The 72,089-nt window shown below is 49.2% G+C and overlaps 2 protein-coding genes across 2 annotated transcripts; both read left to right on the plus strand.

Moving 5' to 3' along the window:
- The first annotated feature begins 712 nt into the window (after positions 1-712).
- Positions 713-5,382, plus strand: SOD2 (superoxide dismutase 2). The gene is made up of 6 exons (XM_078878194.1): positions 713-854; positions 2,034-2,260; positions 2,571-2,687; positions 2,970-3,055; positions 3,205-3,298; positions 4,181-5,382. Exons 1-6 carry the CDS (start codon positions 826-828, stop codon positions 4,324-4,326), a joined length of 699 nt encoding a protein of 232 aa, XP_078734320.1. The 5' UTR covers positions 713-825; the 3' UTR covers positions 4,327-5,382.
- Positions 5,383-12,066: 6,684 nt separating this feature from the next.
- LOC144948605 (uncharacterized) lies at positions 12,067-56,174 on the plus strand. The gene is made up of 15 exons (XM_078878195.1): positions 12,067-12,556; positions 17,072-17,142; positions 22,441-22,692; positions 24,482-24,628; positions 32,522-32,563; positions 34,398-34,482; positions 39,258-39,335; positions 40,347-40,413; positions 43,202-43,423; positions 43,987-44,174; positions 45,632-45,793; positions 47,750-47,859; positions 49,970-50,159; positions 50,468-50,591; positions 51,669-56,174. Exons 1-15 carry the CDS (start codon positions 12,485-12,487, stop codon positions 53,240-53,242), a joined length of 3,384 nt encoding a protein of 1,127 aa, XP_078734321.1. The 5' UTR covers positions 12,067-12,484; the 3' UTR covers positions 53,243-56,174.
- Positions 56,175-72,089: the final 15,915 nt, after the last annotated feature.

A 72,089-nucleotide genomic window follows, 5' to 3' on the forward strand; every position in this document is an offset into this window, starting at 1 on the left:
TGAGGGGGGGGGTCCATGTGGAGGACGTCGCCTGTTCATGATTATTAATGAGGGGGGCTGGCCGACGTGGAGTGACGTCACGTGCGGGACACACAGACATTCTTTGCTCATTATCGTAGTAAATGGGGAGGTCTTTAAACCAGAACACGTGCTCTTAGGTTTTTTCGGTAAAGTCACGTAGGTTAAAATAATAATAATAAAATAAAACTAAATGAAAATAACTAAATTAAATCACGACGTTTCGGAGGCAACACAAGTCTCCGTCTTCAGGTGGGACCGTCACAGCCAAATTTACTGTATTTGTGATATTATTTAGTTATTTTCATTTATTATTATTTTATTTTATTATTATTATTTTACCTACGTGACTTTACCGAAAAAACCTAAGAGTATGAATCCTTGCAGTCACGAAAGCTTCAAATCTAGAACCAGAACAGAACCAAATGTGAAGGATCCAAATCTCCACTCCACCCCCCAGACGAGCGTCCACTTGGAACATTCCAAAACGTGCGTAACGCCACCAGAGCCAATTATTAAAACTTATTTAATCGTCAAACGTTAGTCGAAGTACAACTTGCTGGCAAATTTCACGAATAGCGATTAGTTCTTGAGAACAAATCGCACGCTTTCAATTGTAATGTAACACGTTATAATATCGCTTCAAGAGTATAAATAAATTACCTTCCCCCCCATCCAGCGTGCAGCGTTGGACTCGTCTAACTCAAGGGCGTTTGACGCTCCGTGTTTGTTTTTTGCGTAGCAGCGCTAATTTTCGCTTAAAACTTAAACATTTGTGCAGGTTTTTCGTCGTAAATCCCGAGGAACATGTTCGTGAGGGTTCTGTCCGTGTGCAGGTTGGTCCTTTCCTTGCAAAGTCGCTCGGTTTTGGCGTCGTCACAGGAGAAAGTTGTTATTTTGCTGCGCGTTGTGGTGGTGATAGTCACAGGCCGCTATTGAGACTAATGGCACAAACACAAACTTTTAGAGTACATTGAGCGCGATTAGGTTTTTAGTTTCTCGTCGTTAGGAAAGACAGTGCCTTGTTTGCGTGCGTTTTTAAATTGCTTTTCATGGCGTTTAGACCTTTAAATCAAAATGACATTGTAATGTAGGCGATGGTTAATAGATCGAACCGCGTGGGATATACCAGCGCTCGGATCCTGAGCAGATGTTGCGCCAGTATACAGTAGTTGTCATTGGGTGGTACATAGTTGAACAGCGGAAAGGCAAGTGCATCAACATCGGTTGTTGTATTGTGCGTGCTGTGCTCCCACGTCCATGATTGCCTTCATTGGACCAGCGAGGTGAAGTACGGTTGACTGCCACGACTCGCCCCAACGTAGTCAAGATGTGGATTGACGACGGCATTGTACATGAGCAGTGGCGCTAGTTGCCCAAGTGCTGTGTGTGTGGTGTCATGTGTGTGTGCCATGTGTCTGTGAAGGGTATGTGTTGTTGGTGCACTGGTTATTATTGATATAATTATCTTGCCCTAGCCGCTTGCGCGGGCTCTCCGCACTGCGCTGCCAGAAATCGGAATGATGATTTGTCTCATGACAGGCCACATGGGTCTTCGGCACTTCACATGGCCTCAAAGCTGCACCTGGCCTCGTGCAAATGCCATGGGGATGTCGCCTGAACTCTTCATGAAATGGCGGCTCTTGTTTGTGTGCGGTCGGCGAGGAGTGGATAGTCGGCGCAGTGCTTGGATTGGTATTGCAAGTTGAAGTGGGATTGGTATTGCAAGTTGAAGTGGAATTGGTATTGCAAGTTGAAGTGGAATTGCACACGGGTGGTGGTGGCCTTTAGCTACCGTTGTTGTTGCCAGCAACCTGCCCATGCCAAGCAGCAGGGTTACCTATTGGAGAGACATTTTAATTAGAATAAAGCTATTCATTTAATTTTAATAAATCGGTTATTTTCTCGTATTATGAAAACCATAGTGAGTGATAACAGTGGTGTAAAATACTTTGAGCTGTGATGTTGCACCACCACCGGCGCATTCCCTGAAATGCCACTCATTGCGAATGCAGGTCAGAGGGCCTTAGGGTTGCCCTCAGGCCTGCGCTTCTGGCCCCGGTGGCCACCCACAAGAGCCGAGCTGCCCTGCACACGCTGCCGGACCTCCCCTATGACTACGGGGCGCTGGAGCCCCACATCAACGCCAACATAATGCAGCTGCATCACAGCAAGCATCACGCCACGTACGTCAACAACCTCAACGTGGCCGAACAGAAGCTAGCAGAGGCCGCGGCAAAAGGTATCCGCAGCTTGTTGCACGTCCGATTGTAGCAAACCGTATTGCCTCTAAAATATTGACTACAGTGGTGAAGGTGTAGTCCTGCAATTGCTTGCTCACTCCACTGTTGGTGGAAGGTTCTCCACTCAAGAGGTAATTTTGACCCACTCTTCTACCCTGGCCATATGTCTAAGAAGTGGTAGGACTTCCCACACTTTACCTCGCCCCATGTTACCTGCCGATTGTCTAATTGTTGCATATTGGGAAGCTTGATTGGTTGGTTGTGTTGAGTTGCTCTAAAAACAGACATTTTGTGGGTCTCCGGCTCCAGGTGATGTCACTGCAGAGATTGCACTCCAGCCTGCCATCAAGTTCAATGGTGGTGGCCACATTAACCACTCCATCTTCTGGACCAACCTCTCGCCCAATGGTGGTGGAGCACCCACTGGTATGGTACTTGTTTCAGTTACTTCATTTTATCTTCGTTGAAAAGAATAATCTTTATCCACATCGCAACTAACTGGTGCTTTAGTCATACATTGAGCAGACACGTAGTCTTGTCTGCTATATTGCAGCATTGTTGATCTCCAGAAAGCATTTTGAAAGTAAAGTTATGTGCAGATGGTCCATGCTGTGTTTAAGGTAGGTAATTTAAAGGGTAATTTTGAAATTATGACGAGACGCTCACATCTGCGAGCCTACTCTTGTAATAACCTGCTTTTTTTCTCAGGTGATTTGCAGAAGGCAATTGAGGCGGATTTTGGGTCATTCACGAAACTTCAGGAGAAGATGAGCGCGGCGTCTGTCGCAGTGCAGGTGGGCCAGGGAGTCGCTGCACGAGCATCTACGCAAAACCATAAACTAAAACACACAATCATCTTTGCATCATAACATTAAGTGAGCATAGTAGGTGGCTCTCAACGTAGGTTTTTAGGGAGCAGCTTGATTTCCTTCGTCTCGCGCAGGGCTCTGGATGGGGCTGGCTGGGCTACGATAAGGAAACCGGGAGGCTTCGAATCGCTGCGTGTGCCAACCAAGACCCTCTGCAGGCCACAACAGGTATTGATGTGCTTGTTCACGCTGAAGATTGGCAGGAAGCACATTGTCAACTATGAATTGATACTGGTAGGAACCTCCTGGTTACACCAGCCCACAGGGGATTATTGTGTCCGTCTGTCCGTCGTGCATCCAAAAAATGGGACGGGCTGGGTGGAGAGGGGAGGGTGGGGAGGGGCTGGGTGGGGAGGGGCTGGGTGGGAGGTGGGAGGGGTGGAGCTGGGTGGGGAGGGGCTGGTCACCCCGTGGTGCCCTTATACAACTCAACGTTTAACCTACTCACGCCGGCTTGTGCCCGCCCTCACAGTCGGCCATATTTGCGGAATACACCACGCCGCCGTTGACCCTGGCCATTGACCGAGCAACCCAACGTTCCTACCAGCTCCCTCCGCAGGAATGTGTTTAGTGCCTCCCCATTTCGTCTCCATCTCTTGGACTTACAATCCAATAAATCATCTGGCTCCAGCCCACGAACTGAACTCATCACTCCGTCTTGGCATTGCACTGTTAATCATAAGTTGCAAATTGGTATTCAAGCAAAATGAATATCTTAATTAATTTTGGTTTTTCCACTAGATTTTGATTATTCTACCTTCAGGGATAACACATTCAGGTTGAACACATGGGACGAACACTCTATGCAGGTAATATAAAAGGCGCATTTTGCGTGTGGATTAATAGACCTACTCAAATGACCAATATATTAGCTCTCTGACGATATCTTCCAAGGGAGCCCTTTGATACGGTGGTGCACTGCTTGCTCGAAGGATTCGAAATGTCAATTTCTTTGTTTCATGACATTGCACTGGGCAGTCGAAGAATATAATCAGGGCAAAAACATATACCTTTTTGAAAACTATTCCTCGTTTCATCTTTCTTGTGCAGGTTTAATCCCACTGCTGGGCATTGATGTGTGGGAGCATGCCTACTACCTGCAGTATAAGAATGTGCGGCCCGACTACCTCAAGGCCATCTGGAACGTGGTCAACTGGACAAATGTGGCCGAGAGGCTGGCCGCAGCTAAAAAATGAGCACAGCACAACTGTGGCTGCACCCTTTCCTTACCCCTCGACTACAAAGTAGGATGGTAGCAAGGCCAGAATTCATCTCAAAAGCTGTGGTGCAATCGTGTTGCCCACACATTGAGATATGGACTTTCCAAATGGTGTCGTTTTGGCATTCGATAATTAATCAGTCCGTTCTTTGGCTTACAACCAAATATCATTAGCTCATGTTTAGGACATCTTAGCTTGTTTGACTGAAAGTTATCTTTAAGTACAGAAAATATGGGTTTTGACTGCCGATTTCATTGAACTTATGAATTACACATGTATCCTTATGTGTTGTGCTCATTGTGATTTGGAATTTTGATGTATAATGGGATTCTTGCTTTGCTACTCCTTCTGACTAGATCCCTTGAGCCACATGCAAACACATGTCGTAGCCAGATAGAGTGGCATGCATATGAATTATTTATCTGACAGATTTGTTGCTCGTATTCGATTTTTGGGTTGGGCCACATTTGTCATTAATACCCTCCACCACCCGTCACAGCCAAACAAAGGAGGATCCCCTAATGACACATGGTTTGGCCAGATCGTTGTGCCATCACCCAATATATCAATTGTGAGTCATAATAAAAGATATAATAGTGTGCATAGTTTGCGCACTCTAAAACTGCTTGGGCATTGAAATAAAGTATCTGAACATGCTCATGTAAACGAATGTAGCACTTGGCTGAACTGAAAAGGCACTTATATTTAGCGCGTTAAAGAGGTTGTTTGTTGCATAATGCACCGAAAGATATCGTTCTTGTTCTCATCTGTAGTTGATCGAATCGTTATTGGCAAACCACCAATGTTGGCATTTACAACTTAATTTGTGAAGGGTAGGGTGTCAATTCTTGAATTGTGATATGAAAGTGTGCCAGTGTTGGGTGTTGGTGGGGAACTAAAGCATTTCCTCTCTCGCCCTGCATTGTGCCATTCGGGCTTGGTCTGCTGTTTTGCTTTGTCGAAGAGTGTTTTATCTTCACAAAGAGGTTTTGTTGGGTTGATTTACAATACAATAAAATCCGTTGCAAATTATTTTGCTTTCACACGGTGTACTTTTGATACAAATGTATAAAAACAAACATTTCCTCGTTTTAAATTAAGTTCGTTCTGAGAACAAACACTGTTGTGAGATGGGAAACGGCAAGGAAATCCTTGGCAGAGATCTTCAACCGACGTAGTAAGGCAGCTGGAAATGTCGACGTTTTATGCAGTATCAGGGAAACCCCATTGTTAAATGCTTACGGTAAGTGCATTGAATGGAATAACTAATTTCAACATTAGGAGGAAGTCATAACTGGCTTCACATCACTCGTGTTTAGTGCGAGTGCTTTTTATACAGCATATGCTCTGCAAGTCAACCTGTATCGCCACATAAAAATATGATTTAGTCTTAATACTTTTGGCCTTTCGCACGTGTTAAGCAGCTTTTATTTAATTGTGTAAACGATGGATCAGTTTTTCCCTCTAGGGCTCATCAGCAGAGTCCCGCATGCAAAATACCCACTGATGGTTTATCCGATGTTAATTGTCCTATACACCATGGTCCATCTGCATGATATAACGTGTGTAAAACCACCAGCGCACTGCAGTTCATTGTTCTGGGTAATAACCTTCATTTCCATGTGCACATCAAAAATAATATACTGCAGGTAATCAGCCTGTCGGCCTTCCAGACTGGTCTAAACAAATGGTGCTGGTTGACAAATCGGCACGCCCACGAGGACACGAGACCAGAGGGGTGTTTTCTATTATTAAGTTACAGATGCAGAAGAAGACTTTCGATCTGCTTCGCTGCAGTGGTCGGGGGTAAGCTTTTATACAAGCTCCACTTTATTGAAACACGATTGCAGTGTTATCGAGAGTTATAATTTTAAATGTGCATGTGCAATTCCTTAAGTTGCCAAACTGTATCAACGCACGCACGCCCACCGACTTGTGGACTGCAAGATTGATAAAGGTTTGCACAACGGCCTGACTGCTCATCATCGCTGTGTCACTCGGTTCACCGCAGAAGGTTTGCACAACACGTCCCCTCCGGGCGGGCCTGAACACACTGCTGGTGTTGTTTGTGATCGACTTTCATGCCAAAGACAACGCTCAGTCCTCTTGACGATACACCATTGATGGTGCGTGTTGGCATTAAGATCGGAATGGTAAAAGTGGCAACGTGGGTGTCGTGTATGAAGTGAGCCACCGGTTAAGGAGAAATTCAATCTTTGCTCATTCGCATCGCGGCTAAACCTACGGACACTTTATGAAACGTTCGACTGGAGACGAATTTTCGGAGTGGTCAAACGTGGCACGCTCGTGGCTGGTGGCGAGGTATAACCTGCAGTCTTAAGAAAACTTTGCGATGCATGCGGAAGGGTTTGACATGAGCTTCCTTGTGTAATGGCAATAGAGCCTGCATGCGGTGTGAGTGGACTAGTGGCCACGGGAGGTAATGACGGGAGTCAGCCTGCAGTGCAAATGCACTAGTGGCCACGGGAGGTAATGTCAGGGGAGTCAGCTGTGAGTGCGAAGGGACTGGTGGCTACGGGAATGTTCGAGAAGGGAGCGTGGTCAGGCGACGGAAGGGGACGGTGGAGTCTGCCGGTGGAGCGAACGTCCAGAGTCAGTGAGAAGGTTCGAGAAGGGGGGCGTGGCCTGGTGTTGGTATAAAAGGGGGAGACGCGCGGGAGACTCGGGGCTGTCGCAGTGGGGGTCTTCGCCTGATGTCAAGTGGACGTGTCTTCAATAAAATGCCATCTCAAGAGAAGTGTGTCAAGTCGTCATTACATCTTGTATTCAGTGTTCATTTCAGTCAGCATTTTTATTTGAGTATTTTTGTTTAGCCAAGACATACGACTCTGGATTTCATTTTGGCATTCTTAGTCTACCTGACTAAAGCAGTCAAACACCTCGTCCACGCTGAGTTATTGTTGGCGTGGGGGGCACGCAATCCCGCAGCCCCCAACATATCAGTGAACAGTAATTATTTTATACGCAAATAGCTCATTCCTATCGTCTTCCTCGGTGCACTGCCGTATTACAGCAAATGCTGTAAATAAATGAACACATTCATCAATAACACGTCCGCCCAAAAAGAAAAAAAAACACGAGATTTCAGACAATGATAAATGTTCACGTCCTCGCCTATTATATATGATTCCTTTTAGGAGGGCAGTGTTAGTGTGGTGCTAAGTTGTTTTATTAGTTATCCTTGCGCATCACTGTATGTATTATGTATGTTGAACTTCGTTCGCACCGTACGTAGCCAACCTTGCCAACGCGGCGTCAACAAATTAATGTTGTGTTCCAAGTTAGGGCATTGACTGTTGCCACACTGAGCTGTAGATGGCAGCATTGTTAAACTCGGTTATTTGAAACGATGGAGAGTCGTTGGCTTTCGTTTTATGGCCACTGCGTTCAAGCGTGTGCCAAGTACTAGACTCGATGCATGATATTCTTGGTTCTTTCGGTGAAGTCATCACGTAGAAGGGAAATAATAAAATAATAAAAATGAAACATAATAAAATACAATTCTCACGACGTTTCGGCCACAACGCAAGCAGCCGTCCTCAGGTGAAGAACAGGCCTGTTGGAAAGACACCGTCTGAATGACGCTGTCTTTCCGACAGACCTGTCTGAATGACGCTGTCTTTCCGACAGCCCTGTTCTTCACCTGAGGACGGCTGCTTGCGTTGTGGCCGAAACGTCGTGAGAATTGTATTTTATTATGTTTTATTATTATTTTATTATTTCCCTTTTACGTGATGACTTTACCGAAAGAACCAAGAAGATAAATCCCTGCAGTCACTAAAGCTTTAAATCGAAAAATTCGATGCATGATATTCCCGTTTTTAAGGATTCATCTTTCATTGATCCTTCTATCAAAGCCTTCAGGCTGGACACATGCTATGAAGTCGATCAGTTTGCTTAGCCCAATGCTGGATAAATAAAGGGCTTAATTTTGAATGCATTTTGTGAAATAAGCGATCAGAGCCAGAGAAATGTGGCGTTCAGTTGGAAGCTAACTTCATGACTTGATTAATTAATTTCTGATGACCAAATAAGCAGAAATACACCCCGTCTTGTCAAATCTCGAGAGCTAAGCAGTGCTGAGTCTGGTTAGAGCTTGAATGGGGTCAGTAGCAGATGGCCGTGCGACAAAATCCATGTTTGTACTCTACTTTACTTACACATATGTGATCTCCGCCTTCACCGACTTACACTGACCAGGGTAGTGAAGTATTGTCAAACAACCCTTACCATCCAGCATTAGATTTCTACCTGGGAGTCCTACGCTACAGTAGCTACATTCTATGCCTTGGTTTCATTTGAGGTTGCGTCATCGGTTGAAACTCAGATTCTCAGTCGTGTTGCCCTGAGGCTCTGACATGGCCAGTGGGAGTCCTCTTAACCATCTTGGCCACAGCATTACACCGCTAGACATTGACTACATCGCCTGGTGTACAGGAGGTCGTGGTTTCGATCCCAGCCCTTAACGCCTGCTGTGTATTTGGAGTTTGCGTGACTCTCTCCTCGTGGTTAGCGTGGATTTTTCTCCGGGTCCTTCGGTTTTTTCCCTCCACATGTTTAATCAACATCACGCGGTTAGATTATTCGGTTGCTGTCAATTTCCGCACGATACGCCACTTCGTTCGGCTATCATTTGTAGCCAGGTCGCATCTGAAAAACAGCAATATGGCTCAGTGGGCATTACCTGGTCAAAAGTTGCCAGTGCTTTCGCAACCGGGGGGTGAGTCGCGCAACAGTTCCAGGTGCGTTGCGATATTTTCGGAATCGCGGAGAGGAAATAACCTGAAGACTCCATAATACAGGGTCTTTTTGGCGTTAGATCGCGATATAACCCCCCCCCAAAAAAATCTGTGTTATGAATGATATTGGTCGCGAAAGCCTACGTGTTAAACTAAGCTGAAGCCTCTCCACACCGCACTAACCGTCAGCCCCCGGCGCTCACAACTTATTCGGTCGGGAAAGCGGCGATTGGGCAAACAAACGGAGAGACGTGCATAGGCACAGACAGAGACAACAAAAAGATCCACCCTATAGTCTTAATAGACTGTTGGGGCAAGTGCTGTTGGTGAGCAACTATGAAGGCCGGCACGGCGCACGAGGGGGTGAGTGGCCAGCACCACGCCCGGCCGCCTTTGTCTCCCCAGTGGCGATGTTTACACACTGCACCAGGCACTCATTTGAGGCTGAGTCGACCTAGGGGATGTCCCGAACCGGTTCAGATAATCGTCACCGGTTTTGGCCCTGAGCGGGAAGCTAACTCGGGTGGCCAGGTTCGTATCACAATGCGCTAACAGCCACACAATCGCTCCCCACACACAGAGGCATACAAAGACACACACACACAGACACGGACAAACACAGAGACACACATACACAGTGGCATAGAGAGACAGACACGAATACACACAGACGCACTCACGGACACGGAGACACACACGGAGACGAATACACTTACACGCAGACACAGAGGTACAGAGACACAGAGACACATGGAGACACTCAGGCACGAACACGATTACACATTTGGACAAATTCTTGTCACGAATTTTGGCAGCGCGCCAATGTATTTCCCTGTTGTCCATAAGATGAGCATCAGCAAGGGGTCGTGGATTCTCTCTCGGCCACAACGCAATCCCACCCGCTCACTCACTCACCCACAGCGAGGTTAGGGTTCGGTGTGGCCGCGCAGATGGAGCAAGGTCGAAAGTGATCCGTGGATTGAAAGTGGTCGAGGAAGCACTTGCCCTCTGATCCACTTCTTCAAGTGGAAAGTCACCAAAAGAAGCATCAAAAGGGTGGCTGGATATTGAGTAGACGGACTTTTGGAAAGTCGTAAGCAAATCTTCTTGGTTCTTTCGGTAAAGTCACGTAGAAGGGAAGTAGTACAATAATATTTTTATTAGTATTGTATTACTTCCCTTCTACGTGACTTTACCGAAAGAACCAAGAAGATGAATCCCTGCAGTCACGAAAGCTTTAAATCGAAATCGTAAGCAAATGTCACAATGCAAGTCAGCGAGTAATTGCGCATATTAGTCAGAGACATGCGGGGAGTGGTCGTGTAGTGGTTTAGCGCGCCGCGCGACAAACCCGGACCACCCTCGTACGGTGCTGAAAATCTGAAGCGGTCCTGGCCCTCCCCTCGGTAGACTCAGCCTCAAATAAATAGTGCTGTGTTTAAAGCTGAGCGCTGGGGAGTCAAAGTCGGCTGGGTGTGTGCCGTCTCGGCCTTCACAGGTGCTCACAAACAGCACTTGACTCAGCAGTCGTGTTAAGGATATAGAGGGGATATGCCAGCACATGCTCCTCAATGCACATGCAAACGCTCTCCCAAATCTGCATCATTTTTACTGCAGTGCAGTTCGCCAGATTTCATCGAAAATATCGTGTTTTATACGTTGGGAACACTGATTTGTGAGGGTCACCGCGATATCGTTTTTGACGATACGATATCAGATGTCACGATATGACGATTATCGCAAAACTGCATCGCTTTCCCACGACTTTATAATTGTATTTCTCAATTTTAATGCGCCCTTTTGTGCTTTTGTTATTGTACTTCAAGGGCCGAATATGGATTGCTTTAAACGTTATTCAACCTCCTTTCACTCAACATAAACCTCCCATAAGCATTGTTAATCATTAACATCAATAACTCTTATCACGCCCATCATCCTGTCAGTTGCACGAATGTAATTATAATCAAATACATTGACGTATTAAACTGATGAAAGTCATACAATGCCCTTGCTTATTACTCCAGAGCAATATTTTACAACGCATTAATTTCACGGATATATCAGAGTATGTGCAACTTTATTTTCAGAGTTGTTACATTAACGTAAATATTTTTTTCAGGAAATTAAACATTAAAATAGAGCAACGAGCAACGCTGACATTAGTAACAATATTAAGCGAAACAGATGATTAGATTATTTATTGGTGGCCCTCATATCCTAGGATAATACATCATTTGTACGGGCTTACATTACGTATTTCTGCGACAACCCGAGTTCCAGTTCGGGGAGCAGTGCTCTTGAGTAGGAAGCGGTAAACCACACTGCCATCTCTGGCCAGATCGCCTTCATGAATGTAAAACATAAAGATACCAGCCACGGCAGTGCGATTGTGGACATGCAACCCAAACCGTGGACCATTTAGTAAACCCACTGTAGCCTTTGCTCCTTCAAGATTACACAAACTCTCTTCTTAAGCCATCTCGTGGCTAGCAGACCACGCCATTTGTGTCTAGCTCCTAAACATGTTGTCATACGCAAGAATAAGAATGCTCTCTGGACAATGTTAGTCTGTGTGCAACGTAGGTCTATGGGACACATAGAGGAACTAGCAAAACTACAGGAGCAATCAACTCCTGAAAGCCCTCTCGTCGTGGCGAACAGACCTCGAACTTGGCATCTGACCCCCCCCCCCCCGGACTTACTACGCCTGCCAATTCGCAAGCATAGACACCTCTGGGCGTGGATAACGTTTATAGCAGCCAGCTGGTAGCATGAGCAGCTGGTGGCTGGGTATGTAGGTAAGCAGGCAGGCGGGAGGACGTTGTTGTTGTTTCACTCGTCCAGTCGTTTCTCTCTCATTGGGGAGGGGTGGGGGTTGCGACTTTGCCTGTGGTTGGGGACTTTATGGGCGTGAGGGTCTGCGAGCGAGAGGAGGCAAGGCACAGAGAGAGAGAGTGGCGATATCTGCAGCGGGCAGCAGGGTGGACCGCACAATGTGCGGGGCGAGATAAAAGTCGCCGGGCTTCCACGCGGACTGGCGGGGTGCCGCTCGGCTCGAGGCGTTCCACAGTCGCCAGCGAAGGGGTCGTGCGTTGTGCGCGCGACGTTTCCCGGATTCGTTGTACTTGGTTCAAGTGTGTCACAGTGCCCCCGGGGATGTGATTGTGCGTCGTTAGTCATCGTTTTTGTGTGTCCCAAGCGATTTGGTGCGGTGTGGTCAACACTGTGCCGTGTGTGCGTTTCCACCACCACCACCACAGTTTTGTCATCCGTGTGGATGTTTAAGCATAGTACAGTACTGGAGTAATACTCGTACAGAAATGGCCCAGAGTGTACGTGTGGATACTTTGTAAACAAAAGACGTTGATGTCCATATGGAGGTGCTGGTGCCTCTGGATATGCATACGTTAAGCAGATCTACACATGGACACAAGATTACAAGCAAGGTGAGAGTGTTCATTATTATTGATATTATGCATCACTTATACAATGTTCTTGGGTCTTTCGGTAAAGTCGCGGAGATAGATTCAACGAAAATAACAAAATATAACAAAAAACTACGGCGCTTGCGATCGAAACGTAGTTTTTTTTGTTATTTTATTTGAACCTATCTACGTGACTTTACCGAAAGACCAAAGAATTTGAATTCTTGCAGTCACGAAAGCTTTAAGTCAACACTTTTCCAATGTCCACAACTTATCATATTTAACGCTTATTCTAATTTCCAGAAAGGCATGTTGTACAAATGCAGCATTTACCGACTACCACTTAATAGTGGATGGACCACGGCTGGTGATAATGATGATGGGTAATCATTGCTGCCAAATTGCATCTTGGTTACTGTATTATGACTTTAAATCGGGTCAGATTTTGTGAGTTTCTTGACAGCGTCCATTGCCAATCCACTACTGAATTGTTACTTGGAACCTGATGTTGTTTAAGCCAAACGCCGGCCTCGACTCTAGGGCCATGTGGCGTAACAATGCCACCACATTACCGTTGTCTATATTATCTACGTTGTTAAATCGCTAGGGAACAACATTGTTTGGAGTGGGACGGTAGCCAACGAGCCAAACAAATTTGTGCTTTATAGGCAAAAAAAGTTTGCACGGCGGTAACTTCACGTACACACACAAGTGTCACGCGAAGCGTGTTTATGTAATGGTCGCGTGAATATTCTGTCACTCCCAAATGCGGCTGAACAAATTTTGTTTTGTGTGTTCGTCTGCCAAGTTCTCGCGCGTACAAAGCCTAACTGCGATGTACGTTCTAGGAAGAGAAGCGTAGTAGCGACGCGACCTATACCCATCACGACAAGCGTGTTCTTGCTGCGTGAGCTCTTAGCCACGGCATGCCTTTCCCAGATAACGACAACGAACAGCTCGCTGGCAAGGGCCGTGACAGATATAAAAAATAATTTCCGTTTGTGGGAAAGTAGAAAACAAAGAACTCCGATGGTTAATGGGCTTAGGAGACGTAATTATAGAGCACATATCAACACAAACAGCTTAGTTGTCATCTGCATCATCGAATGCCAGATGAGATCGGGTTACCCAGATTGACAACTTGAGTGGTTTCCAATTAAGTGGGCGAGCTTGGAGCGCTGTCACAAGCTAACAACGCCACTTAACCGGGTACAACTGTAGACTACACGGGAGGACACGTTCTTTGTGAGGGTGTCTGCGAGTATGACACTCAAATGAGTACCTGGTGCGGTGCGTAGAAAAATGTCCACTGGGGAGACAAAGGTGGCCGGGCGTGGTGCTGGCCACTCACCCCCTCGTGTGTGCCATTCTGGCCTGCGTAGGTGCTCGCTAACAGCACTTGCCGCAACAGTGTGTTAAGGCTATACGGGGGATCTTTGTCTTTGTCATTGTCAGGTGGTTAGCGCACTGCGCTACAAACCCGGCGACCCGTTGTACATATCAACAAGTGTGCACCAAAACATTAAATTATAATGATCAAACAGCTCAGTCGGTAGAGTGGCTGTTACCCCCCCCCCCCCCCATTGGCAGAGTTGACCTGGCTCCATCATCATCACCACCACCCCTTCAGGGTTGCCACGTTGAGTAACCGCACGGTGAGACACTGAGAAGGTGCCTGCAGTGAAGGATGTTGCAGAGTGACGTCTCGCGACGTGGAGCCACAGCCACACGTGGAACACACAGTAAACACGTCGACTGTGTCTACCACCGTATACCATATACCTGTCAACACCTTATCAGTGGCCTACTTTATTACAGATCAAGTAGACCTTATTGCTCACCCTGTGCCCCTTATGAATCTCAAAGTTCATCCTGCAAAGCCCCATCACAATCAAATAGACCTGAAAACTCACTTTCCCTGTACAAAAACCACGGGCTACACCGCGTGTGTGTACGCGCCGTGGGCTTTCGCGTGTTCGGCCTCCATGCGTGTTCGGCAAGAGCACACGCGCGCCTGGAGAGAGGACGCCACCATCGCGGAGATGAAGCGATGGGGTCGGCTGCGGGAGCGAGACGGACGGTCGCGTCCCGAGACCGCGAAGCTCGTCCAAGAGGCAGGGGGGGGGGGTACGCCCGGGAGATGGAGCGGTGAAATCGGGATCATGTGCGCGAGTTTAGTTTTGTTGTCCTGTGCTGAGTGCGTTGCTCCTTCCCCCGCACCTCCGCTCAGCACGGTTGGCTACGTGCGGTGCGAAAGAAGTTCAACGTGCACCAGGTGTTGGGTGGGTGGATCGTTACACTGCGGAAATGTATTTAAAGATGCGTCGACCGCATGGGGGAGGCCTTCATCCAGCAGTGGATTGGTCATGGCTGCTGGTGGCGATGGTGGATGGGCACCCCTGTATTTGTGAACACGTTGTATACGATGAATTGTAATGTTAACTCGCCGATAATTATATAATCTGGCTGTCCGCTGATGGTGCTTGTTGTAAATACTGGCGAAACGTCGTACTCGGATTGTAAATGTGTATTTGCTCTCCAACACACCGGTGTGCTGTACTCATAACGAATTGGCATGTTCTGTGAACGTGACAAACCTTATTAATTGGCTGTGTCGGGTGGTGGCGGGTTTAACGACACATTTATATTTACGCGATCTAACCCCAACAAAAACTATATGATGGAATATAATTTCCCTGTATTTTAATTATGAATTATTGTGCAAGGCATGCATTTGCATTGACGTCATTAGGTGTTGCACTAAATAAGCTGTCGTATGGAAAACCATCTGCGTGGATACAATTTGTGGGACTGCAGTTTCTATGTTATTTTATTATTTGCCCATTCCACATATGATCACGTGACTGGGAATGCATCCGACAACGTCAGATCTCCGAATGCTGAAGCCTGGATCGCGCTTGGATGGGTGATGACCATGTACAACGGGGCATCATAGCTTTTGAGACTATATTGTGAGCAGTATAAATTAGTGCGGCAAAATGCCATTGTTGTCATGTGCGGTACATGTATGCTGTCATGTCTATGCTGCCCGGTTTTGCCAACCCGCAAGTAACCAGCGTGGTGAAGTATAGTCACACCGTCATGGCGTGGGGAAGGCCTTCATCCAGCAGTGGATTAACAACAGGACTGTACATGGAGAGTACTGTTTATTCAAGTGGTCTCTTAGTATTGTGTCACGAGACATTAATGTTGGCTGAAAGCAACAATCCGTCACCCCATGTCAGGGTTACGGGCCTGAGAAAGTGATGTTACAGAACGACTTCTGAGGGCACCTCAAAGGCACTTTTTAATCCACCACTTTTTATGCACTCGCCTTTTGCCCGTCCAAGGACGAGTGTGTTTCAGTAAATCTGAAACTTGCAAGCGAAAAGCAGACCGCGACGTGAGATATTCATTGCATCAATTCGCGTGCAATTTGTAAGGCCGCGGTGACACAGACCTATTTCATTTTAAGGTTATAATCCCTTGTTCATCATGACGTCCTTTTTACTTCGATGTCTCAACAGCGTCACGGAGATCGCGTGACGTAGTGAGGGTTCTGCCTTTGTAGTGAGGGTTGGAAGTTGACGCCGAGGAGGGGGGAGGAGGCGCCTCGCCCCCCCATGTGGAGTGACGTCAGCCGCTAATTAATATTGATGGCAGGGGTGTCCATTTGGAAGACGTCACCTGCTCATGATTATTAATGAGGGGTGCTACATGTGGAGTGACGTCACCTGGTCACCTGCTCATGATTATTAATGAAGGCGCAGTCTATGTGGAGAACAGGAGAACGTCACCTGTTCATGATTATTAATGAGGGGGGCTGGTCGACGTGGAGTGACGTCACGCGCGGGACACACAGACATTATTGGCTCATAGCAGTAAATTCCTTGCAAATATTGATTGCCCCGTGAAGATGAGTGCTAACAAACCAGTGAGTAGTTTTCTGTTAGTCACTATCTACACCAGAAGCTAACCCATAATTTATTCCCAGTGATATGCCATACAGAACCATTTGCTACACACTACGATGCACGTGTGCATAGTAAAGGTGCAGCCCTTCAACTGCTTTCCCGCGCCTCTGCTGACGGAAGGGCCTCCACTTAGAGGCAGATCTAGAGAGCCCCTGTAGACTCTCTAGTGTGCGTTGGTCTTCTCTTCCATGCTGGCCAGACAACTTGGAGGATATCGGAGTAACCGCACTTTACCCTACCAAAGGCAACTTGCCAATGGACTAACTGTGGTGGTACTCGAACCGGCGACCTGACGATCCCAAGTCCAGTGCACTGACCACTGCACCGCAGCAGCATCCCAAGAATACAGGACATGCTCCTTAGGCCTCCTCTCTGAATATTTGTACTTGTCATAATGCTACCGGCGGCTTGTACGTACGTACATTGAGCTTCTTTCGCAGCATACATAGCCAACCGTGCTAATCGCAGGTGCGGTGGGAGAAGGATGACAAACTGCGTTGGCTCCTGTGGTGTTGGTGGTGATGCGCTGCCGTGCCGGTGTTTTCTGCGTTTGTTGCACAAGACGAGGAAGATGCTGCTGCAGCGCCGGAAATCGGCACCCGCGCTCAACGACAAGCGCTACGCCGGCTTCAGGCAAGCCTCTCCACGCCGTCACGCACATCACACAGCGACCCGGCTGGCCACCCCCAATTTAGTTTCGATAATTTGCTAAGTCTCCATCTCGTCTGGGGACGATTAGTCTTATTGAGCCGATTGATTGGGCGGAAAGATGAATAATGTATTCGTTTTTTTTTATTCAAGAAAAAATGCGTGGCCACTAGCTTAGCAGTGGTGCAAAAGTGCAGGTCGCAAATACTCAACACTGTCGTCACTAACTCTGCCCTAAAATAGGAAAATATATTTAAGTAACAATATATATAATTGTGGCTGTTTTTCTTCTTGGTTTTTTCGGTCAAGTCACGTTGAAGGAAAATAATAAAATAATAAAAATAAAACATAATAAAATAATTCTCACGACGTTTCGGCCACAACGCAAGCAGCCGTCCTCAGGTGAAGAACAGGTCTGTCGGGAAGGTGAAGAACAGGTCTGTCGGGAAGACAGAGTCTGTCTTCCCGACAGACCTGTTTAATTTTTATTATTTTATTATTTCCATTGTACATGACTTTACCGAAAGAACCAAGAAGATGAATCCCTGCAGTCACGAAAAATGGTGCTGTTTTGTTTCTTTAAATGACACGTGTCATGGTTGATTACTCGGGGGCCCCTTTAAAAATGGCGGCTTCCTTTGGAAGCCACGCTCGGCGTGACGTGTGTCCGATGATGCCAGTGACGTGATCAAACCCCCACCCATAACCTCCCGTCCAGCGGCACACATGGCAACGGACGGACGTGAGAATTTTTGTTCCCAAATATTTTCGTGTTATCCGAATCAATAATCAGTAGAGTAATCGATTAGGTAAATAATCTGGAGTACCCAACTCTGCTTTCCGTTGACAGCCAACTCGGGTTCAGTTAAGTGCACTTGAGTTGACTTGACTCGAGTGTCCTTTTCGTGGTGGTTACTTGAGTTCGTACTCGGGTTCGTAGGCTCGCGGAAATATACGGTATGAGAACGCGCAAAACTACCGCAATAACATATTTAATTGTAACCGCCTTTCCGTTCGTTATCTCCACGTAACGGTGAAACAACTGAATGTCTTGTCGGCCATTGAGGCTTTTGGACTTAGGTTAAACAGCAGCATGTGTTTGACCAAGAACATTCCGGAGCGGCCTCTTCCTGCTGGGTCTCCCGATGATAAAGCGCCCTTAAACTGCGTCATTTGTATGGGTTAGCATTGTCGAAGAGTTCTGGTAGAAACGGGAGGTTATGAGTTGAAGTCTCGGTCAAAGTCAACCCAGCCCACTATTTCATCCCTGGGGTCAGTAAATGAGTCATATGAATAGACTGGCCACTGCCATAGGCACGTGGAGTTCACACAATCATGGCCACAAATCAAATCCGTCGGCATTCTTTCATACAAATAGCTCGTGAAGATCATTTGGAACAGAATAATGAACAAGGCTAACCGACCAGTTGAACAAGCCAGATCCATACTATTAATCAAATGCAGGAAAAGACCAAATCAATGGAAATCAAATAACATTATTCATAGCCACTGCAGACTATAACTTGGCATTTTACTCTGTAGAAAATGATGCGGTCGTCCAAGCTCTCAAAACCATGGCTTAAATAAGTAAATAAAGTGTTGGGAAGTTATGAAACAAAAAACATTTTGTCTCAAGCAAATTGCATATCAGGGGGGAAGTCAGGCAAGGAGATACGCTGCTGCCTCAGAGTTATTCACGGCAACATTATAAGTTGTTTTGTGAAGAATTAGTTTAGAGCTACGAGGGCAAACACAAACGTGTAGCATTATGAACCATCTCATTTGCTGATAACAAAACAATCGTCAATCTGGCAACCTTTTGGGAAAACAATTCTGGGGATTGATCGAAGAACTCGGTTATGAAGGCCGTTCAGTTGGGCTCAAGATGGAACCGCTTCGTGGAACAAATGAAGGTAATTGTTGGAGGGCGGCACCGAGCACACCACGTGGCTGGGCCTTGAAGGCATTTCCGGATCAAATTGGCGAAGTAAAGGGACGGATGAGAACAAAACATCTTCTTGGTTCTTTCGGTAAAGTCAAGTAGAAGGGAAATAATAAAATAATAAAAATAAAACATAATCAAATAATTCTCACGACGTTTCGGCCACAACGCAAGCAGCCGTCCTCAGGTGAAGAACAGGTCTGTCGGAAAGACAGCGTCTGAATGAAACACCACCAGGCTTGGAGCGTATAATTAAGCTGGGTTGGAGGGGGAAGAGCGCCTTGACAAAAGAATTTGCAAATCAAGAGAACAAAACACTCGTTTATTTTTTTTATTTTACCATGGAAGGGCCACTGAGCGATAGAGCTCTTTTTCAGAAGCGAACCGGTCACAGATTATAGCTCAACGAAGTGGCTTATCACGTTGAAATTTATAGCTGCCAAATTCTCTAAACGCGTGTTTCTAAATGTGGAAGGAAAACCCGGAGGACCCGGATACAAATCCATCGGATGGGGGGGCGAGAGCGACGCAAACTCCAAATACACAGCAGGCATCTGGGTTGAGATGGAACCCATGACCTCCCGTATACCAGGCGAGGTAGTTAACTTCTCGCCACCGTGGCGACATGTTAACAGGTTGGGCAGTTTCTTAAAATAAAAAAAACTTGAATGGTAACCATGAATGTGTATGGCTGAAGCAGAGTTACTTTTAAACTGGCTTCTTCATTGACCAACAATCGACGTTACCTTCTTCCTCAAAGAACAGCCTCGACCGGGTTTTGGGTAAGAGTGAGTTGATAGGGTTGCAATTAATCATATTATTGTCAGCGCAGCAGCAGCTCGGTTCAAATATGAGGCCATTTCAGCTTAATTAGGATTGTGGCAGCGGTTAAGTTGAAACACGTAGAGAAATAATTAGAATTGTTGCGCTTGATTGGCGGATTGGATGAACAAAAAACTCTTATTGCAGCCTAATTATCCGCTTGCCTAGAATTAATAAAGTACCGCAGGCAGAGCCATTAGTCAAGTTAATGGTATATTTAAACCACGACAAGCATTTTCATCACTAGTATCAAGACGACTACATCGCCTTGTGCATTTTTACACAGGGTTATTAAAGGGTGATTTAAAGGCAGGCGAGTGGCTTATAATTCTTCAAATGTGTCTTTTGTTGCACAGTTTGCGCCTTGATGTGTGGCGAGCTCGTTATTCTTTTTTTTAGTTTTTATAAATCCTGTGGCTCTTGGGGGCGGTTAGAAGGCGGTTTTACAGAGAGGCGTTGTACCCTGCCGATAACCGGCCTCGCACAAGGAAGTCACGTTCCTGCAGGCCCCGACAGAAACGCAATCGTGAACGTTTGCCCGACGCTCCCACATCTGCGCGTGCCTGCCGTCGTTTTGAGACGTTCCCGGAGCCGTTTGCCGCCATGTGTCGCTCCTCGCACTGAACGTTGCTGTTCCCTCACTGGATTTATTCTCGATCGATCGATCGGACGAGAGTTGCCTTCATTACGATGAGGTACGTCTGAAAGTTTGTGGGGGGGGGGGGGTATTCCTCGCTCATTATCGTGCTTTTTTTTTTAAGGAACAGAGCTGTTTGTTAAATGGATTTGATCAAAACATTATGTAAAAGGCAAAGGTGCAGCCCTGCAATTGCTCGTCATTGCTGGCGGAAGGGCCTCCACAACAGTGTGAGTTGAGGGCCCCTCTACAGGGTTTTCTGGCCTAATCCACACTATCCAGATGTGGGAATTACCCACACTATCCCATCTAACTTGTCCTGCCAAAGCACAATGGGCTGAAGTGGCCAAGACAAATGAGTGGTGTGTCGTTTTCATTAATCCCGAGGAAGCCCAGCTATTTAGCACTGCAGTCAGCCAATACAAATATTGCATATTGGAAACACAGGTGTCTGTGTCAGTGTGGCTTTCTTGCATTACCCACATACACAGAGTCTTTGCTAACCTGGCGCCTTTCGCAACCAAACCTTGTTACTCAACGCGATCATAAAAAATAAAATTATGCAATATTTAAAAGGAAATATTGACACTTGTTTAAACAAATGTCAACATTTTTTTGAATGCCAAATTAAATGAACACAAAGCAGATATATGTGTATATGTCATAGTTTTTAAAATAAAGTTAAACTCTGTGCAGTTGCGCAGTCGTTTAAAAATATTGTTGTGCAAGACTTTAATATACCTTGTCTGAGTGTACACATGTATATATAATGTGTTAGTTTGCCAGTGGATTTGCACAATAGATTGTGGGAAATTACAATGAAATCCCACACTTTTCCGTCTGCCGCTGAGTAAAATAAGATGTTGATGTTTTGACTGATTCCTTGCTGAGAAAAAAAAAGATCTTCCTTTCTGCTGCTTTGTGACAAAATCCTGTTTTCATTTTACTTCACCTCTTACTTATTCCATACGCGTTATATGTAGACATGAAATATGCATGCAATTCTCATTTCTTTAGCATAATACTTCTGGGCTTAAATTATCACCGAATATTTTGCGGGTTCCTGGTCGACTGGAGGAGGCTGCATAGTATGAGCAGCCTCAGCCGCCTCTGAGTAGTATACTGGATGTGGTGTGCAGGGTGCTGAACGTGTTTTTCTCTCTTAGGCAACCAACCCAGGCAGACCCAGCTGAAATTAAACCCCGATCACACTTGCAAAGCATTTTGCGTAAATCTGTACATTTGAAACGGCTGCACTAGAATAAAATAAACAACATTCGTTTGCGACGCACCCTTAACGTTACAAACATCTCAGGATTTAGAATTACACCCAAAGCGTGGCAGGGAATGGGAGCGGGAGAGCATGGTAGCAATGAGCGGAGTCCGAAGGCACCGTTGACGAGGTCGGTTCTGTGGAGAGGCTTGAAAGCAAGAGAGAGAGAGGGGGGGGGGGCACATGGAGTGAACTGAGGAGGGTGCTGCGGTGATGAGAAGTTCACTACCTCGCCTGGTATACAGGAGGTCATGGCTTCGATCCCAACCCAGACGCTTGTATATATGGAGTTTGCGTGTCTCTCTCCCTCCGGTCGCTTGGATCTTTCTCCGGGTCCTCCGGGTTTTCCCTCCACATTTAGAATCAACATCACCACGTGTTTAGAGTATATGGCTGCTACACAATTCCATGTGATAAGCCACTTAATTGAGCTATAATTTGTGGTCAGATCGCTTCTAAAAAGTAGTTGTACAGCTCCGTGGGCATTACATGGTAAACAAAAAGGTAATTCCAGAGGGTGGGAGGCCATAATGGCTAAGAGAGAGTGGCCACGAGCATCATGATTTGCTAATCTTAACTTCTTTGACCTTCTGATTAATTCGCTTGCAGCGACGGCGTCCTGTCGCCGAGCTCGCCGCTCCAGTTGGGCCCGTGGAGGCTTGGGGAGGCCGGGACCACGGCCTCGCCTAGCAGCCCTCTCCCCAACAGCGTGAAACCGCGCTGGACGGACGTCCTGGCGCCGATGCAGCCAGGGGTGCACGGAGTGCAGCTCGTCAGCCACGTGACGCTGCACGTGGGCCTGCAGTCCCAGGAGCGGTGCCTCATCCTCTTCCCCAGCACCTTGATCGTCGCAAAATACAAGTAAGCCAAGCTGGTCATTTCGGATTATGGTGAATTTATTTGTTGTTGTTGCCTCTAGAAGCATCCAGCAGCATCCCGCCTCGTGTGATGTTACACCGAGGCAGCCCAACAACCGCTTATTTCTACTGGCGCGACGTAGTTCTGTTCATTCAATCGCGTTATATCTAAATCGCATCCGCGTTATAAAAAATGTGTTCCCCAATAAATCCATCGCGTTGTGTTAAATTCGCATAATGAAAACGTGGCGTCATAGGGGAAGTGACTGTATGTATGTGTGTATATATGTTGAACTTCTTTCGCACTGTACGTAGCCAACCATGCTAATCCGAGGTGCGTGGGAAGGACAACAAACTAAATGCAAAAAATCACTTGTAAGGAAACGAGTTGTCAATCCGAGTTGATTTAAAAGTGCATAGCTCCCTGTGGCTTCCTTTATATCAGAAGGAAGAGCGTTCCAGACGGCCGCAGAAGCGCACCTCAAAGCGCCGTGTGACGCGGTGCCCGCCATCTTGCTGCTCCATTGTTCGTCTTGACCAATCATCTGTCCCTCGTAGCTATCACGTGTCCCACCTAAGCTCGCTTACATGTGAACAATGACGTGTTCGTTCCTGTGCTGTCTCTCAATGCAATTCGAAGCTTGCAATCTCGCCATTGAATTTGGCTTCTGAGCACCAGTCTTTTCAAGTGGGATGGTAAAGCGGCAAGGTCAGTTAATTAGAAAATATTACATTATTCTGAATAATTAATACTCTGATGATGTCCATCAGGGAGTCAGTGAAGTCCTTTGCGAAATGCTGATCATGCAGTAGAGAAGATTAGGCTGCACGAAAAAACGGGCTGTGTAAGGAACGCAAGTCACCGCATCGACCTTTCATAACGATGACGATGATTAAATAAAATTGGGGCATTAATCATTGGCTCATGTTAAGAGCATTGTTGCAGGCTAAGATGTTCAGGAATTGTGCTCAGCACTGTACCACCGGGACGACAAAACAAATGATAGTGTGACCCTGAAATCTCTGCCAACTCTGCCAATTTAAATCTTTTTATAATGGCGTAGCAGTTTCTCAAAGCTAAAATTAGAACAAAAAATGTATTATATTTTTTTATATATACTGCGTATATAAAGCACTCTCATTATCTTTGAAAATCGGTGTGCACGAAAAGGGTTTAAAAATCTGCAGCTTTTTGCTTCAATTGTTTTGGTTCACAGCAAAAGGTTAAAGCCGCAGCCATGCAACTGCTTGCTCGCTCCACTGCTGGCAGAAGGGCATCCACCAGAGGGAGCTCTTGAGAGCCCCTGCCAGCACCGTGCTAATCGCACCTCCGATTAGCACGGTTCGCTCCATACGGTGCGAAAGAAGCTCTACGTACATACATACTGAAGGAGGGTGTTTTTCCCTAGTCTTCCACACTGGTCCAACATCTTTCACCCCACCACACGACTCACTCTGGTGATCGACTCACTCCGGTGGACACATTTATACTGCTCGGTGGACAGAGGCGGGGGAGTTAGAAGAAAAAAAACTCCTGCTGGGGGATCCACCCGGCCAACCTCTGGATTGCGATTCCATTGCGGGAGACCATTACACCTCCACGGCTGTCGTAACTCGCTGATCCACCCATACTGGACGTCTGTGAAAAAAAGAGCTTCTTGGCTCATCGGATTCCTCCGGCCTAAATGATCATCTCTGATCCTGAGGTCACGGTAATGGCGCTAACAAGGGTTTACAACAACAACAACAACTGGATCCCGTGCGTTGCCGGTGTTGGGGGACGATCTCTGCAGGTCGGGCGGCGTGAAGCCCAAGACGGCCGTGCGTCTCTGCGAGATGTGGACGGCCTCCTGCCTGGGCGACGTGTGCGAGGCCACCGTGCCGCCGCTCGCCTCCTTCGTCATGGGGTGGCCCACCACCAACCACGTCGTCACCTTCAGGTTTGGCGACGCTCACGGAGAAACCCGCCGCGTCCCTGGGGATCTCATCCGGGACGCGCGTTGAGCTGTCGGCTCCCTCACATCGTCTCGGTTGTTTTTTTTCAAGGTTTTTATTATCTGGTTTTTACGGCTTTTTTTTTGGGCTTCAAAGAAATTAACGTGAACGCCATTGTGTACTGCTACTGCTGCGTTCACATACACAACAACAAAAACACCCTCAAATACCCATCCCCTGCGTCAGCCCCATCACACACGAGAGCACCCTCTGTGGCCCAACGCGTCAAAAAGAATGGAACGCTCCCCCCCCACCGTCCCCCCCCCCCCACCATCCCCCCCCCACCATCCCCCCCCACCTTCTTGTTACCTCCCGTCAACTGAGCGTGGCGAAATTCCAGCCAAATTATAACATCTCCCTGCCCACATTTACACTCAATCACGAGCACCGCGCACACAGTGAGCGGCGGCCTCATTCTCTCTGATGTTTGCTACTCCAATAGGGCCCCCCCCCCACTTACGCCTCTGCCATCCCCACCCCCTACTCGGACAGCCCCTCCCTTGGCCCGTAGCACGAGTCGAGCACTAGGCCAGAATTGTCAAACCGGGGCAAATTTCCGCCCGTGAAAATGGGACTGCCAAAGCCGGGATATACCTTTCCACGCTTTAGCTCACACCGCGTGAGACCAGGAGTCTAGTTGACGGATTACTCTGGGTTTCTTAGCGGTTACAGTGGGTTGTCCTATTGACTTACCCCTGTCCATAGGAATGTGGAGTCTTCACTGCCCGGCTCGGGGTTGTAAACATGAGATGAGATACCCTGCCTGTGTTCACTTGATTAGGATATCACTTCGTCTTTTCACTCTCGAATACGTAGTTCCAGTTTTCAGCGTTTGATTGTGAATAGCTAAGGAGAAGTTTGGTTAACCGCAGTCACCCCTCGCAGTGAGGTGACGCACTGAGAGAGCCAAATTACGGAGAATCGCGTGTGAATGTTCACGTCTGTAGTAATAAAAACAACACACACACAAAGTGGTGGGAAAAAACTGTCAGCGGCCGTCCACTTCTGCCGGCCACTTCGTGGCTCTTTGTTCACCAAGTTTACCAAACACAGGCCCCACATGCCAAGCGACCGGCAACATCAAACAGCACTCTCCAAGAAGATTTATTGAATGACGGATGATCATTTGCTTACATTTGAGCCAGGTTTATTAAAATAATTTGAGGAAAAAGAAGCGATGGGTGGGAGTGGATCGGTGTGCGGGAAGCAGGAGAGGTGTTGCTGCCGACAGCGGGCATGGTGGTTCGAGGCAGTCAGTCTGGTAGACCGTGTTCTCAACTTGGGTGGAAGAATCGATGAGCGAAGCTCATGGGAACAGGAACCATGATCGTAGCGATAGAAGAGTGATGAGGCGAATGACCGCCCGGTTGAGTGGATGACCGCATGGAATTGGAGTGAACATTCTCGTTTCTGTATATGCATTGCATGTGACCAAATCATCACCTCCGATTAGCACGGCTGGCTATGTACTGTGCGAAAGAAGTTCAACATACATGCATCCATACTCCAGGACGCGTTCCATCTTGGTAACACGTTAATATCAAATTGGAGTGGAACAACGCGGACGCCCAGACAAACACATCATTCAAGACCCAAACATCTCACCTCCTGGCTTTCACTTCGTTCCTCAGAGTCGCCGGTGGTGGAACCATCAAGGGCATCAGAACATCAACAGCCCACTGCGCACAACTCCTTCACGATAAGAAAATTAAAGATACGAGCCACAGTAATTTAATTGTGGCCATGCAATCAAAACTATTGACCGTATAGTAAACCACTGTAGTCTGTGCTCCTTTACAATCAGAATATTTATTTTATACCGGAGGAATCCGATGAGCTATGAAGCTCTTTTCCACAGATGTCCAGTAGGGGCATGGGGTAAGAACGTTGTTATAACAACAAACAACACAAACACACGATGTTAGTGCAAAGTACAAGAAAGGTAAACAAATCACCCAAACACATTCAACGGAGGAGGAAGAGCAAAACTACACATTCTCTGATGCAGGCCTCTCGTGGCTGGCAGATCTCGACATTGGCATTGAGCTCTTGAACATATTGCCATCGTACGCAGGAACAGAATCGTAATATCTAATTCAATCTCAAAGCAAGTCTCCTTCTCCACAAGCTGTCGGGATATTCACCACCCCACTGCGCCGCTCAGTGCAGATCCGCTGTTAAACCATGGAAATACTTTGCCTTGGGTCAGTTTGCGGTTAATTAAATTGTGTTCTCGCCATCTGTGACGAATCGCATCCTGCAGTGGGCACGCTGTGGTATGGCGAACGTTGATATCTTCGTTACGGATCAAAAAGTTGTTTTGACAAACTCTCGCGCTATTTTTCGCTGAAGCTAAACCATCTTTTTCCTTATTTATTGGTCAGGAACAAAACAAAAGAAGCAAGCCAAAACAAGCATTCGTCTTCGACGGATAAGTTAGCCTGACCTTTTTACGTATGATATTTGAGTCTGCGGTAAATATTTTGGGTGCGTTCTCACTTGTACGGCGCACACCCTCCAGCGTAAAATGCGCTTGCCAAGTGGACCGGGTGTGCTCATAACGTATCACTTATCACGGTTTACTTTCACGTTTCTCTCTCGGAGCGCCGATCCACCAGAAATCCATGTCATGCGACTTAATTACACTGCCGCGTTTCTCTCAACCGTGAAGGGAATGGCGTTGGCACGTCTCTGCCCTTGTAAACGTGTCCGTCTGTCACAGCGGGCGGTTGCTCTCTGCCCGGGAGGGTGTCGGGATTGGCGATGCGGTCATGGAGAAAATAAATGTTGGAAAGAAGCAGTGAGAGAGACGCACGCTTGAAATGACATTGAGGAAGAGAGAGAGAGACGGAGGGGCACGCAGAGATGAGAGAACATACCCCGGTTGCCTTTGTTTATTCAGAATCAGAATCTTTATTTAGACTCCAGGAGGAAATCCGATGAGCCATGAAGTTCTTTTTCACAGATGTCCAGTATGGGACAGGTCAGCGAGTTACAACAACAATCAATACAACAAAAACGATAGAAGTGAAAAATAGAGAGAAAGTTTAGATCACTAAATATAAATACATAATAAATAAATTGATGTTTGCCACGCTTGGGCAAGGCAGCAAAAACAACAACAAAACATTCGCAGACCACACCAAGATACCGCCACATAGCAGTAGCAGTCCCTCAATCAAGTGGCACATTCACATTGCACTGTCCATATTACACAGGTCGGGATCACAGTTATCAATCACTTGCGCAAATGTGACGCCGTTCAAAGCTTGTGCAGGGCACACATCGCGAGAAGGGATTGGTGGCGGGCGCTTTACGCGGGAGAACGCGCCAGAGAGGATGCGACGCTGCGGGGATGCAGCGATGGAGCGAGGCCCTGTGCAGGCGTTGCATCGCAGGATTCGTGAGAGATGGTGGCAGCCTTGGGGGCGAGCCTTCATCCAGCAGTGGATTGACCATGGCCGACGAGAATAATGTGCGCGCAACTACGGCACCGAGTGGCTTTCTCTTATTTTTGCCGGCAACATTTGTCCACCTGCGTTGGCACTGCTGGCTTTTAGCGTCCGTTCATGTGTGTATGTTGAACTTCTTTTGCACCGTACGTAGCCAACCGTGCTCATCCTTCAGAGGCCGCAATATATCAATGGAAGTAGCCGCAGTGCAGCGGTGACAATTTTGAAGAGATTTTGGAAAGGCAGGCTCTCAGTTTGGTAAACTTTTTTTTTTGGCGATAGCCGGTGCACAGTATACAGCGTCACATGGCCCATATTTCGTTTTCATGGCCCTTAGTTGAGTAAACAGCGTTGCCTTCTGGGTCACAATCAGAATGTCTGCGGAAAATTATCGGTCGTGTGGGGTTTTTTTTTTCTCGGGAACTACTCGGGGTTCGAGAGTCTGCGGCTTGTGACGTCAAAACTTTACCGAAATCTGATCCAAACAAAGCGAGGCGAGGCGGGGTGGGTTGGGCTGTCGTAAAAAAGAATCGCACGTCAAAGAGAAATATCCGGCGGGCCTGTAAACAGAGCCCCGGGGGAATGGAAGGGTTCAGCTGTAAAGAAGATGAAGTTGCAGAGAAGGATCAGTGCTGGGGGTGGCGGCAGTGGTGGCGCTATCCGAGTAAAAGCAGCTCGATGGACTGCGGGCTCACGAAAATAGATTGTGGGTGAATTAAATACCAGGGTCGTATTCAAACATTCGTATCAACATACTCAACACATGCATCGATAGTGCTGCTTTAAAAGGAATACTACACATATGACAGATGTCACTTCAGGCATTGGCCCCCCAGCAGAGAAATATTATTGGCTAGTTTGCCCAATTTATATATGTGGTATATGTGTATTTTTTTCACTTCTAGTTGTTAGCGCATGTGCTGAGTTGTGTTTTTTTTTGGTGTTATGCGCCACTGCCAATGCATTGTTTGTCCCATACCAGTAACGAGGTAATCAACTTGAAAAGAAAAGGAAATGCCCTCATCTCGAATCTTGTCCGCGTCTCTCTCCTCTCACCTCAACTCATCGCCACCTCTTGCCGATAGCTCTTCTGTCTTCTCACTAAGATTTTATGATTTTTAAGGGTAGTGGGGCTGGGGGGGGGCTAGCCCCCCAAAAGGAATCTCTGCCTTAGGGCCCCCGATGGGCAACGCGCAAACACCGCGTGTGTCAGCTGCTGCCCGCCCCAAACGGTGTTTTTGCGAAATCCTCCTCCTCCTGACTCGTTTTTTTTTCTCTTCCCTCCAAAAGCAGTGCTACTTTAGAAATGTGGACGTGAAACGGGGCTTCCTAAGTAAACAGCAGCAGCTGACTTTTTTGTTATTTTTGATGAGATCCCATGGAACAAATTGCGCCCACCCCCACCACCTCCATCGCCACCGCCGTCTCCATAATAGGAAGAGAAAGTGAACCGACTCCAAGAGCAACATCGCCGGGCTCCGGCATTCCGCGGCGTTCACGGATCGAGCGGCGTTGCGACTGTCGTCTGGTTTCCTGCGATAACGGCGGGACTAAAAAAAAGTCCCCCTGGGAAAGGGGGGGAGGGGTGGGGGTGCGAGGCAGGGGGGCACTGGGGGGGGGCACGAGGTGGAAGAAGAGTGGGGGGGGGTAGCAGCAGAGAAAGGGCTTCAGGGTTCAACAGGACAGGTTTCTGCAGCTGCCTGAATTTCCCTTGAGAAGTGCGATTGCAAGTATGGCCATGGTGCTCTCTCGCTCACTCGCACTCTCTCACTCGCACTCTCTCACTCGCACTCTCTCACTCTCTCACTCGCACACTCTCGCTCTCATTCGCTCGCACTCTCTCACTTTCTCTCACGTGCTCTCTCTCATTCGCTCACTCGCACTCTCTCGCTCGCACGCTCTCTCTCATTCGCTCGCTCTCTCTCGCCTCACGCTCTCATGATGACGGTGCTGTCGGTCCGAATTGCAATTCCAATGGGCGGAAGGATTCCGCGGCCCGTGGGAACAGTTTGTGGAATGAAGCGGACCAGGCTCGGAGCGAGGCACGCAATCTGCCGCGTCAGCGACGAGCACACATCCTGGCCACCCTGGCAACCAATTCAGTCATCGTTAATAATAATAAATCGTTATTAACAATAATACATCGTTATTAACAATAATAGAGGCACTGGGAAATTGAACGCGAGCGTTATGCAATCGCACGGCGATGTGTTTTTGTTGTTGGTGATGAAGCAATGCTCATAAATTAAATCAATTGAAGCGAATCAATCTCTGCATAAGATTGAATTCCATTCCCTGGGGCCAGTCCAAAAGAAGCATTGCGGTTATTTATGTTTTAGAGGTTTCATTATTTACTCATGTTGTGCATGCTGACGTGGTGCGGTGGTGAGCGCGCTGGACCCAAGTCCAACAACATCGAGTCCAAACTCGATGTTGTTCGTTCGATTTCCTGGCGCGGCAGCTGAAAGAGCAGTAGTTGCGGTGGCTAGGAGATGTTAACTCCCTCGGCTGGTATGCAGGAGGTCGTGGGTTCGATCCTGATCCAGACCCTGACGCCTGTATATTTGGAGTTTGCGTGTCTCTCTCACTGTGGTCGCGTGGATTTTTTTCCGGGTCCTCCGGTTTTTCCTTACACATTTGGAAATACGCGTTTCGAGCATTTGACTGCTAAAAATGTCCACGTGATAAGCCACTTCGTCGAGCTATCATTTGTGATAGCCATGTCACTTCTGAAAAAGAGCGATACATCTCAATGGGCTGTTACCTAATAAAATAATAAACACAAAATTTCATATTCTTGGTTCTTTCGGTAAAGTCACGTACAAGGGAAATAATTAAATAATAAACATTTAACATAATAAAATACAATTCTCACGACGTTTCGGCCACAACGCAAGCAGCCGTCCTCAGGTGAAGAACAGGGCTGTCGATAGACAGCGTTTAAATCGAAAAAGTGTAATAGTTTAGTCTTTTAAAGGTAATCAACGCATTCACCGCAGCGAGTCGATCGGTAGGTCGCGCATGTGGTGGGGTAAAGCGTGGGTGCTCCCCACCTCCTCCACGACGTGTGTCCCTGCGTGGAAGAGTAGGCCACAGATACCCTCCAGAGCGGCTCTCGTGAGCTCCCTCCCTCTCGAGGCGATCACGTTTTGTCAGCAGTCGCTGGCATCGCTCTACCTTTCACGTTAAAGTGATTCCGTGACGTTTTAACAAACAGGGAATACAGGTTATGTCCCTAATCAAAGGCTTCTCATGATTTGCCTCAGCAAAGGTTTCTTATTTTGTATATACGTATGTGGGGAGCGGTGGTGTAGCGGTCAGCGAGCTGCGCTACGAACCTGGCGACCCGGGTTCGATTCCCGCTCACGGCTAACACCAGTGACGATTATCTGAACCGGTCCTGGGCCTCCCCTAGGTCGACTCACCCTTAAATGAGTACCTGGTGCGGTGTGAAACATCGCCACTGGGGAGACAAAGGCGGTCGGGCGTGGTGCTGGCCACCCACCCCCTCGTGTACCGTTCCGGCCTTCATAGGTGCTCGCTAACAGCACTTGCCCCCTCAGTCTTTTAAAGCTATACGGGGGATCTTTATCTTCATATACGTATGTGCGCGGGCATGTTTACCTTCTGGCACATGTTTGTTGCTGATGCATGCGAATGGTCTTCTTGCACCGATCACCTATTTATGAATACTCCAGTAAGTTTGTACATGCCTGTGCATATTTGCATCTGCGCTCGTGGGTGCATGTGTAAATTCACCAAGGATTTTTGTTCACAAGAATATTCGCAGACAAATGTCATTTCCACTCAATATCACGGACACGTGTTTTTTTTTTCCGGCGGAAGTGATGATGTGGGAGCTTTCAACGCTTCGGCTGTGACATAGAAACCGGACATTAATCAGCTGTTTTCACAGGTATTGAAGCATTTTGGCGGAGGATATTGTGGTTCATACCATTGCACAGCGCTTTTGCCCTTGGGAAAAGATATGTTGCCAGTGCTGATTCAGTCAACATTTTATTTGTATTCTAGTTTTAGCCTGAGTCGAGTCGAGGACAACCTATTGATTTTTAGCCAAGTCTGCGCTTTAAATTGAGTCATTCCCTTAGTCCGTGTACGAAGCGCATGCCTTAAATGACTCTGAACCAGGCAAACTGAGTTTGATTCCCTGCCAAGGCGAACATCAGTGGTGAGTGTTATCTGAACCGGCACTGATCAACAGGATGACGTATCATCACATGACCCCCGTGACTGAACACGGATTGGGGAGATTTTCTTGCAACAGCAGCAGCAGATTGATAAAGGGCTGCAATTTATGACGACGGTGATGATGAGGATGACGACGACGGTGATGATGCATGCTCCTCTGTGTCGCCTACCTGATAGGTCTGAAGAGGACAAAGACGTATGGTTCGCCGAGCTCACCAGGTACGGCAGCTCTCACCGTTCGTGCCTCATACCCCCCCCCCCTCCCCCATCGGCAAGGGGAGCAACCCAGAACTTCGTCCGCACGCTTCGGTGCGTGAAGTTCGGGCAAGACTCGGTCGTCCGCCAGAAGCCCGAGGCTGTGTGCGTGATCGACACCACGTGATCGACACCGCGTGTGATCGACACCACGTGATCGACACCGCGTGTGATCGACACCACGTGATTGACACCACGTGATCGACAACGCACGCGATCGACACCACGTGATCGACACCGCACGCGCAAGGATAGATTGTCGTCTGGCCGACCGCGCCACCAAGCCGTGTCACCTTTACCTCTGCCCGTGCCCCCCACTTCACGTCGCCAGCCGTGTACTCGGCTGCCCCGTTTCTCCGACTCGTGAACGCAGGTGGAGACGTTTCCTTTGCCGTTGCCACTGCCGCGAGCGCGGATCAAACAAACAGAACGGCCGCCGCGACGTTTGCCGTCTCTCTTCTCCGCGCCGTAGCTGCGCGGTGAGGTAGCCGTGACCCCGCTAATTGGCGAGCTCGTTAGCTCGGCGGCGTGAGTTATGGCCGCGAGAATTGAGCCGACTCGCGCGCGTCGCGTTGCTTATCGCCGCTCGGTGTTAGTTTCAAACCAAAGCGTGCATTGCACCGATTTGGCCAACTTACATTTTATCCGCTAAAACACTTTAGATGCCTACAAAATATACAACGATCGTTAGATGAGTTTTTATTTTTATTTTACAACTTGCTGTGGGTATTTGGAGTTTTTATTTTTTTTAATGTGGGTTAAACAAAAAAATCTCGCGTTGGCCTTTCGCCGTCGGTATCCTGTTTGCCCAGACTAACGTTATCTAATATCCCCCTATACATTTACTGTAGATGAAAAAACAATGACCCTCCCATATATCCGTACGAGACTGGAGGGGCTGAGTGCTGTTCTGGAAGCCCGCTGTTAGGACCACTCCGCCCCTGGAGGTGGTACTCACACCGCTGATTATCACGGTTCGCTATATACAGTGCGAAAGACGTTAAACAAACACGATGGGATAGCACGGTCAGCACTGATATCACCACATTACTCATTTTAGTCTGAAATTGACATCGAGAGAGGTCCAGGACGTGAATCGACGGTGGTCGCTGATGCGTGCGGCTCGAGATGGAACTCTTGATCGCCGGGACCGGAGCGCAGCATGCCAATCATCGTAACGAGTGCGACAGCTCTGTGAGAAAAGGACGAAAGTTTCCCCCCTCTATCTCTACAGACTGTTGGGGCAAGTGTTGTTATCGATTATATCGACGAGGTACTCATTTAAGGCTGAGTTGACCTTGAGAAGGCCCCTGACCGGTTCAGGTATCCGCCGCTGATTTTAGCCGTGGCCTGGAATCGAACTCGGGATGTTAACAACCGTGCACTAATCGCTACGCCACCACTCCCCACAACACATATATGCACACGCGCACACACACACACTTATCAACCACTCTTACAAGACGTCCGGCTAGCGTTTCAGAGTCGGCCATATACCCTTCAGAGGGGCTCTCTGAAGCTCTGTCGAGTGGAAGCTGCACCGCCAGCATTGGCGTAGGCGAGCAAGCGCACACCTGCACCCTCTACATTTATATCCACTACTATTTTAATTTTTTTTTACCAGGTAAGGCTCACCGAGCTATAAAGCCCCTTTTTCAGAAGCGACCTGACCACCAGTGATAGCTGAACGAAAGTGGCTCATCGCGTGGACATGTGGGCAGGGCAGGTATTGAACACATCCAACCCACGTGTGCTCGCATGCAAACGTTAAAGGGCCGCGCTCATTTGCTGCCCGCAGGAGAATTGAAGCGGAGAAAGCCAAAGAGGAGCCGAAATCCATCCCGCTGAAGATCCTGGTGCAGGACATCCCGACGCCGGCTTTTGTGAGTCACCCAGCGTCTCTGTGCGCGATCGCGTGGCACAGCGTGCGATGTCTGCTGCTGCTGCCGCTGCTGCCGCCTTCGCTTCGCTGGACACGCTCTGCCTGGGTATCTGGGGACTCCCTCGACCTCGAAGACTTTGTGGTTTCGCATAACAGGCTGCGGCCTACACATACGGAAAAATTACGGATAGCTTTTGCACATGTAAACTAAACTTACACGACAAGATTTTGTATTTTACCAGCGAAGGCCCCGTTGAGCTGTTATAGTTCTTTTTCAGAAGCGACCTGGCCACAAATGATGGGTTACCATCACGTGGACATTTACGGCAGCCAAATACTCTAAACGCGTGTTGATTCTAAACGTGGAGGGAATGAAAACGGAGGACCCGGATATAAATCCACGCGACCACAAGCAGAATATGCAAACTCCAAATATCAAGGCGTCAGGGTTGGAATCAAACCCACGACCTCCTGCATAGCAGGCGAGGTAGTTAACATCTCGCCACTGCGTTGCCCCCGGAGGCTCAAGGACACTCCACGGTAGTGCGGTTGATGCGGCGAACATCTTCGCACGGTGGAACATCGAGTGAGCAACTCTGCACTGTCGCTCATTCCCCAGAAACGTCGGTGACGATCGCTCACTCTGTGCCTCCTGAAGCTCTTGGCTGGATGTCAAAACGTGTTGCGTAAAATGTTGTTGTTCCTCCAAACGATGTCATCGCCTAAGTGAAAATATGATGGCACTGGCTTGCAATTCAGTCTTAGTGCTATGAATAGTTGTTTTTGTCTTTTACCACATTTACAAAGTTGTTTGGGGAGTGGTGGTGCAGTGGTAATTGCATTGCGTCGTGAACACGACGACCCGACTTTCATTCCCGTCCGTGGCTGACACGAGTGGCGATTAATGTCTGAACCAGTCCTGGGTGCCCCCCCCCCAACACTTAACCAACCTGCACTGACCAGAGTGGTGAAGTATGTTCAAACAACCCCCATGACCAACAGTGCATGGGGAGACCTTGTATCCAGCGGTGAAATAACAATGGCTGTGGAGAAATATTAAAAGGGAAAAAAATAATGCACATCAGCTATGTTGGCACCTTGTCATTTGGAACTCTGGCAGAAAGCAGCCGCATCTGCCAACCCACGTGGGAAGTACGGTCTCTGAAGGGTGATGTCACACGACTACTTCCGAATTCCTCGCAATTGATTCTACTATTGGGAACGTCCGTCGCACGGCGATGAAACTTGAAACATTTTTCGTCGAGTGAAGTCAAAGACGACGGTTTGCCATCCTTGGTGGCCGGGCTGAGACCACCATTAGCTCGTCGTCTTTACCGATCACCGTGATCATAGTGCCATCATCCTCCTCCGTCTACGAATCATCAGTGTCATCTTTGTTGACCATGTGACCATCCCTCCATTGTGGTGTTTAGCGTATAAACGTTAGAAAAGTCATTTCCTGCCCTAATGAGCATTCAGGCGTTGCTCATCTCCGGTTTACAGTGCTCAGCACAGTGGTGGAAATCCCACATTCCTATGGCAGGGCCGGGGGGGGGTGGGAGTCTACGGGGAAAGTTTATATAACCAAGAACCTCATGGAAAAGTTTCCAACTTAATAACCTGGCTTGTTCATGGGGAGCAGAAATCCGGATTCCACTCCGAATGCCGATCCAGGTTTTCCAGCTTTGCTGGCGCGGTGTTCTCACGCATCAGATTATCCATCTGAGGCACGTGGCTGCCACCTCCATTGCAGATGTTACATTTTTAACGACTGCTGGCCATCGTCAAGGAGTCTGCGGCAGCTCCATGAGAGCCACAGGGCAAGCTGAGTCAGCCAGAGGCACCGCCGGTGTGAACAATGGCAACGTCTCTTGACAAACACCAAAATATTTCCCATTGTGGCTTGAAGATATGAGAAAGGTAAGCTGTAAATAAAGCACCCATTTTCTTTGAGCTAGTAAGTACATTTAAGGATAAACTTTAGCATCTCTCATGCCAATGTGACATTACAGTTGTCGATAGATCGCCAGGTTTATTTCGGTCGTTTCTTTATTTCGCCCCCCCTCCGTCCGCCCCCTACCAATGACTTTTGCGGCGCGTTAGTGCTCCAAGGCTGCCATTGCCCCGCGGTCTGCGTAAACACCCTCGCGCGATAACACCGCGTCGGCTCGACGTGGGCTGCCAGTGGCGGCAGGGGGCGGGTCGTCCTCAACCTCGTTTCCCTGCCACCGCTCCCCCCTGCTCTGTTGTGGCCGTGGCCGTGAGTGCGAGACGCTCAAGTCCGCCGTCAAAAACACTGCGGAGCCCGAACCCACTTCCTGCCGGCCACAAAGGGGGGAATGAGCGGCGGTGAATGCACGCTGACTCGCGTCAAAATTCGCCTTCCCTCCGTTTCCCTCTTTGTTGGCGTTCGTTTGCACTAACCTTCGGCCCCATGGCTGCCGGCGCGGGTCGCGTGGAGTCGCCCACGCCGACACGCCGACCCGCAAGTAGGCAGCGAGATGCCTGCAGGAGGCGGTGCAAAGCCGTCGGTGGCCGACCTGTCGTCGTAACGGGGAGCTTTTGATTCCTCGTCATGAGAATGGAATGTTACCTTACTTGCGCACGTGTGGGTGTTCTTCTGGAACTCGAGTTTCACGCCATTCTGAAAATATACTCGAGGTGGCACAGTTGCATTTTGGATGCTTGGTCAATCCAAATTGTAGCGTTGCTGTAATGAGGCATTGGACGGACATCTCGTGAAGAAGAGACTTGGCAGCCATTGAGGCCTTCCTGGATGAAGGACAATTGTATATGGGGGGGGGGGAAGAGGCACAGCAGGGGGGGGAGTGGTGGCACAGCGGTTTGCACACTGCTCTATGAACCCCAGCAGTCTTGAGTTGCGTGCATGGCTGACATCAGTGGCGAGTGATAGCCGAATTGGTCCTGGGGTTCCCCCTTGATCAACCTGGGCTGACCAGCATGGTGAAGTATGATCAAACAAACCTCGAAAGCATGGCCTAACAAGATGCGATTACCGATACGACATTGGGAGGTCTTCATACAGCAGCAGATTGACGAAGGGGCAGTAAATGATAATCGTTAATACGGAATGTACCAAACATCCAATAGCAGAAACTCCCTGAAAACGAGTCTTCAGACCCAGTTTTTTCTGGGTGAAGTACTATTTGTATATATGTACTGTTAATCGACAGACCCATGCAGCATACAGATTGCCATCCTCATCATCGACAGCCATTCTCTACCCGCTGATAGATGGAGGCCACACCAGGTTGCTGCGGTGGCGCGATGTTAACTCCCTCGCCTGGTATGCAGGAGGTTGTAGGTTCGATCCCGACCACGATGCTTATATGTTTGGAGTTTGCATGTCCTCCCCATGGTCACGTTGATTTTTCTCCAGGTCCTCCGGGTTTTTCTCCACATTTAGAAACAAGCGTTTAGAGCATTTGGCTGCTATAAATTTCCACGTGATAAGCCACTTGATTGAGCTGTCATCTGTGGCCAGGTCGCTTCTAGAAAAGAGCTGTATCGCTCATTGGGCTTTACCTGGTATATAACATTAACATGATTTAGTTGAAAGCAGTGTTCAGTGCTGAGCGCGTGCAAACCCTCACACTCCCTGCCCATTTGCGCTCTGCTTGTTTTCATTCCTGCTCGAAGGTTGTCCCCTTGACCCTCTTTCGGCTGCTGCTTTGTCATTGTATTTTGTCCGTGGTGTTTGGTTGTTGACGGTCCTCCGTCTGGACAAAACGGGAAACTCCTCTCTGCCGCCCCGCATGGCTCATTTACGCCGTCATTAAAGAGGGTGTGAATGTGAGGCACCGCATGACGACCACGTGTTCGGTAGGGGCCGATGCCTGTTGAAATAACACTAAAACTATTTGTTATTCTACCAGGTAAGGCCCACTGAGCTACACAGCTCTTTGTCAGAAGAGACTTGGCTGGAAGTGATAGCTCAACGAAGTGGCTCAGCATCACCTGGAAATGTAAAGCAGCGGCCAAATACTGTAAACGCGCGTTTATAAATGTGGAGGGGTAATCCGGAGGAGCCGGATAAAAATCTACGCGACCACGGGGAGAGAGACTCGCACACTCCAAATATACAGCAGGTGTCAGGGTCGGGATCGAACCCACGACCTCCTGCATACCAGGCGAGGTAGTTGACATCTCGCCACTGTGGCGTCCCCATACAAGTGTATAGGCGTTTAGATGTACCCTGAAGCTGGACGGACAGACAAACATGCAAACAGCTGTACGATAAAATCTTGATTTGAAGCTTTCGTGACTGCAGGAATCCATCCTCTGTGGTTCTTTCGGTAAAGTCACGTAGGTAGAAAAAAGCTGTACGAGAACCGGATTTCTGAATGTGCATTTTGAAACCGTACATTTACTTGGCTTCTGTATTTCTTTTCGCTTCGTTGTTGCGCTGGACTTGTGTTTATGTTGTTGCCTTTGTCCTATTTGTGACCCAGGTCACTCTTGCAAATGTGAGACTCATCCTGGTCTCGTGAGTTCTCACCTGTCTTCTTGGTTATTTCGGTAATGTCACGTAGAAGGGAAGTAATAAAATAATAAAAATAAAACATAATAAAATAATTTTATGTTTTATTTTTTTATTATTTTATTACTTCCCTTCTACGTGACTTTACCGAAAGAACCAAGAAGATGAATCCCTGCAGTCACGAAAGCTTTAAATCGAAATATAGTTCTCACCTGGTTCAACGAAATCAACTTGAAACCTGAAACCTTGCCATCATCGTCCTCCGTTGTCTGCAGGCTAAGACCCTGTGCGTTGGCAACACGGACACAGCACAGGAGGTGATCGCCATGGCCCTCAAGCAGTTCTCCATCACGGTGAGCGACGCGCACGCATTACGCACTTGGAATGGGCAGACGAACGCCACGGTACGATGGGCTATATTCAAGTCCCGTCTTGAAAACTCGCCCCTTTCAACTGGCCTTTACCCACAAGTTCTGAGCGTGAACCCTGCAGTTTCTGTTCATTTTCTGCTTTCTATGCATGGCACATTGGGATCTGTGGATGAAATGCGCCACTTTACAAATGTAAATTATTATAATCATTGTTACGATGTGGCCAAATCGCTTGGAATGCGCCCCTGATCTCGTCAGATTTTGGAAGCTAAGCCGGTTTGAGCCTGGATAACGCTTTCAAAGGGCGACCACTGTGTATACAGGGTTGGTGTAGGCTGCTGTGGAATTATGCGGTGCACAGGAGAGGGTAGTGCAGAAACATCCGTTGTCGCACCATACTTCTGTGCTCCCCGCCTTCGCCAACTCGCACTGACCCAGAGTGGTGAAGTATGGTCGAATAACCGCTCCGATCCGCACATTGTCCGGGACCTGGAGTCAACTTACACATTCCTGCGGAGGGAGCTGGTAGGAACGTTGGGTTGCTCGGTCAATGGCCAGGGTCAACGGCGGCGTGGTGTATTCCGCAAATATGCCCGACTGTGAGGGCGGGCACAAGCCGGCGTGAGTAGGTTAAACGTTGAGTTTTATAAGGGCACCACGGGGTGACCAGCCCCACCCTCCCCACCCAGCCCCTCCCCACCCTCCCCACCCTCCCCACCCAGCCCCTCCCCACCCTCCCCTCTTCACCCAGCCCTACCCCTCCCATTTTTAGATGCACGACGGACGGACACAATAATCCCCTGTGGGCTGGTGGAACCAGGTGGTTCCTACCAGTATAATTACTATTACAGCAGCTGGATTATCTAATATTGCCCTCATGTTGTAATTGCAATCTCATTACGAATGGCACAGTTAGGATGGTAATTGCGCTGTCGCGTCTGCTGGGGCCTGGGTGTGGTGGAACGTGCTGACGTGTGCGAATATTCTTTTCAGGGCCAATCCAGCGATTTCAAGCTGTGGGTTTACTCTGGCAAAGATGGGACTCCTTATCCACTCATAGGTAACGTTTGTTCTTTTCTATTTATAGCACCTGTTTAAAATATCGGACAGTATGACATGATTGCGATTTTTTTTATTCTATTTGCAGTTTGTGTACAAGGGTAATTCGAGGTTAAACTCTACCTATTTGTTCTAGATAATCGTAGGAGGGTGACGTCTTGATCATGTCGGCTGAGCGCTAGTGGCAATATTTATTAGCAACCTCTGTGTGAAATGATGCCACAGCTGCTGTGCAAAGCAGTTTGGGTATTTCCGAGATGACATTGTAGTGAAATTGTGATTCTACTAAAAGGATAATTTGGAAGAAAAAAATGAAAATTTTTAAACATTTTTTTATTAATGTTTGTGAAACACTTTAGTATGTAAATTCATATAAATTCAACTTGTTGACAATGTTGTTATCAGCGTTTTTGAGTGTTTACCCCTGGTGCCGTGACTCACCCTGCAAGGGGGCAGGGGGGACGCCACTACCACTTGTTGCAGGGGTGGCTCGTCACGTGGAGATGTCTTACAGCCAAATACTCAAAACGCGTTGTTCTAAATGTGGAGGGAAAATCCGGAGGATCCGGAGAAAATCCACGTGACCACGGGGAGAACATGGAAAAGCCAAATATACAGTAGGCTTCAGGGTCGGGATTGAACCCACCACCTCCTGTATACCGGGCAAGGTAGTAAACATCTCACCACTGCAGCACCCCTACTGGCAGACCATGTCCACCTGTTAAACATTGTGCCTTCGTGATAGCCTCTGCGCCACAGGACTGTTTGCATGCTCCTGAAAAAGTGGTTTTACTCTCTGGCATGCGCTAAATTCTCATTCAGAGTTCAGCCCAACATCCCAACGCAGTGTCCCTCGGCAAGAGAGCCTTGAAACACATTACAAGACTTGCTGGATAAATTAGAACCCCGTGGAGTGTTTCTGAATAAATAATGCGTTTGTGTATTCTCAAATTTTCCCAACACTGCACTATAACTGCACTCCCGCTCTCAGGCACGGACAGGTTGCGTTTTGCATTGTTAATCTTGGAGTCATTTTTCAATTCCGTATTCATTCTCTCCTCCCTGTAGGCATTGAACCACTCGCAGCCTTCTCTTGCAATGGTTTATATTTAGCATTAATCTAACGTTTTATCGCTTCGAAAAAAAAGAAGACAAAAACATTGCAAGCTGCTGCAACAGAGCGGCAGTAGAGATGCGCGTGTAATCTAGTCGATGTGACTAAAGTTGGGCAGCATGGGCGATGGCGCAACGTGCTGCGCGCAAGTCACCACAGCCACCGCATTCGATCGCAACATTTGTATGTTGAACTTCTTTCGCACCGTACGTAGCCAACCGTGCTAAATTACTGGATAATAATATTTTTTTAACCAGGTTAGGCCCACTGAGCTTTTTATATATCCAGAAGCGACCTGGCTACGGATGATGATAGCGCGGCGATGACGACGGCACCCTCGTCGTTGTTGCGCAACCCCTGGTGGGGGCCGTGGAGAGACCGGGGGGGGCGGGGGGGGGCAGGATGTGCGCTCTCACTTCTTGTTCCTCTTTTATTTATTTTTTTGCTTTGCTTATCAAAAACAACGCACGCTTGCGTCGTCGTATCGGAGTATGTATGTATATTTTTTAAACGACCAAGAAATGGGGGGGGGGGGTGTAGAGGGGCAGTGGGGGGAAGGGATGGGGAAGAGTAAAGGGGGCACGTGACAAGTAGACGCACAAACGGAAAAGAAATATAGGGCAAGTGTGATGTGATTAAGGAATCAACATCTGTTACAACACAAAACTCAGAGGCTCCAAGACCCTCTAGACTAACCAAATTTCCTTTCTTTATTCAGTAAGGCGCACTGAGCTACACGGCTCTTTTTACAGAAACAACGTGGCCACAAGTGATGGCTCGGCGAAGTGGCTTTTCAAGTGGCAATTTATAGCAGCCAAATACTTGATTCTAACGGTGGAGGTAAAAAACGGACCACGGGGAGAACGTGCAAACTCCAGATATACAGGCGTCAGGGTCGGGATCGAACACACGACCTCCTGCATACCAGGCGAGGTAGTTAACATCTCGCCACCGCGGTGCCTACAAACATTCTATCTGGGTGTTTTTCGGGTTGTGCCGTTGTTGCGCGTCATTGTTCGCGGTTGACTTCTGACCATTTCGCTCCCAAGTGCTGGCGGCTTCTTTCGGAACCGAATTGAAAAGCCTTGCAGGGGGTGGGGTGGAAGCGAAACGTCGGGATGGCACGCCGAGCGACGCAGGGGCCCGACCGGTAAAATGCCATGGGGCAAAACCGTAGCGAAAACCTCTATGCAAGTGGTTCCCGAACTGTGGTCCACGAAGCTCTAGTGGTCCCCTCATGAGCCCCTCGTGGGCCCCTCGTGGGCCCCTGGTGGGCCCCTGGTGGTCCCCTGGTGGGTCCCTAATGGGCCCCTGGTGGGCCTCTCGTGGGCCCCTGGTGGGCCCCTGGTGGTCCCCTGGTGGGCCCCTGGTGGGCACCTGGTGGTCCGCGGGCCTACTACCGGGGCAGGGGGGCCCACTGAAAAGAAGACAAACACCGTACTATCATCCTCACCAGGGAAATGTACAGCTTGAAACAACTAGTCGGACGCGGTGGTCCGCAACATTTTTGGAGGTTGAAAAGGCGGTCCGCGCACTCGACGAGGCTGGGAACTGTTGCTCCGCGCGGTCGCGTTCGTTGAGTAGACACAACGCCCACAGACCTCCAGTTCCCCTAAACGCGTTTCCGCGTGCACCTTCCCCCCCCCACCCCCCTCCCCCTGCTGTGCCCCACCAGGGCACGAGCAGCCGTACAGCGTGCGCATGAGGCACGTCCGCGACGCCGTCCAGTGCCTGGGCTCGGACGTCCGCGTGGGCGGCAGCTCCTTCCCCGTGGACGCTCGCTTCCCGGACGAGAGCCTGCCCCCCGACCTCCGCTGCCACTTCGTGCTCCGGGCCACGCAGCGGCGGCCATCGCAGCCGCCGCCAGCCGCGACCTCCGTTCGGGACGAGGCCGTCGGTGAGGGGAACGTGCGACCGCTCGTGTGCGTGCGTGTGTGTGTGCGTGTCGACTTGCCGTTGGTCGACTCGGCCTCAATTGAGTACCTGTGAACATCGCAACCGGTGAGGCAAGGTCGGCCGGGCGTGGTGCTGGCCAACCACTCCCTCGCGTGCCGTGCCGGCCTTCGTAGGTGCTCGCTAACAGCACTTGCCCCAGTAGTCTGTTAAGGCTATACGGGGAGGATCTTTGTATTTGCGGTGGCGTAGAGGTTAGCGCGTTGCACTACGAACCCTGCAACCCGAGTTCTATTCCCGCTCACGGCCAACACCAGCGACGATTATCATGGGCACCGACACCAGTTCCAACACTGTCTGGCCAGCATGCCAGAGGAGGCCAAAATTCCCTCGACAGACGGGGGAGAGGGCTCTCTGGAGCTTCGTCTCGTCTAGGCCCTTCCGCCAGCAGTGCAAGTGCAGGGCTGCCCCTTTGGGCCTCGTACGTACGTGGAACCCCTTGCACGCCGTACGTAGCCCAACCGTGCTAAACGGAGGCGCGGTGGCGGCCTGCGTGTGTGCGCGCAGACTCGAGTGGCGGCAAGCTGAGGAGGAAGCGGTCGCTGATGTCGTGGACGCTGCGACGGAGCTCCTCGCGCTCCGACTCGGACGCCCCCCTCTCGCCCCTCTCCCCCGCCGCCCCCTCCGCCGCCGGCGTCTTCGGGGTTCCCTTGTCCCTGCTGTGCCCGGATGGGGCGCCCCCCAGATCGATCATGGTACAGTCCACGTTTCAGTTAAACCAATGCCACGAATGCACGCGCTTGTTTAATAGAGTTGAAAAGAAAACGTCAAAAAAGATTAAAAGAAATGCAGGTAAAATATTTTGTTTGCAATGGCTTTAATGAAAGAATGACACTTCAGGCATCCCACTGTTCAGCTATTGCTCTTCTCGGGAATGTTTTGTCTATCCAATCCACCTGTCCGTCCTGCCGAGCACACCTCAGATGGGTTCACGAAAAACCCCAAGACGAAACGCTCTCCACCTTACTGCAAAGCTCACCAATAATAATAATGCCCACGTCGGTTTATGTTTTTTTTTCGGACAAGATTCGCAATTAACTACCGTAAAAAAACTGCATACTTTTTTAAAGAAATGTCAAGCTGCCGTAGCAACACGGATACAACTCGGGTGCATTTATCACTGCAGTGGCAAGGACGCGGCCTTGTCCACGGGAGTGATAAACTTCTCTCTCGGATTCTATTTTAAAATAAAGAGATGGGACTGTAACCCGGACAGATTTAATCTGTTGTAAGCAAATAAAGCAACGTGGGGACTCAAGATAAATACGAGTAAAACAAAAGTCACGTACAAACATTTTTTCGTGAAACATTTGGGAGGTATCTCTCCAAGATACACGGCAACAACGAGGAAACACACCAGACTATACATTATATACACGTTACATTTGAGGTGGAAACATGATGGGGTTATTTGTTAAGGCTGGTGGCCTTTGCCCATAACCCTGACCCTCTTACTGTTTGAAGGAACAAAGCGGTTTAATTTGACCGTGTGAAGTTCTACAACAAAGCGATGACGCGTAGAAATGTGTACACAATAGCACTCGCCCCTTGTGCATTCTGCAAAGAGCATCGAAAGTTTCTAAAGAACTGCATTGTGGTTCTTCTTGTCTGAGGAAACCCTCGAAGAACGCTGAGCAAATGTGATCGACTTATAGGTAGCAGTTAGATGGAGACACAACTGTCGACCGGTTTTGTCCCTTGTAGGACTCATCAGCTGAGTACCATCACCAGTGCTCGCTGATGCAAAGTCTGCCTCTGGGAACCATATATGTTGCAGCACCCACTTCTACAGACTTGGGTCCATAGCTTGGCTAATGCCAACCAACATTACATGTGTACATGACGAGAAAGCCCATCATAATTGCGTTGCGATGGGTTTTCGTGTCATCTACGGACACGCTCAATCGCGACGACACTGGTCTCTGTGCCGCAGCTAGAAGGAGAGTGGCATTGCGGTACTGTGAGAGACGGCTACTGCATGGGGAGGCCTTCATCCAGCAGTTGATAAAGCTTGACTGATGATAATTTGAATGAAGACGGAAAATTAAATCGATCGCACGTTTAGTTTTTTCTTATCCTACGTAGCGCCGCAACGTCACGAGTCCCTTTTAACGATGGCTTTACTAATCCCCCCCCCCCACCCGAAACTTAGGCCTTGCTGTCGGCAATATTCCGGGAGGGCCCCTTCACCCGGGGGATTTTCCGGAAGTCTGCGAACATGCGGCACTGCCGGACGCTGAGGGAGAGGCTGGCCTCTGGGGAGCACGTGGATTGGACGCAAGAGACACCGCACGTCGCTGCGGCAGTCTTCACGGTAACTGGGAGAGAGCCAAGCAAATACTGGCCTGGAAGGATGCCGAGAGGTCGATGGACTAAAATTTGCAATTACGGGAAGTCGTACCGCACCCCCCGCCCCCCCCCCCCCCCCGATTTAGGAACGGGTTCCGTTCCCCCGAGAGCCGTTCGTAAGTCGGAACGGTCCGTTAGTCGCAACAAAACCACGTGCCGTATTTAAATGCACGTGCGGTCAGTGTCGTAAAATGTGTTACGGTTCAACAGACAAAAGTGAAGGATTGTTAAACTCATAAATAAGGAGAAATATTTAACAATTGCACGTTTTCCAAACCAAAAAGTTCCACGGTTCGGTTCGCAAGTGTGAGTTCACGTTCGCAAGTCGGATGGTTAAAAAAGAGTGTCTCATGGTAGCTCGTTCGCAAGTGTGGATATTTGTAAGTTAGGCGTTTGAAATTCGGGGACTACCTGTAATACCTCGGTATACAAAGTAGATGCGTTCCCAGAGCTTTGTTCGTATTTTGAAACCTCGTAGATAGAATAAATTATAACATAAGTACTATGAGGATGCATTCCCAGCCTTCGAGACTTACCATGTAATACTGTAACACTTCGTAAATTACCATTCATATTGTAAACAAAGACAATTAATATGGAAAATAATATAATATACCGTACAGTATTTTATATTTAGATGTTTTTTACAAAGAGTGCAGATTTGATGGTAGTTCCTTTATAGTTGCTTCCAGGTAACAGGGGTTAGTTTAGAAATTAATATTTTTTTATGTCGTATTTGTTAAATTCAATATTATTGAGCCCTGCGGCCTTATTCATAGCAGGTGCTTTTGGCTTCACTACACAGGAGGCATAGTTAACCTAGGCGCCTGGCAATAATTAGCTCTGTGATTAATAATTGCACAGCTGCGTAAACAGACGTTGATTCATGAGGGAATGTCAGTATTTGTATGCCTCGTCACCTGTAAACACCTCAGCTGATTCAATTTGGTCACCACATCTAGAGGTAGGCTGCTTATTGCGGTGATATTGTGGAAATCATTTCGGATAAATATCGGCCATAAGAAGTGAGTGTGGGAGACAGAGAGAAGGTCACGTGGATTGGAGAACATACACCGGTGACATCTTGCTGACCATTCAGAAAATATTCATCGGCTTGGGGCAGGGCCCGTTGTGGGCTGGGATGATGGCCGGTGATGGTCAAGACTGACGACAGTGGCATCCAAAGGAGGGAACGTCGCAGAGATGGAGCAATGAGATCAGCTCGTGCGTGCAGGAGCTTGGGGAGGCCTTCCCCCTGCAGTGGCGAGATGTTAACTCCCTCGCCTGGTATGAGCCAGGGAGGGGTTAAGTAGTGGAGCGTGGGTTCGATCCCGACCCTGATGCCTATATATTTGGAGTTGCATTTTCTCCCTGGAGTCGTGTGGATTTTTCTCCCGGTTCTCCGGTTTTTCCCTCCACATTTAGAAACGTGTGTTCAGAGTATTTTGGCTGCAATAAATTTCCACGTGATGAGCCACTTCGTTCAGCTTGTATTTGTGGCCGGGTCCCATCTGAAAAAGAGCAACATAGCTCAGTGGGCCTTACCTGGTTAGAATAGAAATAGATGGTGGCCGACAATGATGATGAAAGGCCACAAATTGCAAACAATTAATAACACTCAGGGTTAAGATAATGTTGCAGGAGGATTATGCTTCGGATGTTTGAACCAAGTTTTTATTCATTCATTTTTGCTTGTGCGAGTGCCTGGAGAAAAGCCACGCATAGGAGGCGATGACGCCACTCAAAACCTGCGCATTAATCGCGAGGTACCTGCTCCACTGCCTCCTACAGGAAGATGCTGTCCGTGGTGGAACGTCCATCCCTGTGTTGACTCGACGCTGGTTCCCCGTGTCGTGTGTCGTGTGTCGTGTGTCGTGTGTCGTGTGACGTGTGTCGTGTGTCGTGTGCGCGACCGCCGCAGGACTTCCTGCGCAATGTGCCCGGGAGTCTCCTCTGCTCGGAGCTGTACCACGGCTGGCTCGAGGGCATTTCAGAGGAGCACCCCCAGGAGAGACTGCAGAGCGTACAAAGGTAAATAATTACAACCCTGGCCAAGTGGCTCAGGGGTTTAGAGCACTGAGGATGAAACTGCTGAAACCCGGGTTCTAATCCGTGAAGCCGCCTGTCGTTTAACCAGGTTTTTAAGTGTATCGGGGTGATGGACTTTGCCTGGTCACAATTTATTACGGATGATGGCGATATGTTTAGGAGCTAAATGCCAATGTCCAGGTTTGCTGGCCACGATGAGGGGGCTTCAGGAGAGAGTTCCTGTAGTTTTGCTATTCTTCCGTTGAAGGAGCGCAGACTGCAGTGGGTTTACAACATGGTTCGTAGTTTGGGTTGCTTGGCCACATTCCCACTGCTATTGTTTGTCTTTCATTTTCCATTCATGAAGAAGGGCGCATCGGCCTGTTCTGATGGGGGTTGATGGTTACGCCACCAGAGTGTTCGAGGAGCAATGTCAAAGCCAGGAGGTGCGGTGTTTGGGTCTCGAAGGACGTGTTTATTCTGGTCAATGACCGTACAATAAAAACATCCATCAGGTAATCTACAATGTTTGGTTTAACTGCCATGTGACATATCTCCATAATGGGCCATATTTGTGAAAGTGCAGTGCCCCGAGTGTGGACGAGGCAAAGGAATTAACCTCAGAAGCAGTTCTGCGTTATGGCTTTTTTCAGGTTGTTCTTTGACACAGGGCGATGCACCATTGTCCGCAGTCGTTCCAAATGGATGTGTTGCATCTCATGACGTAATGCCGATGAGCGTAATTGGAATGTAATTCGGATAAAGTGGAATTAAATTGGTCTATCCCCTAAATCCATTATTAAAAGTGTCAATGTCAAAGTGTTTACACTCGTAAATGAGCAATGTTCAGCGTATATCTCCAACATCTGTTCTGAGGCAGTAATACAAATTCCACGTAACTGTGGCAAGGGCCAGTCTCTCTCCATATGCAATACCCGCTGCTGTATACCCACAAAGCGGTCGTCGTTTTATTGACCAAGCATTGGCTCAACGTGCCGAGACCTACGAAATGATTTCCTAGCAACATCTGAAGGCGTGTTTACGGAAATGGCAGTTTGCTATCGCTGCGATCTGCTGGCTCGCAATAAATTTTATAAACAAAACATGAACAGATTAAATACCATTATTTTTTTTCTACTCCAGATCATTTGCTACGTTTTGCCGACCCATTATTCGGTTTGCCCTGCCGGGGTTGCCGCGACACCGTTTTTCACGACGCCACGCGACACAAATGTCTCTTAACCCGGCCCGCCGCCGCCGCCGCCCCCCCCGCAGTCGGTCTATCAGCAGGTCACGTGCGGTGGGGCAAAGTGTGGGTACTCCCACCTCTTCCAAGACGTCTGGCCAGCGTGGAAGAGTAGGCCAAGTTACGCTCCAGAGCGGCTGTCTAGAGCTTCCGCCAGCGTCGCCGTGAGCAGGCAATGCAGGGCTGAAATGGGGTGCCGCTGTGGCCAGATGTTAACTCCCTCGCCTGGTATGCAGGAGGTCGTGGGTTTGATCCCGACCCTGACACCTGCTGTATATTTGGAGTTTGCACGTTCTCCCTGTGGCCGCGTTGTTTTTTCTCTGGGTCCTCTGGTTTTCCCCTCCACATTTAGAATCAACATCGCGTTCAGAGTATTTCGCTGCTATAAATATCCACGTGATAAGCCACTTCGTTGAGCTATCGGTTGTTGCCAGGGTGCTTCTGAAAAAGAGCCATATCGCTCATTGGGCCTTACCTTGAAAAATGAAAATTAGTTTAGTTTCGAGGGTTTTGGAGCCCCTCAGAGTTTAGTTTTGTTACAGATGTAGTATCCTTAATCGTTGACCTTTTATTCCTCCAATTACCACGGTTGGCTACGTTTAGTTTTATTTTAGCTCACGTTGAGCTGAAATGTGGCCTGTACACTGTCCGATTCGGGGGTTGGTGGCGGTGGAGGAGGGGGGTGGAGGGGTGGGGATGTGCTCACGTGGGACCGTAGTACCACGATCGATTAGTTGAGATTAACCTTTTCATTCATCGCTTTCTTCCGCGAAGTATTCGCCACCGTTGTCGTGCAAACCAACCCGGAGTGAGTTCAACCCCCCTCCCTCCCTGCCCCCCCCTCCCCCCTCACCGCCCCCGGCGCAGGCTGCTGCGCCGCGTGCCGCCGTGCCACCACCTCTTGCTGCGTGCGCTGCTCTGCGTGCTGCACCACGTCGCGGCGCTGGCGCAGCACAACCACATGACGGCGGCGAACCTGGCGCGGTGTGTCGCGCCCAGCCTGCTGTGGCCGAGCTGTGGGGGGGAGCAGCAGCAGCAGCGCAGCGACACGCTGCAGGTAACGACGATGACGACGGCGGCGGCGACTAGGAACGACGTCGACGACAACATCGACAGCTCTCTCCGCGTGCTCGCATCGTCGCGTTGGCTCCCCCCGTGTTCCCTCCAGACGAGTGGAATTCAAGATCGTGCTGCTTGTCTTCGTAGGCCTTACGGAGGCTGTGGCTCCACGTTGTGTTGAGGAGCTACTTGTCAAGTGGCTTCACACAAAAACGAGGGACTACTTTTCGGTTTCGTGCCTTCGGTTTTTACTCGCCGCCGTCGCCGCCGCCGCCACCGAGCGTGTTCCGTGTGCCGTGTTGCCAGGTGGTGGAGCTGGTGGAGTTCCTGATCTGCCACTGCCAGGAGCTGTTCGGAGAGGACGTGACGACGATCTTCGGTCCTTTGCCCGAGCCGAGCCAAACGGACACCGACAATTCCGACTCATCAGGTTTGGGGAGCGCGCGAGTAATTAGAAATTTTCAACTATAGAACAGAGTCGGCCATATACCTTTCAGAGGGGCTCTCTTGAGCAAGCTTGCTCCCTCTACACTTCTATCCACTACTATCAGGGAAGGCCACGCTGAACTAGACAGCTCTTTTTCAGAAGCGAACTGGCCACAAATGATAGCTCAACTAAGTGGCTTATCGTCATGTGGAAATTTATTGCAGTCAAATTCTCTAAACGCATGATGTTGATTCTAAATGTGGAGGGAAAAAACGGAGGAGGACCCGGAGGAAAGTCCACGCCACCACGGGGAGAGAGAGAGAAATGAAAATTCCAAATAGACAGCAGGCGTCAGGGTTGGGATCGAACCACGACCTCCTGTATACCAGGCGAGGTAGTTCACATCTCACCACCATGGCACCAACTGAAGGGACAGTTTCACATCTTGATGAAAACAATGCAAACACACGGCCGTGGCTATTTGCGCCGTCATTGGTAAGGGACACAAAAAAGGGACAAAATAAAACATTCACCTAACGCCTGAATTGGGCCTTGTTGTTTCTGCAGGGTTCGTAGTCTGGGCGTTGACGGCGTATGTCTTGTAATGCACGGGCCTTGAAAACATCAGATCTGGACATTGCATTTCAATGAGTTATAATGAAGTGTTAAATGTATACGTGTGTGTGTGTCATTCAGTGGGGAGCGGTAGTGCAGCGGTTAGCGTGCCACTACGAACCCGGCGAAGCAAGTTCGATTCCCACTCAACGATTATTTGAACTGGTCCTGGGCCTCTCCTAGGTCGACTCGGCCTCAAATGGGTACTTGGTGCAGTTTGCAGTTAAAAATCGCCACTGAGGAAACAAAGGCGGCCGGGCGTGGTGCCGGCCTTCACGGCCGCTGCTCGCTAACAGCGCTTGCCCCAACAGTCTGCTACAGGCTACACGGGGGTGGACCTTTGTGACATTCGGTAAGCCCGCCTCTCGTCAGATGTTCCGAACGACGTGAATTAATTGTAAGTGGCACGCTCCCGCTGACGCCACCGGCACGCCGTCTTCTCCGTGTCCCCCGTGACCGCGCTAGACGCCTCCTCGTCCTTGCGCCAGCGCGACTCGTTGTGCGACGGAGTGCCCGCGGACCTTCACGACGACGGCCGTGGCGACGACGACTCCCAGCTGCTGTCTGAGTGCCTGCGGGCGCTCAGCTTCAGCCGCACGGCGCAGGCCCTCTTCCCCGACATGCTCTGCCACCTCGGCGTCAACCGGTGGCCGAACGCCGGCGGCTCGCGGCTCGACGCCTCCCCGGTCGGCGGCGACGACGGCGATGACGGCGCTCGCGGCCGGAGCCTCGACAACCCTAACAGCGGCGACAGCCCCGAGAAGAGCGGGCGTCGGCGCGTCGTCGGCAACGACCGCAACGGCAACGTGGAGTACGGCGACGGCGGCGACGACGACGACGACGTGTTTCGCGCCAACGGCATCGGGGGCCGTCCCCCGGCGAGCGCGGACACCCCCGCGAGCCGGGCGGCCAGGAGCCGCGTGCCGTTGTCCAGGCCGGCGTCGCTGAGGCTGAACTTCCCCTCCTACGGGCCGGGCTCGTCCTCCAACCTGTCGACGGGCGGAATGTCGACGTCCTCGCAAAGCTCGGCGGAGAGCCTCCTCTGCCTCTCGACGTCTCCCGACTCGCCGTCCGCGCCCAAGCTCGCCGACGGCCGGACCCGGGGTCGCGACGCCGCCGCAGCCGCCGAGCCGCTGAAGCGCTCGCTGTCCGCCAGCGGCCCCGGGCTCAACCTGTCGTTCGACTCCGCGTCGACGTTCTACCGAACCGAGAAGGCGGCCGCGTGGCCCGTGACGAGCGAAATGCGGAGGCGGCTGTTGAAGTCGTCGCAGAGCCTGAGCCCGGGGCCGCACGAGCCCACGCGGTCGGCCATCTTTTACCGGAACCGCTGCACCCCGCCCCCCTCCTCCTCCTGCTCCGTTGATTCGCTGCACTCCGACCACCCCGCCGCCGACCGCCCCCGCCCAGGAGCGAGCGTCGCCGGAGAGAGACGGCACGCGTGGTCCGCGGGGGCCTTGAACTCTCCCGAACGGCGGAGGACGCCCGGGCAGGATGGCTCCATGCAGGGCGTGGTGGAGTCGCTGCTCAGCCCGCTGGTGAACCGCTCCTGGTTCCGCACGGGCTCTTACACGTTCAAGAGGATGCCGAGCGGAGACGGGCGGCGGGGCACGGTGGTGCCGCGACGGGGGGAGGAGTCGCCGCTCTTCAGGGGCGACTGCGGGATCCTGGAGGCCGGAGCGGCCGGTCGCAGCGCCGGGACGCGCCCCCTCCCCTCGCTCTCGGATTCTCCCCGCAGGGGGGCCGCCCGTGGATTTGCCCCAGAAGGGTTGTTCTTTAGTGGACAGCGCTCGCCTGACCAGGAGTTGGACGCTCGTCTCCTGGCGAGCGGTGGTCGCGGTGGCGGTGGTGGCGGTGGTGGCGGTGATGGTTGCGGTGGTGGTGGCGGTGGCGGTGATGGCCGTGGCTGCTGTGCTCGGTGTCAGGACGGCGGATTGGCGGCCTGCCGCGGGTCGCCAGCGTGCGCCGGTTGTGGCCAAACGTGGACGGACGGCCCGGGCGACGGTGCAGTGGAGAGCCACGATTTGGAACGCAAAGCTTAACCCCCCCGCCGCAGGTGCATTGAGCATGCGGTGCATTCCTAGGCGTGTATACAACACGTGTGTTCTCACACACGTGTGTGTATACATACACACGTCCAGTGAAAGGTGAAGGCGCAGCCCTGCAGTGTCTTGCTGAGGCCACTGCTGGCTCAAAGGCCTCCGCTTGAGGGAGCTCTGAAGAGCCGTCTGGAAGGTAGTTTGGGCTGATCTATCGCTCTGGCCAGACTTCTCAGTGGGGGCGAGAGTACCCACACTTTACGCCACCTGCGGACCGACTGTGACGTACCTGTTTCATGCCGCAGAACGACACACGGTGATGTGTATGCTTGTGTGGTTTTTCAAGAGTGACACGGCACTGGGTGCACGGCTAGCTTGTGCGCTCACGCTTGTGCCTTCCAAGCCAAATCAGGTTGTTGGCGTGCTCGGCATCGGCGCCTTCCTTGGAGCGCAGCGCTCACGCGAGCGCAATCTATTCCGCAGAATTGTGGCGTCTGCGGTAGTTTAAAAGGGACGGAGCGATGTTGCTAAGTGACTTCACCAAATTAGGTAACTTGTGAGGTTTTTTTCTCTCCCAAATCTGGCAAATTTGGGCTGCGGCACCAGCATACACGGTCTACGCGCATGTACCTCTGAGTGAAAATCACTCGCTTGGGGCCAATGTTCCGGTGTCTTTGCAAGATCCAGCCCTTTTAATTTAACAATTTGGCGGCATTGTACATTTTTGTCAGGATTTTATGAACCATTGTATTTTCATTTCAAGCTTAGCCTGAATCCAGTATTGTTGTTCTAAGTGTTCGTAATTATTTTTCTTTATTACGAATTGACCGCATCAGAACGTCAACTGGCCGATGGACACAACTCCTTCGTGAATGGAAGATTAAAGACAAGCCACAGCATTGCGGCTGTGGCCACGCAACCCAAACTGTGGACCATTTAGTCAACCCACTGTCGTCTGCACTCCTCCAATGTAGGAGGAGCAGCAACACGACACAAACTCTCTCCTGAAGCCCTCTCACTGCTGGCAGATCTCAACATTGGCATTTATCTCCTGAACATATTGCCAAATGCAAGAAGAAAATAATGACAATTTATCGGAGGCACGTAACAACAGTCTTTAAAACTTGGCAAATGTCATGTCAATTTAATTAACGTCTTGGAATTAAAAAAATGGCATTTACCATATTTCAGTTATTTTGTAATTGCCACAGCTGCGCTTGACGATTAAAATGTAACACACTTTGGATGGTATTAAAAAGAAAATAACTTAAGTAACTAGAAAAGAACGTTAACTGACTGTGTCAATCCACTGCTGGATGAAAACCGTCCCCTGCTGGGTGGATGAAGGAGATTGTTTGAAGGGGGAATGCCTGGGACCAGTGGTTAGGATATCACTCGCTACTCACTTGACCCACGGCCAGCAATCAAATTTCTGGTCACCAGGTTTGGAGCGCAGCGCACAAAACCACTGCATCACAAAATTGCAACTGCAAGATTTGTATAACTTTTTAAATCACGATTTGCTTTGAATAGTTTTAAATATGGTACTGTACATTTGCGTGTTTTACATAAATTACAAATTGTAATCTATGCGGTTTTGAAAAAAGCACGCTTGGCTTGAATGTTTAAGTATCTCTTGTTTTACTTAATCATGGTTGGCTGGTCCAAGAACATTTATATTCACGATATTTACATTTAAATGCTTGTGTTAATGTTCATATTTCGAGAAAATGTAATTTGCATAAATATATTTTCTTACGTAACTGTAAGTCATATTTGTACTACTTTAAAGCCAATAAATCCTTGTTTGAACCTTTGAAATTAGAATATATTTTAAATGTGAATTTGCATTCCGCGCCATTCCACCACTACGTAGATCCGGGCCGGCGTTTGCAGCACGCTCTCGTATTCGGTAAATCCTGGAATGGAGACTGTTCTTTACAGAGTGGAGTTGTGCTTGTCATACACGTGTGCGTCTTTCCTCGGGTTTGAAGTTGCTGTGTAGTGCTCTGCGTTGTCAGAGGAGGGAGCCATAGCATTGTCAGGCTGGGTAAGTTCACACAGATCACACCAACGCCCGGCCGTAACCAGTCAAGTTGAAGGCATGAAGACTGAAAGTAGTCCCTCGATTAAAAAACACGTGTTTTAGGAGACGGTTGCAATCAGATAAAGTCGCCATCATCAGTCATGGATGAAGGCCTGCCGCTTTTCCCTTGCGAAATGGAGTCATTGTCATTTCATGCCCATCAATAGGGGCTACTGTACTTGTTTTTTTTCCCACTGCTGCTGTTACAACTCTGTGTCGTCATGTTGCTTATTGTTCACCCGGGTGTCTTGAAGCATCTCCGTTGCTCTGTTTGGACATTCCGAGTGCCGTTTCTTGCTCTCATCTCTTTCATTGCCCTCTTTACCCTTGCGACGGTAATAACCTCTGCCGTGTTTTACCATCTTCGTGCATGCGATGATCTGTGCCTTGTAAATATCGCAAACTTGTGTCCGTTTGCCATGGTTCTACCTGGGCTTGGACTGCTGGTTTTAAATATTTGAGTTTGAAATGGGTTTGTATTTTTTCATATTTAAGTTTAAATCCCGGGTAGTTTCCTGGGTTTAAACTCAGGATCTCAACGGAACTTGTCAAGCCACCCGGCCGACGCTGACGTGGATTGTTTCAAACAAGGGAGTGTTCCGCCTCTTGTTGTCGATGGCTGTCAACACACGCGATTTGAATGCGTGCCTTTTAAAGCCACCGGTTTACCGTCAATGTCGCCATGTCTGGGGACACTTTGTGAACCCCGTCGCCCTCGTAAACAGGGTGGAACCGCCACCTAAAGTTGACTGTGTAGGGCCGAGTTGCTTAACAAGTGTTTACAAAAAAAAATATTGAATGTAGGTGTTTACACGGAGATGTCAATTGTGTTTTACGTCTTGGGGTGGAGCGGTGACGCCGCGGTTATTTTCGCATCATCGCTGTCAAGATGAACGTGGCAACCCCACCAAGGCAGTGCTGGATTAGCCTCGTAGCACAAGTAGCTACACGTGTAGTAGCTACACGTGTAGCAGCTACAACACGTGCAGCAGCTACACCACGTGCAGCAGCTACACCACGTGCAGCAGCTACAACACGTGCAGCAGCTACAACACGTGCAGCAGCTACACCACGTGCAGCAGCTACAACACGTGCAGCAGCTACACCACGTGCAGCAGCTACAACACGTGCAGCAGCTACACCACGTGCAGCAGCTACACCACGTGCAGCAGCTACACCACGTGCAGCAGCTACACCACGTGCAGCAGCTACACCACGTGCAGCAGCTACACCACGTGCAGCAGCTACACCACGTGCAGCAGCTACACCACGTGCAGCAGCTACACCACGTGCAGCAGCTACACCACGTGCAGCAGCTACAACACGTGCAGCAGCTACACCACGTGCAGCAGCTACAACACGTGCAGCAGCTACAACACGTGCAGCAGCTACACCACGTGCAGCAGCTACACCACGTGCAGCAGCTACACCACGTGCAGCAGCTACACCACGTGCAGCAGCTACACAACGTGCAGCAGCTACACCACGTGCAGCAGCTACAACACGTGCAGCAGCTACACCACGTGCAGCAGCTACACCACGTGCAGCAGCTACAACACGTGCAGCAGCTACAACACGTGCAGCAGCTACACCACGTGCAGCAGCTACAACACGTGCAGCAGCTACACAACGTGCAGCAGCTACACCACGTGCAGCAGCTACAACACGTGCAGCAGCTACAACACGTGCAGCAGCTACACCACGTGCAGCAGCTACAACACGTGCAGCAGCTACAACACGTGCAGCAGCTACACCACGTGCAGCAGCTACAACACGTGCAGCAGCTACACCACGTGCAGCAGCTACACAACGTGCAGCAGCTACACCACGTGCAGCAGCTACACCACGTGCAGCAGCTACAACACGTGCAGCAGCTACAACACGTGTAGTAGCTACTATATAGTCGCTACGGCCCCAGCACTTTCAAGGGCCCCGCGCTAAATGCTTTCAAGCTATCAATTCCGGTTCAGTGATTATGCACTTGCTCTATTATTATAGTACTATACCGCCTTCAACTTTGATGAACGACTGGGTGTTTAAGGTCAGCGATTTGTCATATTATATGGCTGTATGCCAAATGAAAAAAACACAATTACTTTACTATGCAAGTGAAAAATTTGTGTTTTAATATTTGTGTTATTTTTATTTAGGGCCCCTTTAACACATTCCTGTGGAGGGAGCTGGTAGGAACGTTGGGTTGCTCGGTCAATGGCCAGGGTCAACGGCGGCGTGATGTATTCCGCAAATATGCCCGACTGTGAGGGCGGGCACAAGCCGGCGTGAGTAGGTTAAACGTTGAGTTTTATAAGGGCACCACGGGGTGACCAGCCCCTCCCCTCCCACCTCCACCCTCCCCACCCAGCCCGTCCCTCCCCACCCAGCCCCTCCCTGCACGACGGACGGACGGACACAATAATCCCCTGTGGGCTGGTGTAACCAGGAGGTTCCTACCAGTATAACAAACTCGCCTATAGCCCGTCCAAGCACGGGTGGACAATGCAGTTAATCTGAAATATGCAATCGACAATAGTGACTCGCTCATGATTATTAATGAGGGGGTGCCCCATGTGGTTTGACGTCACCCGCTCATGATTATTAATGAGGGGTGCGGCATGTGGAGTGACGTCATGCGCGGGACACATTCTTGGCTTATTACCGACTACACCCAGAAATGTCTCTCCGTCCTGCGCGTGACGTCACTCCACATGAGCCCCCCCCCCCCCCACCATTAATATTCATGCCCGCGTGGAAATTCACACTAACGCACAAGAAGGTCGCGCACTGCACATGCCGCACCCCTCCCCTCATTAATAATCATGGTATGGTGACGTCACTCCACATGCCGCACCCCTCCACAATAACGATTAGCGGGTGACGTCACTCCACATGCCGCACCCCTCCACAATAACGATTAGCGGGTGACGTCACTCCACATGCCGCACCCCTCCACAATAACCATTAGCGGGTGACGTCACTCCACATGCCGCACCCCTCCACAATAACGATTAGCGGGTGACGTCACTCCACATGCCGCACCCCTCCACAATAACGATTAGCGGGTGACGTCACTCCACATGCCGCACCCCTCCACAATAACCATTAGCGGGTGACGTCACTCCACATGGGGCACCACCCCCCCCTCGTTAATAATCATGAGCTGAACAATTTTTCTGTTGAATATTTCAGATTGACTGCAATCTCCACCCGTCCTCGGACGGGCACGAAAGCTGGTGTTAGTAATGCTCCTGGCACCGCACGAGATGAATCCGGCACTGCACCAAGTGGCGAGTGATGTCTGGACTGGTCTTACCTCCATCCCCCCTTCTTTTCGCCCCCCCCCCCCACTCGCTAGCTCATCATTGCTTCCAAAATGCACGCTGTTGATAACGCACAAAGGACGTGTAACTATACAAACGTTTAACTATTGTTTATTTTACCAGGTAAGGCCCACTGAGCTATGTAGGTCTTTTTCAGAAGCGGCGACCTGGCTATTACAAATGATAGCTCAACGAAGTGGCTTATCACGTGGACATTTCAAGCAGCCGAATACTCTAAACGCGTGGCGTTTATTCTAAATGTGGAGGGAAATACCGGGAGGTCCTGGAGAAAAATCTACGGGAAAAACATACAAACTCCAAATTTACAGCAGGCATCAAGGTCGGGATCGAACCCACAACCTCCTGCATACCAGGCGAGGGAATAAACGTCTCGCTTACACGCGATCAAGGACGTCCACTAATTGTGAAGGGGAAACCCCCGTTGATCGCAGAGATTTAGCGATGAGATCGACTCACTGGAGCGAGATGAAATTAATAATCGTAACTGCAATGTATACAGCGTCTTTAAAAAAACACCGTGGACATCTCCAAGGTGATGTCCCAGGCAGTACGACAGCACGCACATCACGTTCAGATTAAAGAGGTGAAACGATTCAAAACGAAAACAGGAGCTGGGCAGATGGACCGGTGGCGCAACTCCCCTGTGGCACAAGCCCTATCAACCACCAGATTGTAAATGTTGCGGGTTTACTCCCCAACACACCGGTGGTGCTGTACTCGTAACGAATTTGCATGTTTTGTTTACGCGACAAACCTTACTAATTGGCCGTGCCGGGTGGTGGCGGGTTTAACGACACATTTATTTTTAAGCGATCTAACCCAAAACACTTCTTATCAACCACAATAGCTCGAAACAAAACTTTTATTTTACCAGGTAAAGCCCACCGAATTATTAGAAGCTCACTGCGCTGTGACCCTGACGACCCGAGTTCGATTCCTGGCCCACGTCTCGCATCAGGTGGGGAGTGAAACCGGTGCCAGTGCTGGCAGGGCCCTGCCATCGAATTCCCCCTCCACCGACCGCCACTTGCCGGCCAGGTGATGTAATGATCAAAGAAACATCGCTCATCCAGCAGTGAATTCACAAAGGGGCTGAAAATAGTAAATTTATATCATGAATATGCCACTGGTCGAAACAACGATTCATTCAAGAGGACACACATTTTTTGATAAATTGTGTTTATGCCCGAATAAGTTGTCTACTCTCCCAGGTTGCGGACAACAACCCTGGGCTCCAGTCAACTACTTTTATATGGGTGCAGTGATTAGCAGAAAAAAAAGTCAGAGTTTCTGTGGGGCGAGCTGAACTGCACTCTGGCGAACAATCCTATTAGGACGGTCACGATAAAGCCACCCCCACCCCGTGACCTAAGAAACCCCAGGGTTCGCGATTAAATTCAAGAGTCAATTACTTTGTGAACATCGTGGTGCATAGTATCCTTGCGTTTACGCACTGCAGGATCGCCTAGGAATCGCAATGACACTGGACCTTCGTGAAGTGGTGGATAGATGGTGGATGATGATGATGAAGACGACAGGTTTATTCTGTTTGTGAGTAGGATGCCTTGTGTGGCGATACTCTCAACTCTTCCAAAATGCATGAGCCAGCATGGAAGAGTAGGCCAAATCTCCTCTGGAAGGGCTCTCCAGAGCTCCCTCTGCTCGTGGAGAGGCCCTGATGGCAACAGTGGGGTGAGCGAGTAATTTAAGGGCTGCACCCAATACATTTGTATTTGTCCGACCAATTTCGAAAGCAATGTATCTATGCATGAACGGAACTTCCTCGAATAAGAAGGTGAAATGTATTTAGTGTTGACATTATTCACCTACGAGTAGAGTGAGTGCACTTGCACTCAGTCGAGTGACGGTGTAGGTAAATATCTGCTACTTCTAACCAACCTGGGCACAATTGCAGGCAAATTATTCAGACCACGCCTTCAAATCCAAACTGGTGTCCCTCGATTTGACGAACGTTCGGTTGAATAAATTTCGCGTTCACGCAGTTTAACGAAATCGAATTTCCGCGTGAACGAAATTTCTCCACGGGAAGCTGCGGCGTCAATCCCTCCACGATAGCGTCACGGTGTCCCTGTGGTGCCACAGGGAACAACACCTCCACATCGCCTTGCCAGTCAACCCAACATGCAGCCGATCGTTTGGTGACTTCCCTGAAAAAGTCCGAAACACATTCCTAACGTTTAGTGTCACATGAATAGGACATTTCGTTTTCCACGTTTTTTTTTATGAACGCATCCCTTTCGTAAATCGGGAGATGCCTGTATACTCCACATGCTCTCAAATATCTTAATTGCCATATATGTTTTTGAATTGACACATTAATTATGTGAACGGCTATGTTGCTATGTTTCTCATCGAAAACCTACGCAACTGACCGATCTAGCAGTTGTGCTTTAATATTACACGTTCAAAAGTCATCATATGTGTCAATCCACCGCTGGATGATGGCCTCCCCACGCCGGATCGGTCACGGGGGTTGTTTGACCCTACTTCACCACGCTTGTCCGTGTGGGTTGATGATGGGAGGTGAGAAGGCCGAGACCAATTCAGATTTCACCTGTCACTGATATTAGCCGTGGCCAGTAATTGACTTCAGGTACCAGGTGTTCGTAACAGCGTCCTCACCGCTACGCCAACGCGGTCCCATGAGTATACTATTAGGCTTGTAAAAGCAAAAAAAATACCGTGCAAAATCGGAATTAAGTTTTTATCCAAATCTAGAATTACGTCTGTGCCACATGAACTGCAATGGATAGGAATCAATTGCCATTTCAAGGGGGAAAACATAGTTTTGGTTATGTTGAAAAGTATACTACAACCATTTGATGGAAACATTTTAGAACTGCAAGGTACAGCGAAATATTGCTGCGGGAGGGAACTTTGCATTTTCAAAGGGCATACGAGATGGCATGTGGTCACATGTCGAAACGTCCCAGTGCTAACCAGGTGGGTGCCCTTTGATATACAAATAGTTCTTCCAAAAGGCATGTGGGGGTCTTCCAAGCACAATCAATAGATTGATTTCTTTATTCAAAAAGCAAGTTGCGGCTCTCTTTGGATAGAACATTTCATTTTGCAAGAGAGATACCTGAATCTTTTATATAGACTCGATCGATTGTGTGTTTTATTCACAGAGAGGCATGTGTGTGCTTTGCAATCGAGATAAAAGGGGGTGGGGGTGGGGTGAATACAATATATAAAAAACCTTTCAAATCAAGCAAACTCGGATGACCCGGCAGTATGAACTCACTCTCACCTGGTCTAACCCGCTCGAGGCAGTCATTGCCCGTGTCACGTTTGCACGATCGTTTGCCGATTGTGCTGTCGGCATCGCGCCGCGAGACGCGGAATTCATCGCGATCTCTCGCCGAGAGGTGCTCGCTGGCACGCTAAGGGAACGGCCCGTGGAAGTGGACATCAAAGAGCCACCTCTCAGATCTCTTCACGTCACCGGCTGGTCTCTCGCTGCCCTTCATATAAGTAAGGATTGTCACGTGACATGTCAACCCGATATTCAACGTACCACAATTAATGTTCGATGCTTATATGTCTGATACAGTCGTTGGTGACCTGGCCGAGACCATCAGCTCGCTGACACTTGAGAACCCGGCTTAATCACGGGCGGCTGAAACCTGGAATCGAACACCAGTTTATCAGCGGTGCTGGCTGAGCGTATCACACCTCTCATAGCCGCACAGCCACATTGCGGGAGACATTCATCCACGTTTCTTTCGCCGATTGAGACACAACGCGGTTGTTCACCGTCGCCGTCTCGCCCCGGTGAATGCGATCTGTCGTAATTAATCTGGGACCTTCAGTGGCACATCAGCAGCAAGGGGAGGTAGGGGGCGTCATCTCACGACGTGATAGATTTTTTTCTTCACTCACTCGTTTAGCTCGCAGTGCAAAAGAAGCAAATTGTCGAGACAAGAAATTCAAAAACAACATATATATATTTTTTATGGGGTATTTTTTTCTTATCTCTGTTATTTGTGCGGGTTGTACCGTGGTGTCGTTCGGCATGATGTCACGAGTATCATTTCACATGTCTGGTTAGCGCTGGGATGTTGAACGGTGACCACATCACGCCACCTTATATAAAGTAAACAAAAATAACTTTAATATTTTACCAAGTAGGGCCCACTGAACTATACAGCTCTTTTCATAAGCCACCTGGCCACAAATGATAGCTCAACGAAGTGGCTTATCATCGTGTGGAAATTTATAGCAGCCAAATACTCTAAATGTGCAGGGGGAAAAACGGAGGACCCGGAGAAAATTCCACGCGACCACATGGAGAGAGATGGACACGCAAACTCCAAATATACAGCAGCTGGTGTCAGGGTTGGGAGCGAACCCACAACTTCGCGCATACCAGGCGAGGCCAGCATGGCGTCCCTATATGCCCCTTGAAGAAACAATTTCCCTCCAGCAGGATTGTTTTTCAGTTCCCTGGAGTTATAATTTGTTTCGGTTTTTTTCTAAACGGTTGTGGCATACTTTTCAAAAGAACAAAAAACATTTTTTCTAAGAATGCCGTCATGCCACTGGATCCCTAACCATTGCGGTTAATGTACCACAGATGCAATTATATATTTGCATAGAAACGTAAAACCGTTTTCGCATCGTAATTGTTTGTTTTGCTTATTGCGTGATAATGTAACATGCACACACACGCACACAAAAACACGTGGTAAATAAAACCTTCTCACGGTCGATTCGTTCGCACGTTTCAACGGATGCAGACCGTTCACGGCACCACTTTGTCGACGCGGAGGTGAGGATGTCAGCAGCGTCAACCCGTTTAGGGCCGACACATCACCACCCCGCGTTCTCCGGGAAAACACGCACCACAGAACAGCGCGGTGGGCCACGTACGGTGGGAAAGAAGTTGAACATGCGTACAGCGCAAATGTCCCACACACTGCCGCGTGCCTCGAGCCGTCGAATCGACGCCTAGATCGTAAAACGTTCGAGTGACTGAGGTATCCGGACGGACGCCAAAACTGGGGGCGTTGATTGGTTGACCATGTGGATAAGTCGAGGAACGGGGAGCGAGGGGTCCGCTGGAGTCGGTGTCAGGGGCGAGCGCTGAGCGCGAGATGAATGGACGCTGGGGTTTTGTGTTGAGGTGAAATTAAAAAATGAAGAGAGTGCGCGCGCACAGACATGGAGGGCGACTAAGCATCCTTAAGTACAATACCAAGGCGGGAAATGTTGTAGAATTAGTTCAATAAAGAGGGAGGGGGTGATCATTAGGGACCCAGGAACGCAATCCTCTTTTCCCCATAAGGTCTATCATTCTCTTTGTTTTTTTTCGGTAAAGTCACGTGACTTTACCGAAAAAAACCAAAAAAAAACAAAGAGTATGAATCCTTACAGTCACGAAAGTTTCAAATCTAGGTCTATCATTATTTGTCGAACGCGGTTTTGCCCAACGCGGCGTTTTACAGGAACGTAACCCCCCGCACGATCGGCGAGGTATCATATCCAGGACCTCAAAGGTCGCTGAGTGCAACATTAACTGTGCCACGTGATCCCTGGAGCTGATTCTGCATTTAGAGAAATCATGGCGCGCACACAATCAAACAACAAAGATCCCCCATATAGCTTGAACAGACTACTGGGGCAAGTGCTGTTAGCGAGCACCTATGAAGGCTGGCACGCGACACGAGGGGGTGGGTTGCCAACACCACACCCGGCCGCCTTTGTCTCCCGATGTTTACACACCGCACCAGGTACTCATTTGAGGCTGGGTCGACCTAGGGGAGGCCCATGACTGGTTCAGATACTCGTCACTGGTGTTGGCCGTGAGTGGGAATTGAACCCTGGTCGCCGGGTTCATAGCGCAGCGTAGCGCTCACCGCTACACCGCCGCTCCCCCCCACACATACAACCACACACAACCACACGCACACGCTAAATGTTAAATGACACCGTCCATATTCACCGCGACAACATCTGTCGGGCCACGCGCGAGGCGTCTCGACGACACGGCGAGATGTGACCGCGCGAGGACTGCGTTGTGCGTGGGGAGGGTCCTCCTGTCGGATCCAACCACGCCCGCGCATCATCGTCTGCCATCTGCCTACGGAGGGCCCCGCGGGATTGACACGATATGCCGGTTTGTGTCACATTCCTGCAGATGCTGGACATTCCTTGAGCTTTCATTTAAAACGCCGGAGCCCCTTTGGGGAGCTGAGATCATCGTTAAGTTCCCCGCCTGCTATGTGACCGGCCGCAACCCCCGTCCCACCTCTGCGCAAAAACAACAAAGAACAACAAACAACAAAATAAAACATTTCTACGCGTGTCCAAAACGGTACCGGAGCGACGGCGTGTCGAGAGATGCGCGCAGCCTGGAGCGGAGCGTGGGTCTCGCTGTGACCTACGAGCCGGTGACGGAGCGGCTCTGCACTTCTGCTCCTTCGACTGCTGCTGCTGCTGCGAGGGCGTCTGCTCGAGCAGTGTCTCTCGAACTTTTGAGTTTGGGATGCCGGCCGCTCGGCCGATGCAAAAGATTTCCCCGGACCACCCAGCCAGCCCCACACCCCTGGTGACAAAGCGCATTCAACTTCTCTCTCTAAATACCACTCATGCAAAATTATTCATATAGCCAAACACGGATATTTTTTAAACACGGAGATACTTTTTTTGTTAGGGGTGGCATGTAGATCTTACGATGAGGGTAGTTTAATCAGGGTAGTTTACACCGTTTGAGACTAGGCTCGAAAGAAAGCTGTCTCTGGTGTGGACCAATCAGTTTCAAAGACAATGCATATACTGTCAGAGTATGTTTTTGTTTGCATTCTGGCCACAGGCATTGTGGTTAATGCAGACATGATTCCTTGTAAAAGGTTTCAGTTTGGTGTTTTAACATCTTAACACCTGTTTTGTTTTCAGAAAAAAGTGGAAAACCTCATAGTTTACCTAACTTCATTTTTTTTAAAGATCATAAATTTTATATTAAATAATGTCCGAAACAAAGGGGGGTATTAACACGTAGGCTTTCGCGACCAATATTATTCATAATAAACGTTTATGGGTTAGATCGCGTTATTTATAAATGTGTCGTAACCCTCCACCACCCGACACGGCCAATCAGCAAAAAAGTGTCACGTTGACAAAAGACAAATAGTTCACTCCTCTAGCCCACCGGTGTGTTGAAGAGTGAAACCATGTTGTCTTTGTCAACGTGCCACTTTTTTGCTGATTGGCCGTGTCGGGTGGTGGAGGGTTACGACACATTTATAAATAACGCGATCTAACCCAAAAACGTTGATTATGAAGGGGGGTATAATAATATAATCGTTGCCGCTGTTGTCGGGATCAAGCTGCGTTCGCATCGCAGCCCCGCGGACCACCTGGAGGAGGCGTCCACGTGGCCCGCCACCCGCCCACTCTGTCGGCCACGCGCGTTGTGTGAACATTCTTCATGCGGCCCAGCGCAGGAGACCTCTGGGTTTACTCTTCAACGAAGCTCATGGTCCACCCTAAACCGCATCCACTGCACAAACCGTGACGGCAGATGCGGATACCTGATGATGCACAAATGGAAAATTAAAAACTCTCCAGCAGCAGTGTGCGACTTTAAACATCCAGACTAAACCGTAACAGCTTATAACGACACAATGCTCCGATCAACAAAGACAAAGGAGACATCACAGCGATGATGATACACTCCGCTACTGCTCCTGACGCTGTGGTTATCTGGGTCCTGACCACCCGAATGTGAATCACTGTAGTGGCTGCTCGGCCAGACGCGTGTTCCTGGCGCGATGCGCTAACCACTGTGCCACCACTCCACCGCCTTCCAAATTATCAAATCGAGATGGAATTTCGGTCGGGGATGGGGAGGGGGGGATTGTGTCAGCCAATCATCCCTCAAGGGTCGATAAAATGCATACCATCGTGGGGAGTCAACGGCGGTCATCCTATACATAGACTTGGCTCCTATTAATAGACGAGAATGTGGAACGCTCACGAATGGCTCAGAGACACCAGTGACTGAGTGCCTCCCTCTTGGCTGCCTTTGAACCGGGGAGCCACTCTGCCACTTTCACGAACTTCTCAACACCAATCGATCTGCAGCGATCAACTCTCTAATTAGCCGGTTCACCTAATCAACTGTGGCTATACCAACGAAACATACAATACGCACATCGCGCTATCTATATAAATATAAAGACCTCAATCTGTGTGTACGTCTCTACAACCTCGGGGATGCTTGCCGACAAGGTAGCAAGCTGAAATTGTGCACATAGGTAGCTGTTAGGACACAAACAACAGTAGGGGAAACACATACTAATTGACTGATTACTAACGTAGTTCTAGATTTGAAGCTTTCGTGACTGCAATGATTCATATTCTTAGGTTTTTTCGGTAACGTAGTATACAATTACAATAACCCCACCTCCGCCACCTCTGATTTCTGCACCTGATTGGGTTTAGTGATTGGGTTCACTAATTAAAAAATACACATTACGACTAATTACTAATCTACAACTGATTACTAATCATACCAATTAACCGATTACTAATCTATTATATAATTACAATATCCCCCCCCCTCTCCACCTCTGATCTCTGCGCCTGATTGGGTTAAACGATGACGTCACCCTGCTGCTGCTCTATTTAAGACCGGGAGCAAGTGGAGGGCTTCACCATTCTGGCAAATCGCCCGATGATGCCGGATGTAATTACCAGCGAAACGTCGTACTCCAAAATTGTAAATGTTGTGGATCCACTCTTCAACGCACCGGTGGGCTAAAGTAGTGAACTATTTGCCTGTTGTCAACGTGACACTTTTTTTTACTGATTGGCCGTGGAGGGCTACGACACATTTATAAATGACGCGATTTAACCTAAAAACCTTTATTATGAATAATATTGGTCGCGAAAGCCTACGTGTTAAACTGAGGACATCTGAAATTTCGAGATTTTTCATTTTAAGGTCCCCAAATCTCGATTTTGTGCCCCATAAACAGGTTTGTGCGTGGTGTCATTCAGAAATCGTTCAAAATATGATTGCGTGTTTTGTTTAGTTTGATAGAGCGTTAAACCGCAAATAAAGTGACAAACATTGTTCTATCTTTTTTGAACGAAAAAATACGCATTTTATGATATTCAAATCTGAATAATTCGAAAACGGTAAAAAGATAGGAGCCTCCCCTCACAGATGATTAAGTTGATAACTTTTTGTTCTTTATAATAAAAAAATAACGGAATCTTTAAATTGAGCGGTTTCCAATGGGTACGTCGTTAAATATAACAAGTTGAATCAAGTCGTCAAAAATGTGTTTTTCGTGGAAAAATACATTTTTGGAGTAGTTGTCAGTGTCTGATTGCAGATAAAAATAGTGAAGAAAAGTCACAAGGTTGCTTATTACATTAAAACGTTTTCGTGTCAAAGACAGGCTTCGTGAACTCGTATATTATTTATTATTATCATATAATATATCGTTCTTCCCACACGCAAGGCTGACCATGACCCGGGGTGCAGGTGGGCTGGGATCGGTGAGGTCACCACCACCTTGCCACGTGGTGACGTCACCTTGCCACGTGGTGAGGTCCCCGTCACCTTGCCACGTGGTGAGTCTCCCGAAAGTTTGGAGGCCGGTTTCGGCCCCCAGGACGCGACGTTTTTTTCGTTGGCTTACGTCGGGGGGTGGGGGAGGTTTAACGTTGCTTGAACGTTGCTTGAACGTTGGGCCGATATCAACCCAATGTTGGAACCGACAACGTTTGGCACGTTCACTTGAATCGTCGCTGCTGCAGGGTGCTCGGTTCGTTTCGCGCGCGTCGTGGCGACGAGACGCGTGCAGGTGAGACTCACCCGGCCCGCTCGAGTTCCCGCCCGGCTCGGCCGAGATGAGCGTGAGACCGCGCTGACTTTGTCCCGGTGGCAGGACGGCAATAGGACACTTCTGGTGACATCCACAGCTCGCCCTTGCTACCAAGGTATGTGCGGATATTCAGTTTCTACCGTCATAAAACACACACACACACTTTATTGCAATAAATATAAACCGACCGTTCGATTTAACCGAGTGTTTGTTTTAGCCCTACTCAACAGATGGCAATCAATTCACCTTGAACACATTCCTGCGGAGGGAGCTGGTAGGAACGTTGGGTTGCTCGGTTAATGGCCAGGGTCAACGGCGGCGTGGTGTATTCCGCAAATATGGCCGACTGTGAGGGCGGCCCAAGCCGGCGTGAGTAGGTTAAACGTTGAGTTTTATAAGGGCACCACGGGGTGACCAGCCCCTCCCCACCCAGCCCCACCCACCCCCCACCCAGACCCTTCCCACCCTCCCCACCCAGCCCCTCCCCACCCTCCCCTCTCCACCCAGCCCCACCCCTCCCATTTTTGGATTCACGACGGACGGACGGACACAATAATCCCCTGTGGGCTGGTGTAACCAGGAGGTTCCTACTGGTATTAAGTTCATTAAATAAATCACGCGGGGTTTTCTGCTCTTTACTGCAGTTACAGAGACCTCCGCCTGTGGGTGGCGCTGTAGCCCCAATTGTCTTACACCGTGCACGGGGCGATCCATTCGTAGATACCCCACTAAAATAATAATGATTAATACCATGCAGATCTTGCAGACAATGTGACTTTTCACGACAAATATTTCACGCGTCTACCACAAATCCCAATACAACCGATTACATCGTTTGACGCTCAGCTCACGCGGCTTTATCGATAGTAAATCACAATGTCCAATCATCCGTGGACAAGGAAGCCAAGGGGGGGGGGGTCGTTGACATCAGTGGAACGTCTATAAATGGATCACCCTATATATGTCACTGCGTACATATTACTCATTTACATATTCCTCGGCAACTCGTGCCTTCTAGGAAAAAAATAATATGGCCATGACTTTCTGTTCTGATGAAGGTCCCATCGCCCGATATAGACTATTACCGAGTTATGAATTTGAGGCATGGTCGTCGCAAGATCTCGCAGCTTTCTGCATCAACTGGGACCGCAGCTGCGCTAAGCAGCCTGGGTATTTTCAAGAGGGCAGCACGCGTGATGTCATGTGCTGTGTTTGCGGGGGGGGGGGGGGGCAGCGTTGTGTAAACACAGTGTCATTGGTGAAGAAGAATCTCACTGCAGAGCCGACGACTGTGGGGGCCGCAGGCAGCCACGTCCCAACAACAACAACATCCATGTCCCAACAACAACCACTTCCCAACAACAACAACAACCACGTCCCAACAACAACAACATCCATGTCCCAACAACAACAACAACAACAACCACTTCCCAACAACAACCACGTCCCAACAACAACAACGTCCCAACAACAACAACATCCACGTCCCAACAACAACAACATCCACGTCCCAACAACAACAACCACGTCCCAACAACAACCACGTCCCAACAACATCCACATCCCAACAACAACAACCGTGCCCCAACAGCAACCACCACATCCCAACAAAAAACAACTTCCCAACAACAACAACAACCATGTTCCAACAACAACAACATCCATATCCCAACAACAACGTCCCAACAACAAGAACCCTGACACAACCACGCGTACTGTGGTGGAACAAGCGGACTGCTCCACTCCGCTATCACCACGGATGCCGTCGAATGGCTCACAACACCAAACACACAATTGTGGCCTTGCGTTGAAACCTCGTGTAAAGAGAAGAATTGGTGAAGGATAAATGTCAAATCAGCTGAAATTACAGAAGGTTAGGGTTGGGTTGTCAGGCAGGGTTAGGGGGCTGTATGTAGGATTGAGTGGAATGTGTGTGTCTCTTGTGAACGAGTTTTGCGCAGATTTACAGCGGGGTAGTGGTAAAAATGCGATGATGTTAAAAAAAAACGACCTGAAATGGCTGCATACGCGGCGCTAAATGACCTCAATAATTATCTTGCCTTGTTGGCATTAAGACGTCGCAACACCGATGGAACACGTGTGCGCGTGTAGCACGGGAATACTCATCCGCGACAACGCAACACAACTGGAGGGGCGAGTTTTGTAGGCTTCACTTTATTTTCACAATTTATTCGACTAAAACTGCAGCTTCACCTCGAGACAACCTCCCTCGTGATTTGTACGCGTGATTGGATTTTTAAGAGTGGGGCGCCCGAGTGCGTTTTCCATGACCGAGAGTCTCACACGATCCTCCCACGTGGTGCACGACAAAAACAAGCAAATAAATGCATCGAGAGCCCCCGGACTTAGATGTCGAGTGTACAGGCGGTGCAACTACACGAGGGGTTGCCACATGTCCCGGATTGACTCCCCAAGTTCTCTCGTCGTCGTCTTCTTCTTAACGTGTGTGCCAGTCTCTTGCACTGCAGAGGGTGGCAACCCCAACCCCATGGGCCGCAGGGCTCCAAAGCACCTGGCTCTGATGAGGGGTAGAATTTAGACAGAGGGGCCACCAATTCGTTCCCTTTTGCCCGATACCAACCACGCTATGCTACTGACGACAAGCAAACGCAATTCTTACTACTATTATTATAAGAGTCGCTGTTTCGCTGTTTAATGACGCAACCTTGAGAAATTATTTCGTAAGCGCTTGTCCCTGGGTGTAAAGGTACGAGTCTTAAAGTCTATCGGTGTGCGCGTATTAGACGCTTGATTATTAATACGACGCGTACCGAGTGACTTATGTGCAGTAATTGGCAAAACGCGCGCCACTAAAGAACGCCTACAGGACACGAGCCTGCGGTTACCACCGTATGCTAATGGCTCAAATGAGTTATAACACATCCGTGACATTTCCACTATTGGCGGTAATCATTCTTTATTATGATGAATTAATTTCCCTGGGACATGCCGTAAAAAGCCACTCAGTGCAAAGTCTGTTCAACGAGCATTGGTGACAAATGTTTTCTCTCGCACGTCCGCAGACCACAGTCCTCCGTCAGCAACAGCTTGTAAGGGGTTTCAGCTCATTACTGCAGGTAACAAAAAACAACAACTTTATTTATAGGTTTTATGTCTTGGAATTCTAAAGCACAGGTGTGCAGGCATGTTGAAAGGCGCGTGCCGTCGTCCTCGTGGCACGCTTTTTTCGTGGCTCTATCGTATTTATTGCCGATAGTTAAATCGACAATTTACACCACCGCACAATGGCCCGGGCTGATGGAGTAAGGCAATGCGTCCTTAATGACCAAAGCAGGCAGATGTGGCCATTCGAGGCGTTTTTATTGAGCAATTCGTGGGATTTTTGACCCAGGCTACGAGGTCAACCCACCTGGCGGGCACATTAAGCAGCTCCCGCGGGATGACGGGTCTCATCGTCCTCCACAGTAGACGGGACCTCTGTTCAATCACATCTCGTTTCGCACACCCACAGCGCCCTTCTGTGCGAGTGTGGGCGAGAGGGCCTCTGCTCTCCGAGACGGGACGAGTGCAGACAGCTGATC

Source organism: Lampetra fluviatilis, chromosome 50, assembly GCF_964198595.1.
Source record: "Lampetra fluviatilis chromosome 50, kcLamFluv1.1, whole genome shotgun sequence".
NCBI classification, from domain to species: Eukaryota; Metazoa; Chordata; class Hyperoartia; order Petromyzontiformes; family Petromyzontidae; genus Lampetra; species Lampetra fluviatilis.

Excerpts from the sequence above, each read along its gene's own strand:
- LOC144948605 (XM_078878195.1), top strand. The coding sequence starts at position 12,485 with ATGGAGGTGCTGGTGCCTCTGGATATGCATACGTTAAGCAGATCTACA. Across the intron at positions 34,483-39,257 it reads ACATCCCGACGCCGGCTTTT|GCTAAGACCCTGTGCGTTGG; the intron begins GTGAGTCACCCA and ends CGTTGTCTGCAG. Across the intron at positions 43,424-43,986 it reads CGTTCGGGACGAGGCCGTCG|ACTCGAGTGGCGGCAAGCTG; the intron begins GTGAGGGGAACG and ends GTGTGCGCGCAG.
- SOD2 (XM_078878194.1), top strand. The coding sequence starts at position 826 with ATGTTCGTGAGGGTTCTGTCCGTGTGCAG. Across the intron at positions 3,056-3,204 it reads CGGCGTCTGTCGCAGTGCAG|GGCTCTGGATGGGGCTGGCT; the intron begins GTGGGCCAGGGA and ends CGTCTCGCGCAG. Across the intron at positions 3,299-4,180 it reads CCCTCTGCAGGCCACAACAG|GTTTAATCCCACTGCTGGGC; the intron begins GTATTGATGTGC and ends TTTCTTGTGCAG.